Source organism: Carex rostrata, chromosome 19, assembly GCF_964058835.1.
Source record: "Carex rostrata chromosome 19, lpCarRost1.2, whole genome shotgun sequence".
NCBI classification, from domain to species: Eukaryota; Viridiplantae; Streptophyta; class Magnoliopsida; order Poales; family Cyperaceae; genus Carex; species Carex rostrata.
This window is the reverse complement of record NC_135936.1, coordinates 780,452-851,280: the sequence shown is the minus strand read 5'-3', so window position 1 is coordinate 851,280 and position 70,829 is coordinate 780,452. Positions and strand designations below refer to the sequence as shown.

Below are 70,829 nucleotides of genomic sequence, written 5' to 3'. Positions count from 1 at the left end.
AACTAATTCTACACTCCATTTGTGCGAACAAATAGAACAACTTCTAAAGTGTTAAAGTCATTAATATTTCCTAAGCTTTTGATATATAATACTTTTTCGTTCAATCATACTTTTACAAGATCGTCATGAACCCTAGTCAATGGTGACATGGAATCAGTCATCTTTTGACTGAAAGATGATCATTAGCACCAAATTTGACTTCAATTGTTTCCTGGCTAAAAGAATTTGTTTGGAACCAAAAGATACAAGGCAGATATTAAAGGAGAAAAATGGAAAACCAATTACCACAAGGGCCATTTGTATAGTTTCCTAGGAGAAGAAAAATAAAAGACAAAAAAAATCCTTCAACTGGTTTTCAGTTCTTGATTCTGTTGATGAGAATTTGGTAGTAAGATGCTTGACAAACATGCAAATCTTGTGCTTTTTTCAATAATTGTCGAGTTAAACTTTCAAATCATATGCAAGGCAAGAAAGTTAGATTATATTTTTACAATAAAATCAACGCCTGAGTGATATTTAACTTTCTAGGGTGTTAGTTCGGTTAATTGCCTCACATTGCCAGAAGGAAGCAAACAAATATTTATATTATCGGAAAATTTGTCTACTTCTCAGAAGGAAGATTTGGCGTGGGCATCTTATGCATTGTTGCGCAATACTAACACCATGTCTGTGGTATTCTCTTACTCTTTCTCTTTTTATTGCTTGATTATTTGATTTTCAACTTCTGATAGATAGGCAAAGTGGGAATAAGCCATCACTGACTCAATATTGTATATATTCCAAACTCGTTTTCAGTTGATTTGGATTGTTGGTCACTACTTGTGATGAGAAATTTGTTTATTCCACGATAGTGCATGCCCCAAGTACAACGAAGATGAATTATTAAATTGTAGGTATGTTTGGTAATACCCAAATATTGTTTTATTTTCTTTATCAGCTCATAGCAGTCAAAGATTTTTTATGTATACGTGGCTGCTGGGATACACCAGAGAAAGCGTCAAAAGCGACCATAATGCATCAGTTTAAGGATCAGATCCAGCAAACAGGACTTCGTGGCCTGACAGAAACCCTCTATTTTCCAAGATATACTGGTAATTTTTTTTTTGATAAGAAACAACTTACAGTGGAAACAAAGCTTAATTGAAGCAAAAGAAAATGACTATACTGTCCCTGAATATTTTTGTATCATTTTCTACACATGTACTATATGAAATGCAAACCTATCAAATGAGTCAGTTTTTGTTAGCTCAATTTTAGTTCATGGAAAGTAAAAGGAGCACTTGGCAGAATTTGAGCCAACTGGCCAACAATTACCTTTGGTTTGACTTTGATTTATTTTAGAATGGACATTTTTGAAAACTTCTTATAACATAAAGAATTGACAATCTTTTCTATTTCAGAAACTCAGGTTGGGAAGATTCTACCAAAAGGGGTTCTTTCAGTTGTAGTACACCCGATCGTAAGCTCCTCTTATTCTGTGGAAAGTATTGATGGTTTAGTTTTGGTGGCATCCAACTCAAACTATGCATATAGCGCCAAAGATATAGCTTGGATTAAATCAGTTGCTAACAAGTTTCAATTTATGGCACCTTAAGAACATGATGTTTAGGTGCACATAGGAATTAGGATGTGTGTGTGTGTGTGTGTGTATTTTCAACCCTGATTGTGACATAGACTTGCTTCTTTTGAATAACTGAAGGACATTTCTTTCTAGAAAGTTATTTTCGATTTGCACTTATTCTTTGTCGAAGTTAACAGAGCATGCAAAACCTTTCAATTGCAAATGACCTGAACCAGCCACAGCCTTTTCTCTCTTAAAAACTCATAAATGAATGTCTGCTATTTTATTAATATTTTGTATAAACCATTATGAAGCATTGCTAATTGCTCAAAAAAAAATCTGCAATACTATAAAGCTCTGTGTTTGTTTAATTAATCAATGACATTAAATGTTAGAATCCAAACGGTGTTGAAGTACTTTGTAGCATTGTGTAAATAAATTATATCATTGGATATGGACATATGGTTCTAAAAATGTTTGTTGTGACAATAGTAAACTTTTTAATACAAAACTAGCGCAATTGAATTTTTGGGGCATTTAATATAATTGTTTAATGTTTTCAAAATATATAATAATTTTTTTGTAATTATTACAATCTGACAGCACGCCTGTCAGGTTCTTTAACAGAGATCTACACTCATAACCTCCAATTTAAACTCTTTCCATTCATAAAAGAGAATGAATATCTGTCCTCATACTGATGCAAAGAATTCTATTACGGTCCCTATCGCCACCATGCCCATGCTTTAATCAGCTTCTTTGAAACTTGCACATTCTTCAATCTCAATAGAAAAGCAGACTAAATTATGGGAAAGAATTGAAGAGATGTTCTCCTTTCTTTTAGGGTAGTTCTGTGGTGTAACATTGAAGAACTCATATTTGCTTTATAGGAAAGTGACTGAAATATGTGAGATACCCTATATTCAACTGTCAAGATTGCATATTAGAATAAAGTTGGAAAATCATTCTGAACTATTGAACTATTATACATAATTGGATATAATCTCATCATTGTTGGGTTTTACTATCAAGCAAAGTGGCTGCTAATCTCACTCTCTGATGTAAAATGGATGCCCCAGATATGCCAGGTACCATCCAAAAATTCTGTAAAGTTGGAGAGACTAACACGATAAAATTGCCCCTTGTATGAATTTGTCAGGTAATTATTTTCTGCTATTAATGCCTGTTTCTTTTCCTCTGAAAAATTGATTTATTATCAGAAAAACAAAAAAAAATGTCCAGATTTTGCACTACAAATACAAATTATGAAATCCAACTGGACATCATCAAACTCTTTCCTTTTACTTGTCTATCTTCAATCATCAAACTTTTGCATTCTCATCAATCGAAAACAACTATCATTTTCTCTTGCCTAGCTGTACTTTGTAAAGCAACTAATGCCGACAACTGATGGGTTACAAGAACTTCTCCAATCCATAAACCAGATTCTGTAAAAGTAGGAGTTTCTTAAGTTTGTTCATCTTTAAAAATCACTCCAACAGTACAAGTTTGGACAAAATAATTAATTACCTTTAAGCGTACCACCTTTCGAATTGCCAGAATTAACCCTGGCATGAGGCACTGCACATTTGTGATGTCATGTCTTAATGTATAAACCTGCAAATAAATAAACAAAAATCTGCTTATATAGATTGCAGCATTTGATAATAAAATTTTAGATCAAATGATGAAATGATTATATCTTACCTCGCCAGGCCTAGAGAAGTGAACTGAGGTACTCAAAGGAAGACCAGGAAGAACTAGACTATGAACACGTACACCATCTTCACCTAAGACTTGACCTCTTGCCTTTTGAAATAGAATTCCACAATTGATTAAGCTATATTTTCTGGTATTATGTGTAGCAATTCAGTTGTAAATTGATTCAATATGTAAACTTCATACAGGATTATCTGTGGATATATCTTCTCTATTATACAATTGACCCAGATCTGACAGGTTGTTTGCAATCTGCATTGCATCTTGTGATGGAAGTTCCTGCATATAGACAATAACAATTACATCAATATATATTCCAATGAGTCTTGTGGTTTCAAACTTAATTTTTTAGTTGATGGTCTGTTATTCTTTGATTAATATCCCTATTTCTTTTGTAAGTTATATCTTGACATGAGGATAAGGGTGGTATCAACTTTTAAGGGCAATGGTTTTTAGTGTATATTAGATGTTGGTACTGCACTGGTTTTTTTTTTTTACTGAGAACTAGATTAATTACACAAGATAAAAAAAAAGATTCTCACTGATGGATTAGATCTTGATTCCACAATTTCAACATTGTTGTAGTGAAATGAAGCTTGAATTGCAGCTTGTTGAAGAAGAACCGAACCGATAGACAATGTTGGAGCAACCAAGCAGCCCTATAACGTTACATTGGCTATGCTGGTTTAGAAAGAGTGCACATAGATGAATTACTGAATTACCATTGGTCAATGACTAAGGTCTGAAAAAATTACCATGCTCGCTTTCTCACAAAATGCTGACAGAGCAGCTACAGTTTCTAACTCAAGTTTTGGAACATATACCACACTGCTCAATCCAAATGCAGAAGCCTGCAACACATCTAATGCTTAAAATTTAAATTTTCGTCAAAGTTGTTTCTTTGTTCAATTTGGGTTTAGATTTGTAACAAGACAGCTTAACTATGCAATAATTAAATTAAGAATGGTTATATGCACTCTTTTATTCACTTATCCATTGTCAAGAAATGAGCCACTAATTACTAAGTGCACATCCTCAACATCAATGGAATGCATGCAGCAGTAGTCATGCCGTTGGACCTTTTTTAGGGGGTTTGATGGCATGAATTTTTGACAAAGCTTGAATTTCATGAAATTGTGTATGTTTGATTTGCACGGGAAGACGTTTCTGTGCTGTTGAGGAAACAAATTCCTAATTACCCACTTGACACACTTCTAAGTAAAGAAAAAACAAGTACCTGCTTGACATTGTCATATACTGTAGAAGGCTCTGTGAAATCAACCACCACCCCTGTTGCTCTGGACTAAAAGTACAAAAATAGTAAATTAATTAATTAATAATCACAATAAATACCAACCATTGTAACTAATTAATTACCTGTGAAATGGAACCCAAAACCATGGTAATATCCTTGAGCACTGGAATTTCCAAAGGCTCCTCCATCCCACATAGCTGCACTGCACATCATCAGTCATCACTCAGAAACATTTAATGGGCAACAACAAATTACGTCTCATTTACTAATCAGCTCAGAAATTGGGATACAAAACCTGTCCAGCGTCTTGGCCAACTAACTGAGAATCAACGGCACCAGCCAATTCCATCCCTCTTGCTCTTGTCACGGCCAAAATCGCGGCTCTTCCTATGTCCTTGCTTATGCCATTGATCACGACCTTAATGGTGCTTGGTGCGGGCAGCACCGAGGCCACAATTATATTTCTATAAAGCTTCTTCCTACATGCTGAAGGGTAAATTGTGCAGCTCAATGTAGGTGTAGCCATGGATGCATGTAGGTAATGAAATGAGTCGAGGTGGATAATTATCTATAAGATAGTTGGAGGAGAAGGCGCCTCGAGCCTTTTTGGCAAACTGTACATCTATCTGGTTTTCTGTTTCCGAATCTCTCTTACATACAACATATGCGGAGGCGAGAGGCGAGTAGCCTACTCCACATATATGTTTCTATAATTTGAGGTCCCACTGCAAGGAGTGGTAGACTGGTAGTGGTCTAGTGGATCCTATCATGAGCGACTCGCAACATTAAATTTAGCAGGGAACTAGCAACAGAAGATTTTGATTTGGGGCTCCATCCGTTAATAATGGGTCTTATCTTTGAAGCTTTGATGGATTGATTGGCTCTTTATTTGCCTGATCATTTTATGGAAAGCCAACGGGCTGTTCGCCTATAGGCTTAGTCCTATAGGATTAAATTTTAGTTTCCAGATAACTGATTTCGGGTTGTCGGGCAATTCTCTCGAGGGTGAGACACTAGGGATCTAAAAAAAAAAGTTACGGTGTGATGATAGCACAGTTTTGTTAGGAAAGTGGGTCAATTATATGTTGTTATTATTTGTGTAACGTAATTATTTTTTAAAAGTTTGACATGACACATGAAAGATTCTATCACTGCGAATCATATGTAATCAGAACTGTTAAATTTTGATTAAATGATAAATCTTATATAAATTAACTTAAATTATAAAAAAAATTAAATATAACTAACATGACCAATTATATTTGAACACATGATACGGCATGGCTAACGAAATCCAATTAATCGTTCGATTAATTTTTCAAATAGCACCATCTTGCTTGTTTAGGTCGTATCTTTTTTCATTCAAACACATGATACGGCATGGGTTTGTCCGATATAACAAGTATTAAACAGCTGCTTTAATTGAACAAGGAAACATTACCATCGGCGGACTTTTTCTACCGATGCCAAAAGAATCAAAAGCCAACGGTCTGATTTCCTGCCGATGCTAAAATCAATCAAACCCATCTGTTTTAGCTTCTCTGCCGAAGGCAAAACTCAAACGGGCTTAGCCCATTAATTGTCTTCAACACAACAGTTAATTGGTTGTCTACATAATTTTCTATAAATTTGTTAATTGGTTGTGAAATTTTCAGAACGTAGACTGTGAAAAGAAGTCATTTTTTTTTTTTTTTTGTTCATTCTATTATCTGATCAAAATGAACTAAAAATAATAAGCAGGTGCTTGTTCTTTTTCAAGATGGCTGAACTATCGTTAATTTCGATGTTTGATTTTTATTATTCTATACTCAAGTATACGAATGACTTGTGTTTGCGAGTTTTCGTGAACTACGAATACCTGAGTATATTAAAATTTAAAGAGGAATTATCTTTGCGCTCTATGATATTCTCTGCATCTCTTATTTGTGTTTATCACGTTTTTTTTTTCTTAATCATCTAAGAAAATTTAAGTTGCAAACTTTGTTGAATGTTTTTAATTCTAATAAAATATGATATATATATAAAGATTTTCGACTAATGTCATGACGTTAGAATTCCAACATAAGTTATAATACGTTAATTTTAGTGATTTTAAAGTCTAAATAGTCGATCTGAAATACTTAACATGTTCTCATATTAAAATGTACCTTTCAGAATTATTTTTATTATTCTTTTATCATATCAAAACAATGATCTTTAAAAATTCAAAAATAATAGTAAAAAAATTAAAAAATATATATAAATTTTAATCTCTTAGCACATTTTAATATGAAAAATATCTTAAGCGCTATAAAACGAATGTTTAAACTTTGAAATCACAAAAACTAACTTGTTATAACTTAAACTAGAATTCTAGCATTATAAATATTTTTTCCGAAAAATATAAATACATATAAGATTAATATAGTTATCACTCTTTCAAATTTAAGGTTCTAAATAGCGCATTATAACAGCGCTGTTATAGCGCTGCTATAGTTTCAGACCATAAAAACTATAATACTATTGGCGCTATAATGTATTATAACGGCGCTATATGAGCATAACGTTATTTTTTTAGCTGTTTCGCTATGGCGCAATAAACACTATTTAAACCTTTGACATAATTTGATCATACCGCCTCTGCCCGCAAAACGCATAAAATAATGACACCCAAAGGTAGAGTGGAAAAAATGGCACGACGGAGTCGGCTCCGTCACAGAATGGTACGACACGCGTGTCGATTACATGCTGTGCCCGTGATTCACGTGTCCCGTGCTATGACTATTCATGTGCTGTGACCATTTTTTGAAAGATCTAGTCACGGCACGCGGTCACGTGCAATTAGGATCGTTAGATCTTGACTAAATGGTGAATCTTAAATAAACTAACATAAATTATAATCAAATGGTCATGCGAGTCACGTTTGGTCACAGCACGTTTAAAATAATTATGGCGTGATCATTCGCGTGCCGTAACCATCCCTTGATATTTTAGTTACGGTATGACGTATGAAAAATTAACTTGATCACGGTACGGCACGAAATCAAAATTATGACATGTTAGTCACATCACGGCATGTTTTTTCCACTCTACGCAAAGGTAATTCAAATATTGAGTTTAGATCCGGAATGTCAGATGTGTTTTTGGCAGGAATATAAAAGGGATTCATGTATTTTATCTCAGAATGAATTAGTTAGAATTATGATTAAACAGGGCTGATCTAAATTCAAAATTTAAGTTACTTCACAAGATCCGGAATCCAAACACATGCCAGTCTTTTTAGAGATTTTTTTATTAGATTATTAATAATATAAAATAATATAAAATACTATAATGATTGCTCCAAGATTTTGGAGTAAATTTCGCCATAGGTCACTAAATTTTGTTATTTATCACAAATTGGTCACTCAAGTTTGATTTGTCCATTTTTAGTCACTCAACTTTGTTATTTGTTCCAATCAAGTTTTTCTATTCAAAATGCTAACGAAATATGCTCATTCCATTAGTATTTTGGATGGAATATACTCATTATGTTAATATTTTGAATGTAATGAGTATATTCCGTTAATGTTTTGGGCGGAATGAGATTATTTCGTTAATATTTTGAATGAAAAATTATAGAGTGACTTGATTGGAACAAATAATAAAGTTGAGTGACTAAAAAAGAACAAATTAAACTTGAGTAACCAATTTGAGACAAATAACAAAATTGAGTCACCTCCAGCGAAATTTATCCAAGATTTTGATGCATAGACGGATTGTAAAAACAAATCAGTCCAAAAAATGAATTAGGATCCATTCGAAGCCATAATAACACATAGTACCACATCAAAAATTTGGCCTCTGCTGATTCGAAAAAAATTCGGCTCCATCATTTGAAGAGAGAGGGAGAAAGAGGCTATAATGATCCGGAATCCAAACACATGCTGGGAATAAAATAGTCAATCCTGAAGCCAAAAATCAGAATATCCTTACTACTAATAGTATGCAAATTTTTTTGGGACCCAACCCTCTATTTGTCTAGAGAAAATTTGAGCCGTTGATTTCATAAATCTCAACCACTTATCAAAACAGATCTCAATCTCAGCGTTTAATAAATAGTTTTGATTTTATACACATGTTTAATGTTGTCAAGCGTGTAGAAATCTAAATTTAATTAAAACCGTATCCACTACATAAAAAGCCGCATAGTAATTCAACAGAGTCTCCACGTGTTTTCCCTTCTCTCCAGTCCCCACGCGTTTCCCCTTTAGGGCCTGTTCGGATGTAAAAAAATACTGATTTTGTACCTATCTAAAAAAATAGTAAAAAAATTCCTAAAAATATAAAATTTGGTCTCTAAACATATTTTAGTATGGAGGTTAGGTTGAGCTGTTCGGATCGACTGTTTGAACTTTGAAAATAATGAAGAGAGATGGAGGCATGATGAAGACACAAAAACATAGAGGCATTTGAACCCTCCTCATTTTATTTTATAAAGCAATAAATAATAAGAAATGTTATGTAATTATTTAATATATTTATTTATTGCATTATTGGTAATTGTATCGATAAATAAAATAATATAATATCAAACATTTTAAAAGAAAAATAAGATTTCTCACAACTAATTCCACAGTACATCCGAATACTCAATTTAGAACATTCCCATAATTTATCCCGTACGTACCCATTCACGTGGGTTCTCACTATTTCAAAAGTGAGTTCTCATTCCCATCAAATCCTATCCCGTGTAATTCCATGACATCTAAACATACCCTAAATGTTAAGATACAGCACATGCACACTCATTCTTATTCTTAATGACAAATACAAGTGAAATAAATATCTGGATTCATTAAATATGATGCTAAACGTGTTTTTTTCCTTTCAGAATAAGAATGAGATAGGTTAATGATGAAATTTTTTTCCTCCCCATACCTAGATATAAAAGTATTTGTGCATTCTACTAGATCTCAAATTCGGTTGGTTTTTTTTTTCCTTTTTCCATGATCTTTCACAACATCAGATTCCAATTAAAAATAAATTAATTTATCAACTCATAAAATTAAAGACATATTCTTAAGCCATTCTTCATGCAATTTAGAAATTCAAAAACTATTTTGGTGAGATTTAAAATCTATAATCTAAAAATTAGTGAATAATTTATATTTTATTCGTTGGTAATCGTCAAACTAGCAAATAATTCTGAAATTTATTTAATTTGTCTATTTATGGAAATGTTTTGAAAATGAATAATTTGAGGATAATTTGTGAATTTTATTTTTATGGCAATCAATAAAATTAATTATATTTAAAATAACTGATTAAAATAATATTTCAAGTTCCGTTGCAACGCACGGAAACTTAACTAGTATAGTTTAGATTGTTTAGACGTTTTGTGATTTTTTAGGATCTAATTCGAAGGAAAATATCTTTGGATATCAGTTGAAAGCCAAAACCGAAAACATAGTACTATGTATTTGTGTTTATAGCCAGCGGTGCCCCGTGCCGAAGCCGAACGATGTAAGAGAAATTCAGGTCAGAAAACCAGAGATGATTCCTCTGGCCTGGACAGACGCATTGGTGCAGGGCCTCCTACTACTTCTCGCTGCTGGTATACTCCTCGCACTCCAATCTATTCCCTCCCAAATCCGCCGCCGCTGCGGCCGTAGCTCCGCCACCTCCGCCCAGGCGCACCGCCACTTTATTACTGGTGCTCAGTTCCTCTCTCGCGCTCGCTCCACCTCTCCTCCCTCCCCCACCCTCGCCAAATCCGCTCTCTCCCACGCCGACCGTGCGATCTCCCTTTCCCCTCGCGACGCTGCTCCTCATATCCTGAAAGCACTAAGCTTAGATCTCCTTGGCCGCCGCGGCCTGGCCATCAAATCCCTCAACGCCGCTCTCTCTCCTCCACTCGTCAACTCCCTCTCCGATCGAGAGCGCAGTGATGCACTGTTCAAACGCGCCGAGTTGCAACTTGAGCTGAATCATAGAAAGACCAGGAGGGGGGTTGATGGAGCGGTTGCTGACTTGACCGAGGCAGTGAGGCTCAGTCCAGACAATGCAAATGCACTTGCCAAGCTTGGTGAGTGTTACGAGGAGAGAGTTGAAATGGAGAATGCACAAAAGGCTTTTGAGACTGCACTGCAGGTCGACCCATCAGTCAAGGCAGCTAAGGAGGGGCTTAAGAGGGTAACTCGATTTAGAGAGGTCGAGAGAGATTCTTGATTTCTTCACAAGTTTGTCAGGATTTATGTGTAAATTGTGTTATATGGTAAGTGCTTTTGATATCAAATTGTTTGTGTTGTTTAAACATGACTAAATTACTTAAAAAAAGGTCCCAGGTTTGGTATTACCAAAAAAGAAAATAAAGCCTTGTTCTTAGTTTCCCTTGACTTCATGGTACAGTTAGTATTGTACCTGCCCTCACTTCTCCAACAAACCCAAATTTAAGAGTTGCTTGACAGTTTAAGCTGATACATGCTTGCAACCTTATGGTCAAGTTCTACCCAATTTAGCCTAAATTTTTCTCAAATTTTCAATTCAACACCAATACAGCTGCGTAGGTAAGGAGAGAAAAAAGATATATAAACCATTGGACTTCACTTGCTGGCTGTTATAGCAGTGCTGAACCTCACTAAACAGTACTAACATCCAACAGATTTTATTGTCTTGTAACAAGCACAATAGCTGTAGTTGTTGGAATTGATAATGTAGGTCAATTGATTTGGTGGAAAACAAGAAGTGAATGTGTACAACTGGAGAGAATGAAAATGTAAATGCTACGTTGCATTCTGTCAAAATTTTAGTAGAATTATCTCATAAAAGTTTGCCGCATTGCTGGTATGACATCACAAATGTCCGAGTTTTGTTTTGCTATTGCTTTGTATAATATGGAGTGAGAAATAACAGCATCTTATAAGATAGAAGATTTATATTTCATTTTACTTGCAGTTTGATAATTCGTATCTCTGTTATAGATAATTTGAACTCACATGGTGCAATTTACAAATCTGCAGGATGTTCAGAATGTATCGACAGGGTCCTACCTGATGAACTGTGCAATGGGACTCTAATTAATTCAAATTAAGCGCTATTTTTCCTTCTTGTTATGTCAGTTCTTAAGTTAGCTTCAGTTGTGAAATTTTACCAGTGGATCAATCCAATTTTTCCACTTTAATTTTGTAATATGTCTCAACCTAGCTTCCAATGCTGTTAACTCAGCCTCATCTACACAGTTAAACATAAACCAAGCCAGGAAAAGGTCTAAAAGTGAAAACAAGCAGAAGGGACCTTACTGGCTCAATGTCCAAGAACATCTTGAGTGTTACGACGGACTTCCATTTGTTAGGTACTGGCAGCTGATCTCCTCAGACTGGTATGGTTTGTCAGAAGTTCGTTGGAGCTCTGCTGGTAGTCTGCTGGAAGTAAAAATTGATTATTCAAGAACTAATTAGTCAGAAAAATTATAAATACTGACCGGCCAAATGAATTATGCTATTAATTGTGTGATCAATATATCAGCTACATAACCATAAATTTGCTGGATGAGATTGATAAGCAAACTTCTTTTCCGCCATTTAAGAGTTGTTTTTGCCATATTTTCCTAATGGCGATGGTTCTTGAATAAAATTATAGGATTGATTGAATGTACAAAGGTATCATTAAGTATCTCATCAGTGCATCATGTAAATTCTCCTTTTTACTCCGTGTCTGGTTGTGATTGATTGGTGCTTCTGGGGAATGTATGGAATCTCTCTTCCACCGACCGAATAGGCATTTTAGTTAGGAATTTGATTTCGCGATGGTAACATATAAAAAAAAATGGAACTGCATTATATATGATATTAGTTGAGTTATTCTATTTTTCTTTTTTCTGGTCGCGCATATATGCTCTTGATTATTGCAACTGATGTATTTTGGTGTGGCTATTCTAGATCTCTCAACTCATGAAATAACATCATTATGTTACCGTTACACGAAACCTCAATCAATACTATGACATCGATTTTTTTCTTTTTTGATAGATATGACATCGATTTTTTTCTTTTTTGATAGATATGACATCGATTTAATTGGAACATATATTGCTTGTAGGATGTTAAAATTTCAAGTCAGATCGGACTAATTTAATATTATTTAAATGGGTCAAATCTTATTTCCGATTAGAGGTAACCTGATCGAGTCTGACCCCTTCGATCACTAATAAATCTGTCCTGACCCGTTTGTATTCGAGAAATCATTCAGATATAATTGATTCTACACGTATATATAAAAAATTCTTGATGGTTTTTGGTTCCAAGTGTATCAGATTTTGCAAGTTCTAAAAATTGTTCCCAATCCATTCATGATTATTAGAAGAAACAAGAGATACGATATGCATATATAAGAATTTTGCAAAGAGGTTAACACTTAACAGTAGAAAGGACTCACAGACGAAGCGGGCAATTTCACGAGAAGTTAATGAATGTAACGAAAAGGCGTGCATATTTTGTATTTAAGACTGGAGACTTCCAGTTTGGTGTCATTTCCTAATTCCTATCATTTGCTTTTCTCTTTTCTTCGTTTTAAAATTCAAAACCACCTCTTTTAGCCGATTCAGTCCTGATTGATTTTCCCCACTTTACAAAAAGAGAACAATAAAAGAAGAGAAGAAAAGAGCAATCGTCTTACACCTTTTCTCCGACTGCTACAGATTTCTTTCTGGTACGCCGTACTGCATCTATTTCCTTTTTCTTGATTTTGAATTCCGGATGTACCGCAGTTTGCTACATTATATTTAATTATTACTCTCGCTTTGTTAACTATAGTAATAACATTTTAAATATTTGTTCGATTGTCTCTCGTCTATTTCCTAGGAAGTTGATTTTGCATTCCCGATTGATTTCTCCTTTTCCTTTCGATGATTGTCTTTTAAATAAAATAAATAAGAAAATGGTAAATTTGACAAGTTAATGTTGATTATATTTGAAGAATTCTGATTGTCCTGCGAATTATCTCTGTAGCAATTCGTGTAAATAGTTGACGCTGAAATATGGGCTTCTGTTAGAGCACTGGTCTTGCCAAAGTTGGGCTGTTGATATATGATCTAGTAAAGCCCAAACTGGATTTTTATTCGCAGTAGGAACTAGGGTTTTGACCGAAGTAAAAAATTGACATAGAAGGACTCGACATTTCAATAAAACATATCCATTTTTTTTTTTTGGCAGTTTTCCTGTTCCCGCAAATTTGCAATTCTTTTTGTTTTTTTTTTTAAAGGCTTTTCGCCCGTTTCATTGGAGAAACTGTTCGACAGCACCAGTTACAACCAAAAATAGAATATAATGCACCAGTATTACTGCCCTTGAGTTCACAGATCCACAAAATATGAGATAAAAGTATTAGCTAACATAAGAAGTGCTTAATATAGTTTTGGCAACCACAAGACTATCCTATTACATGCACAGCATAATATAGCTAGTTAAGTAGAAGGGTCAGGTTCCCTGGATCTGCACTTGGTGGTAGACTGGTAGGTAGATTACAATCTGTGTATCTTCAGGACTCCACACTTGCAGTGGGATGGCTTCAATGTTTTCCGGTAGCCAGGCTAGTACCAGTTCCAGAGCTTGAATCTTGATAATCCTTGTCCAATAAGTAATCAAAGATATGATTAATAAGACATTGTTCTAAAGGACTTTTTATTGACATTTTGAAAACAAAGTTCATTCCTGAGCTTCCAAATTGTCTAACAAAAAGCACTAAACATGATCAAGAAAGCAGTTTGATTAGCTCCTTTAAGTGTTCTAGCAAATTGGATCACATCCTGTATCGAATGCCAATTTTTGTGGTGGAGTTGGGTTTGGCCCATCCAAAACCACAATTGTTGTGTAAGAGGGCACAATACAAACAGATAACTGGTAGTCTCCTCAACCTGACAGAATTGGCAAGTTGTATTACCTGGCCAACTCTTTTTACTGAGATTATGTTTGGTCAAAATTATGTCTTTTTGTCACTAACTACATAAACACTCTAATTTTATAAGAAATTGGTAATTGTCACCATAGCATGGGTGTCATTGGGGCCACACCACCAATTAAAGGTGATGAACTTATAGAGCAAATTTGCAATTCTCTCGGAGAAAATAAGGGGAATTGCTAGTATTCTATGTTTAATCCTCCAGTCACTCTAACTTCTTTTATTAAAATAAATATAAATATAAAAAGATTGATGAATTATGAAAATTATTATTTAGAGCCAGGTCGGATCCAAAATTTTAGTATACTGATAGGAGTACAATTTCGAATCGGAGTAGCGAATAGGAACCTAAAAAAGTCCTAACATGACAAAATACATTACGGCACGACACGACACATTTGTCGGTCATGTGCCGTGACTCGTGTGTCCTGTGCAGTGACTATTCACGTGACATGACCATCTTTCAAAAATTTGACAAGACATGATACGTCACGTGAAATATTTGGTCACGTCACATCACAATATGGTCATGTGAGTCACATGTAAAGGACTGTTAGATCTTGATCGAATAATAAATTTTGAATAAACTAATCTAAATTATGAAAAAAATAGTTAAACATAACAAAACGTGACTAGTTACAGCGTGACTAACGTGCCATGACCATTCTTCCACATAGCACGACACGTGATTCTCTAGAAAATTTCGAATTCAGAAGTAAATACTTGCCTATTCTTACCCTCTTTAGGTCCGCCGCTTGTCATAGTGCCATTATAACAATTTGGTTAATACTGTTTGGTATCCATATAAGTGTGAATTTCTACGTGAGTGAAATAAAACGTCTCCTTTCAATGGGTTAGGTCAGCACACACCACTATTTGATTCCCCATCCAAATTAAAATTTTCCTTGTCAAAGCATACATTTAATAAATAACATTTGTGGTAATTGTTAATTGTGGCCATTAAAAAATTAAAAATCTTGTACTTTCAAACGCAAGTCATCTATGTTAATTAATTTCCTCAAATATGCCCAAACTGCTGTTCTTCTCTCAGTACTGTTGGAGGAAGTTATGAGGAACGACTAAGGGGAGTTGTTTGGGAGGAATTGGGATAGTAGTGAGGTGTATTAGTTGATGATATATTCATATATGTTTAAGGGGTTAATGCAGTGTTATATTGTGGGTTATGGTGCTTGCTTTTCCTGTTTAGTTCGTTTATCTAAAATGTGCATGCACCTATACTGCTATACATAATGTTCCAATAGTTTATTCTTAGCAAGGAGCTTCACAGAATCCAAAGAAGTACAGGGTGTTAAAGTGCAAAATCTTCCTGGTGGTCATCATAGTACCGGTTTCAGTTCAGAGAAAAGCTAAAAAGTTATTGGATGTGTAAAAACAGAGAATCAAAGCATGTTATGTCATTTGAACTCTCTTTGATTTTTGTTCTCTGTCATGCATGGCACCATTTCCCTAGAAGAGAATCCAATTTACCTCAACCTTTTTTCTTTTTTCTTTTTACCTCTGACTGCGCCAATCCTTCCATCCAATCTATATATGCTATGCTTAGTTTAATTAACACCATCATGCCAAATTATGTCAAGTTGTTCCTGTATTAATGAGGCAAATACTTGTGAATGCTGTTGTGCCAGCCACAAGTCCTCAAAAGCATATATTATAAATTTAAGATCACTTAAAGGTAGTTTTCTCTGTAGAAATTTACTCATCAATAATTTATGACAAATTGAGTTTGTGTCTTTATACTCTGTAAATTTCATGGCCCTTCAGTATCTTTATCATTATTTTTTTTCAATTAAATGATAAATATATAATAATTTTTAGGAATTCAAGGAACTATATATGCTCAAACATAATGTGACTGTATAGCTCAACTATATACCATAGTTTCCTTGCTCCATGTTCCGACTGTTCCAACAATTCAAAACGTACTTTATCCAAAAAAAAAATCATAGTATTTGAGAGTTAGAAATTGCATGAACACTTGTAAAAGAAGATAATGGACGCTAAAGATAATCGTACAATGTCAAGTACGTACCGGATGTCGGCACTGTATTTTGTGGATCTTACACTGGTCGATTTGTGTATATCCTCATAACCTAATGAAAAGAATAAATTGATATAACTACAATGGAGGTAATGCAACATTCATATTGTACAATGTTACAAACTGAATTAAGCTAAGAACCTAGCTATGAAATGATATAGAGACTGCCTAGATAATTAAGCTCCTGCTTTGTTTTACTTTTTTGATTCAGAGTTTGCCCTTTAACGCCCCCCAAGAGAATTCAAGAGATACATGACATTATAGTTCTGAATTTAAGCTTTCTTCTTTTTCTTTTTCTGGTATTTTTCCTTTGAGATGTTTATTTATATAGTTAGAACTTTACCATGCATAAAAGAGAGAAATATGAGATGGATATTTAAAAGTGTAAAGCAAAACCACTGAGAGATAAAAGCCACAGGATGAGAACAATAACTAAAGCTGGAGATGAATTTAGAGAGGGAAGAGAGATATAGATATATTTATAGAGAGAGAAAAGATGGTCAATGGAGGCCTCGGAGACTACTTCAATTGCCTTTTTTTTTTCTTTATTGAAACTCTCCATTGTTACCTCTTTAACACTCTCTTTTGAGAAATTTCTCTTGGAGGCTTTCTCACTGTTCAAAGTACTTATTTTTGTGAACCCCCAAAATCTGGATTTTGAGTAAAATCACTCCAGTTATATGAACTTTCTTTTATGCATATGGTATAATATTTTTCTTTTGCAAAGAAGTTAAATTAGTTATCAATTTTGTCATCAATTTATATATACTCTCATCTAAGTAACCAATTTGCAGATCATTTCGTCCCTCCCTTTTGTGTTCTTGAATAGCATTCTGTTTTGATTTATTCCCTGGACTTGAATTAATTAACCAGGTCTATTTGGTTTAGTTGTTCTATAAGTAGTCATATTTGAGGATAATTCTTTGGTTAATTAATATATATGGGAATCAACAGTCTTAATTTTTTTGAGGTAGATGGATCAGCAACAGTCTTATGAGAGATGAAATGTTAAAACTACACCTTGTCAGGATTAAATTGCAAAAATATCGAAAAGTGAAGTTCACAATTCATCACAAATCTCTATCATTTCATGGTCATCTTGCTTTGAGAACAACCCCCTTTGCTTTGGCTCATCTTTCATTCACTTTCTAGTGGATTCTCAATTATATCATTCATGTATTTGGTTTACACATTTATCTATACACAGATCTTGGCAAAAAAAAAAAACTGTCATCAAGTATCATGTTCTTAAAAACATCAACATTTTGTGGATCAATATACAACCAACAACCAAGCCTTTAGTCCCAAACAAGTTGGGGTAGGCTAGAAATGAAACCCAATTACAATCATAAAATAAAGATAAGTAAATTTTGTGGATCAATATAAAAAAAAATGTGAAGTACATGCTTTCAGTACCCAATGAATTTTTCAAATAGAAACCTCGTATTTGCCTTTCATTGTTTATAAACTGAATTGATCTTAAAATAATTATTTGATGGAGAACCTATGTACAAATTAAAAAAATAAATATAGTCACTGCTTATAGCTATAAAAAAAAGGGGCAATACTAGAATATTGAATTGATTATCTGGTCCTAAACCCTAAACATGTATATTGTTGGTTTTGGGTCTATCCTCCAATGCCAAATTAGGTGGATATATATAGATATATTTGAAGCTTCTTGTAAAAGTTCTGAAGGGTTATAACTAGTCATTCTTATATTTTCGAATTTTAATCAGGATTTTTTCTTAGAAAAACATTAACATGTTTTTATTTTCTGTAGTCAAATTAATTGCCAATATTAGTTAACCAAGTACACTGTTTTTAATTTTTTTACCATAGCAATGATGCTATGAATTAGATGCTTAGTTTAGGCTTTTCAACCCCATTAATCTATTCCTGTAGATTTTCTTAATTTAGAATAGCCCACTATGAAAGGCAATATTAGGTTATCTTAATGCTACAGCCATCTTTGAAAGACCAATTTCTTTATGCCACAAGCTTTCTATTTGCACATCAGCAAGTACATTGTGGGCATAATAATTTATCTTACAATTTTGAATTTCATTCCCTGGAATATATGTATTTGGGGACATGAGAATCGAAATCATGCAATATATAGGTGGTCGATGTGTGTATGGCAGTGTGAGAGAGTATGAGAGAGAGTTTGGAATCGGAATCGGAATATTTTTTGCATAAAGTTGCCACAATAATGCAGTTGATAGATGCATTTGCATATCATTCCCATCAATTTCATATAAAAGTTTTATCCTAAATTTTTAACTCCTCTAGCTCCTCAAGATATCCTAGTTCCCTATTTAATCAAGATATTGGAAACTTGTATCTATTTCTATTACTATCAACACTGTTTTAATCCATTATTAGGTTGTATACATTTTTTTTAATTGGTATATCTAATATATAATCAGTCTATCAATAAATTTTTCCGCTGCAAGACAATTACATATATAACGCCTGTTTATGCATTACATGATATATACTTATTGCAACAATTGAGCTCCTTTTAGTGGACTTACATGAATTAAAAAAAAATAATAATTTGATGGGTACGTGCAAAGGTAATTTTATTAATGATGTGGGGAAAGGCATAGCTGGATTTCATTTAAACAGCTAGCGTTGCTATGTGATCAGCCATCATATTTCACACTTGCACCTTCTCTCAAATCAATGTATCTGCCTAGGGGCAAATTTCGAAAATAAAAGAATCAATGTATCTTGATGCATCAGTCTAAAAAGATGGTACCGCCCACCCAGAGCGGTATTCAAATTCCCCATAATTTTTTCCATCTTTGGGCATCCCTCCCAATGTCTTTCTCCTTTTTTTCCTTCTTTCAGTCTTGATTCTCCCTGGGGCCCTCTTCCTGTTTTTAACTTAATTTGATTATTTCTCTCTCACTTTCTCACCTCCAAGCAATTATAAAACCCAGCAACCCTGATCCAAACCGACTCACAAAATCAAACCTCAGTGTTACTAAGTTTTCACTACTACTACTACTACAAATTATTAGGGTATGTTTTCTTTAATTTTTCCTATATTTGTCCTAATGTAGGTTATAAGCATTTTGTCATTAATTTTGTCTGTCTTCTTAGATCCGCGTCTTCATCCTTTAATTGTTCATGTTTGTAGTCCCTACTTACTAACACATATAGATACACTAGGTAACATAGATTTTTATCGATGGTTAGAGGCATCTGAAGTTCGTTTTCTTAATTAAGTGGTATTGTAGTACAGCCAGTTTGCATTCAAACCCCGTAAGTTTATACATATTACAAATACATATAAAGTGAGATTGTCCCTGGTCATTATCTAGAATTAGATACTTTAAACAATATTAGTTAGTAGCTGCTACTCTGCACGGTGAACTTGTACTGTATATGTCTATATGACAACCACAATCACACTTTCTTCACATTATTATTTATTAACATGCAGGGACCAACAAGACTAGAATCGAGAAAATGAACAGGAAGCCGGGAGACTGGAACTGTCGGTCATGCCAGCACCTCAACTTTAGCCGGCGTGATATGTGTCAGAGATGTGGTGAGACCCGCACTGGTGGTGACTTTGGTGCCAATTTTGGAGGTGTCCGCGGCATGTCTTCCTTTGGTGGTGGTTTCGGGGGTTCAGATGTGCGGCCGGGTGACTGGTACTGCAACTGTGGGGCCCACAACTTTGCCAGCCGCTCCAGCTGCTTCAAGTGCGGCGTCTTCAAGGAGGAATCTTCTGTTAATGGTGGATTTGATGGCGACATGTCCCGCTCGAGGGGGTTTGGGTTTGGCAATGGTGGCGGAGGCGGCGGCGGCCGGCCTGGATGGAAATCTGGTGACTGGATTTGCACCAGGTTATCATTATAACACTAAATTAATTGTGTGATCTCTCTTTATGGTTTTATTCTTATGGAGCGAAAGACAAAATATTTAGGAAAATCACATGGTCTAGTCTTATGATGTTGAAGCAGTGATTCTTCAAATTTAGTTTTCCTAAAACCCAATTTTTTTTTTTTTTTACTTCTCCTTCAAAATTGTTATCCTTATAAGAAACGTATTTCAATAAGAGTTAAGTGTCAGGCCAGAGGTATATCATTCTGTCTAGCTTTTTTGTTCTTAAAAGCTGCTTTGGTGCAAGTCGAAAGCAATATATCTATTACCTAAAGAAGTCAGATATAACATATGCGGCTAAAAGAAACATATCAGTAGTAGTGCATATTTTAATCATTTAAGAAGTATTCCACTTGCCTGTATTAAATAATGTCTCTATTAATTTTTCCAGCACTGCTGACAAGTAAAGAGTCTTATCTCCCATTTACATGATAACCATCAAAGAGTTGGAGTGAAACATTTGATACTAAGCCCAAAAGAAAGAACATATAAAACAGAGCAGAAAGAAATATAAATTTTGAACATTTTTGGGTTGTCTATGTGCAATTTCATACTTCTTTTTTGTAAGATGATGCATGCATATTATTGGCATACATATATATTGGTATAATCATAGTATTTAATTTTAAGTAATGTTATTTTTATTATCTTGTCAGATCTGGTTGCAACGAGCACAACTTTGCTAGCAGGATGGAGTGCTTTAGGTGCAATGCACCAAGAGAATCTGGTACTTACAAATCTCATCTCATAATCCGAATGATTTATTTTGCTTGATTGGTTTAGTGTCTAATCCAGTAACTAATTACGCATTACAGGTGCTGAAGTCTAAGGAGAAGAAGATAAGAGAATTAAAGGGGCTTCTGTCAAAAAAAGAGAACATTCGAAACCGAAGGATCTTAAAATAATTATTAGTTTAATTTTGTCCCTTTTTTTAATTTTGAACTCTTTAATTTATCTTTTTTTTTTTTTTTGTTGGTTTGAATGCTGATGCTATGGATGTAATGTCGGTTATTACCAACGTTTCTTCTATGGAGCGTCTTGTCTTTATTTTGATTTGTTTGCTGGTGGAGTTATGTAGTGCCTAAACTCTTTGCTTATGCGATGATAAGATGGTAGTATTACTTTATGTTGTTTTATTGAAATATTTAATTTATGCTTTCTTATACAAAACTTAAAAGGGATGAGTTATGCTACTCCATGGAGTAAAACGCGTTTGTACTTCATGCCGTATTTTCATTTTGAAAATCCAAACGATCAATCCAAACCATTAAATGTGATTTCCATATTGAAATGTGTTTGGCACCAAATTTTACATTTTTTTGGAATTTTTTTACTATTTATTAAGCATTTTTCAAAATTTCTGTTTTGATGTGAACAGTAAAATTTTCTGGACCATCGGATCGGCAATTTTAAAAAATGCTTAATAAATAGTAAAAAAATTTCAAAAAATGTAAAATTTGGTCTCCAAGCACATTTCAATACGGAGATCACATCTAACGGTTCGGATCGGTCGTTTGGATTTTCAAAATAAAAATATGACGGCATGGAGGACCAACTCATTTTACTCTATGGAGTAGTGTAGTCCATCCCAACTTAGAAAGTATCTTGGACGCCGTTCGTCAGAGAAATATTATGTAGACCCCAAATTAAATTGGTGTTTACTTAAAAAAATCTGTTCTTCCAAGTTACATGTATACAATATTTCTCATTTTAGACATGCATTTACAATATTTCTCATTTTAGACTGGCATACTATGTTTATGCTGTACATCATTATATAAGATGCTTTTGATTTTGCAAAGATATACAATATATTTGGAGGTTTCCAAATATTTTGAGGTCTTTTAGCATCTCTTCTACATAGACTTGCAAAGTAAAATGGCAACAAGTAGTACACTAGACTACTAGTTGAACAATGTAGATCCCACATGCCAGTCACCTAGCTAGATTCCCTGAATACTACCCAATTGCAAACTTCTTTTTCAGGGTTGTTTTTTGGACTTGTTTAAAAAGAAACCGAGGATTAAAGACATGTTTCTTCCTTGACAAGAGCACTATAGATAATGTACTTAAACTTCTATAAGAACTTTAATTAAAGTCTTTTTTGGGAATGGAAGCTTTAGTTAAAGTTAACCTTGAAGAATGAAAACAAAAAAAGAAGAATGCTGCTGCCTCTTTTAGAGACAAAGCTCACTAGATGAAATGTCATAAAGGCATTAAGGTGGGCAATATCCAAAACTCTTCAGCCAAATCATTTGTTTATTAATTTTTTATGCAAATTAATCATTAAATAGGAGGGAATCAATTATCATAAATTTTTAATTATGTGTAGAAATTTAATTGAATTTTATTTTTTTAAAACTTTTTATATAGTCTAGCTACCATCAATAAATGATAATTGTTCAGCTGTAGCCTAGTGATTAAAACTCTATTTTATAGTTGAGAGGTTTTAAGTTCATATCCCACTTATTACAATTGTGTATTTTAATTTTTAGCTACCTCCATCAAAATTTTCTAGTTCCGCCTCTGGTTACATCTCTTAAGCATAGTCTGTGCATTGAGTATTTTAGTTTTAGTTAATTTTTTTTATTATTAGTGTTGATTTTACATTATTAACCAATACGAGTACGAATGATAAAAGAAAGTAAGAAACAATTTGTTTAATGGTTATGTTTCTGACAGACTATATATGGCTTCGTATATACATATCATTAATTTAATCAACACAAGAGAAATTATTAGTCCGTACTTCGTATATAGTGAGTATAAAGTGAAATATATACTCTATCACATCTGCTTCAGTTTGTTTATGATTAAAGTGAACATCTAAAGACTCCATTGCCGAAAAGACTTTAAATTGGTTGGATGTACTGTTGGTTAATTTGAGGCAAAGTTTGAGAAGGAATCTCTAATATATGAAAGTTGGTGTGCCATCAGACCAAGTGCTTGGTCAAAAGTCAGTGATATGTGATTTGAATTAGCTATATTCTTACACCCCTTTTAAGCCACACCACTTTTTATGTATTGCGCAACCTTGCTTTAGACATCCTTTGCTTTATTTTTTTATTTTTTTTTAAGTACTTTGCTTTAATTTGTTTTTATCTCATACAATAAAAAGTATGAATATATGCATATACAATTTTATTTAACTTTATACTAGATTAATAAGTTGCTACCTCGTAAGATGAATAGAGAACTACACATGTTCATATATTATTTCCTACCTAGTTTAAGAAAAAGCGAAACGAATTGAAAGGATAGATCGATGTTTCTTTTTGTGTTCGCCTTGACGAAAGCGAATCAAAGAGACAAATTGGGCCCAAAATGGATAAAATTATATGGGCATAATGTAATTTGAATATGACACTCTGGAGGCTGGAGCAGAGGAAAATTTTGTCGAAAGACTATTTAGACTGTGTGTATATGTTGAGAGGCCTATATATCCATATATCCGTATATGACAGGCTGAGAGGCCTATCATATATTAGGCCCATATATCCATATATCCGTATATGACAGGCTGAGAGGCCTATCATATATTAGGCCCATATATCCATATATCCGTATATGACAGGCTGAGAGGCCTATCATATATTAGGCCCATATATCCATATATGCAACGTCAGCAGTTAAGTCATCAGTCCCGAGTATTTTTGGCATTGCTTCATCAGGGGGGGCCCAGGGTTTGCAGAGGGATAGCATCCACTGTGTCAATGAGCCACAAAGCTATTGCATTCTTCACTTTCTTCTTCACATTATTTATCCAATATGTCACCAAAGATATTATAAGCAAAATGATATAATTTCTAGCTTGCTGATTTTATAGGACTTTGGTTGAAGCAAATGTCATTTCTATATTTCCATAATATCTAACAAAGAACACTATATATTATCAGGACTCTGTCCTGTCAGTAGCTGAAAGAGTTAGAGAAAATTCAATGATATCGGCACCAGTTTCTCATGTACTCATTATATATATCTTGACTTTTTTTCTAATGATCAAAACCATACTTGTTGGGTAAAAGAGCAATTTAAAAATATGTAATTTCTGGTTTCAATGGCAGAACAAAAATGACACTTTGGATCTCCCTGCTAATCTTTTTTAACTAGTCTTAGATTAATTTTGTCAGAAGAATTGTCTCTATTATATTAATTAACAGACCTGGAAATCTTCTGACATCTAATAAATAAAACCAAAAATTCATAAATTTTATCAAAATACAAATGACGGAAGGAGGTATGGAAAATTCTTTGCTAAAAAAAGTACTGATAGATATGTTTGTTAAGAGGCATAAGGATCAGCAATGGCTAAACAAGAACATCATTGAGCTTGCGCCTTGCATGGTTAAAAGCACGTGAAAATAGATCTGGGGAATAAAAGAAGGGAAAAGCAAATATTATTTTTAGAGTGAGACTATGGTAATTTGCAAAGTGTGAGTTAATTCGTATTATGAATTCATATTTTTATTTTTAAAGTTCAGATTGTTGATCTAAACTGTTTGATATAATTTTTATATAAAAACGTACTATGAGATCAAATTATATATATATTATTTTAAATCTTTTACTATTTTTATTATTTTTAATCCAAAAGCAGAAATTTTTTACTACCTAAAAAATATAAAATTTGATCTCCTGGCATATTTTCATATGAAGATCATGTTGAACGGTTCAGATTGACTATTTGAATTTTCAAAATGAAGATATATAATTTGAATTTTTATGTATGAAGATATTTTCATATGAAGATCACCGTAGCACGGGACCTATTTGAATTTTCAAATATTGAGCCGTAGCACGGGAGGCCTCTATGCAACCCATAGCACCGTAGCCAAGTCCTATATATATATATGAGGAGGGTTCCAGTGTCTCATGTTTTTTTATACCTCATCATACCTCATATTTTATATCTTCATTTTCTTCATATTCAAAGTCTAAATTGTCGATCCGAACCGTTCAACATGATATCCATACTAAAATATGGTTAGGGATGAAATTTTATATTTTTTGGAATTGTTTTGCTATTTTTTAAGATGGATAGAAAATCACTGTTTTTTGAACGGTTCAAAAACAGTGATTTTGTACCTATCTTAAAAAATAGCAAAACAATTCCAAAAAAATATAAAATTTCATCTCCATGCATATTTTAGTATAAATATTTTGTTGAATGGTTCGGATCGACAATTTGGACTTTGAAAACGAAAATATTAAATATGAGGTATGAAAAAAATGAGGCATTGGAACCCTCCTCTCTCTCTCTCTCTCTCTCTCTCTCTATATATATATATATAGGATTTGGCTACGGTGCTATGGGTTGCATAGAGGGCTACAGTGCTACGGCTCAATATTCAAGTTTTCAAAATCCTAACGGTCGATCCGAAATATTTGTTTGGAGACCAAATTTTACATTTTTTTGAAATTTTTTTACTATTTTTTTAGATTTATTGAATATCGTTGTTTTTTATTGAATATATACATATCATGAACTAATATGCAAAGCACCATAGCCTCATTCTTTTTTAAATATATATTTGCAGAGCAAAGTTAGGGTGTGTTGTGCTCATCAAGAGATTTGGTGAGCACATTTCTAAAAGTCTACCGAAATTGCTTCAAACGATGAATTCAAACCGTTGAAATCCATTTACTTCGTGAGTAATGCATATACACGCATAATTTGAAAGTTTTGAATTTATTTAGTACAAAGTCAAGTGTTAAAAAAAGAACTTTTATAAGTTATTTTATGCATTTATTTTCATCATTTTTTTACCACTTGATCTTGTACTAAATTAATTTGAAATATTCAAAATTTTACATGTGCATATATCACACATGAAGTAGATGAATTTCAATGGTTTGAATTCGTTATTCAAAGCCATTCTAATGGACTTATAAAGTTGTGCTCAACAAGCTTTTTTGATGAGCACGTACAACACACCCTAGTTTTGCTCATATTTGCAATATCAAAATATATACATGTGAAAAAAGAAAACTGCAGGATACAAATATATCAAATATACATTTATGGATTAAAATTACTCAATGTTTATATTATACGCGAAAAATCTCGTACGAAACAGGACCAATTCATCATAAAAACGCTCTGTGTGCAACTTGTCTTAATTAATTTCTCCATGTAAGTTAATTTTATATTAATTAAACGGACTTTACTAGCCTTATTTTAAAGAAAAATCTTCTGTTAATTTCTCCAACGTTTTCTTAATTTTTTTACTGGCCATAAATTTTTGAAATAAATATTTCGTCTAACAATTAATAATTCAATACAGGTGAAAGATACGTAGAGCAAGTTAAGAACTACACAAAAAATGATTAAGGGATGCTTAGATAGTGAAAATAACGAGTTAACTCATCAAAATTAAAAATAGTCACTAATCCAACTTTTAATTGGATTACTAAAATATTATACTAACTCACAAAAAAATAAGCAGAGAAGTGCCTAGTTGCTAATTCAAACATATATATCCAAATGCAGAATAGTAAGTCTGGAATAGTCCTTTGTTTTATTTAACAAAGTTCACAATAATCGTTAATCCAGATTAATACTACTCATTTTAGGGGGATTATAAATGCCAATGACTCGCAATACCTTCCGGTAGGTGACAACCCCATCGAAAAATAGAAAGCTAGAAGATATGCTTTCTTCTTACAAATGAAATATTTAAATTAGTTAGGTAGATACATTAGACAGCCGATATTGACTGCATTGATTAAAATTCAACCAATCACACATGACTTATCCCCAAACCCCAACCAACAATATATTTTACAATTCGGTTAATTGTTAGACAAACATCTTACAAATAGGAAATAGCCCTAACTTTTTATTTTAAGTTTTTATTAAACATACTCGGATTTTTTTTTAGAGAAAAGGTAACGCCTTCCCAAGTCAAATTCTTCAAAAATCTCCGTGTATAAAAGTCTTCCCTTTTTAACTTAGTTCTGATGCACTTTTAATAATTTCAACTGCCATAATTTCAAGTATAATATGTGTATGTTTACAGGATACTATGTGTATGTTCACAGAAGGTGGTCCCCAACAGCTGTCACGCGTTTTCAACAGCTGTCACGCATTTTCAACAGCTGTCACGCGTTTTCAACAGCTGTCACGCGTTTTCAACAGCTGTCACGCGTTTTTATATTGACAGGATTTGTTGAATTAGTTTACAGGATTTAATATTAATATTTACAGGATTTAGTATTGTTGTTTACATAATTAGTTGAAAATATCCGGAAATTTTTGAGAGACTGGAGTTGGAGGACTGTTAGCTGCTTTCTTTTTTTTAATCAAAATTTAATTCTGGACACACCATTAGTATTCGTAAGTTTTATCTTTTTTTAGACGAATTTATCTCGTCGTGATATTTCCTAAAAAAATTTTTAGCTAAATTTTAGTAAAAAATATTTCAGTATACAGTCTAATCAAACTAAATTAAATAGGACACATTGTTCTCCCTAACAACACTTAGAGGTGAGTAAATATGATGCCTTTTTCAATTTTAAACTCTGTCAGCCAGATAGTAAAGTCCAAAACTGTTCTTATGTGTATTTCTCGACGGAATCAAGAAATTATGAATTTAAAGTACAGTTAAATAAATAAATAGAGTTAGAAAAATTTGACACAAGAGTTGATAACGGAGTTCGACCAACTGAAAGACCCACATTTCTAGAGCAACACGATCTAAACTGGACGCGCTTTTTTTTTTACCCAATGAAAAAATGAATACAAGTTGGAACCGGCGAGATCACACTCCAACGGCCCAAAGAACATAAAGGAGAACACACGGCTCAAGCAAAGAAAGGAGCATACACGGCTCAAGTAGGCGAGCAACAAGAGCGCTAAGTCAAGACGCTCACTGACTATCACACTAATTTTAACGCTGATCAATTTAGGTGAAGTGAATTAGAGGTTATTGGAAGGATAATTGAAGTTTAAGCACAAACAACAAATGGACTAGGCTAAACCTCTCAAAAGATTCAAATGTTGTATTTTTCTGTGAGTGTATTTTCTTGATCACCTAGAAAAATGATCGAGTCCATTATTTATAATAGGGTTCAAAGGATGGCCAACGGCTGTGAATCTCAAGATCCATAGAATTAGGGATTAGCCTATTTTGCTTTGATTAATTTCCACAATTGATTTGCCTGATTAATTAATTTGAATTTTAAATTTGATTTTCTGCTTTGCAATGGCTAAACTCAGGCAGTCACAATCTCAGATCTAATTTACCATATTTTTGAACATAAATTAAAATTGATAAAATTAAAATAGTAAAGTATGATCTTCATAATCTTCATGATCTTCGTAATCCAGCATCCAATCAATATCCGACCATCCCATACAACTTGTGTGAATTATATATCCAAGCATCATGCATGTATCCAATTATATATCTCGTACAACTTGGCATGTCAACATGTCATGATATATATTATTGATTTTCTTTGACCTTCAGGCATAACAATTAAACCTACATACATTTCAAATAAACAAAATTTTTTGTAAAATTCAATATTTATATTTTTTTTCAAATTATTTAAACAACATAAAAATTTATTTACAACAACACGCTGCATTTCACGCTCTCATCCTCAAAGACCATCTCTGGAATGCGTCCGAATGCGTCCTCTTAAGTTTTCTTATGCCTTATCTAATTTTTTTCGAAATTTCCAATTTGTGTATTTATTTTGAAATTCCGTAGCAAAGTTTACCATTTAAGGATACGTTTGTTAGATGTCTTGAGAATTTTGATGAGATGAAATTCCGTAGCAAAGTTCAAACAATCAATTAGAACGTTAAATTTGATTTCTATATGAAAATGTACTTACAAATCAATTTTACATTTCTTTTATTTTTTTAGATAGTTAGAAAGCCACTTGATTTGAAAATTCCGAACAATTTAAAAACAATAATTTTCTATTTATCTAAAAAATAGTAAAAAAAATGTAATATTTGATATGCAAGTAAATTTTTATATGGGGTTGCTTTTAAGTGTTTGGATTGACTATTTGAACTTTGAAAATATAAAAATGAGTCCATAGTACGAATCAATCCGTAATATGTATATTAACATAGGCATAACCTCACTCATAAATTTTTAATATTCAATCAGTAGCAGAAAATATAAGTGAGGCTATGGTATTATGCATAGTGCGGATTGGTCCGTACTATAAATTGATATTTTTAATTTCAAAATCTAACAGCTGATTCGAACCGTTTAACGTAGTCTCTATATAAATCTATATGAATATGTATTTATAAACTAAATTATATATTTTTTTTAGTACCTCTTTACTATTATTTTTAGATGGATAGAAAATAAGAAAGATTTAAGGATTTTTTTCAGAAGATCCAGAAAATTACGAGCAATATATACCATAAAGTACGGATAGTCTATTTACTATTTTTTTTTTTACTGTGAATCACTATCTAGTTCTTTTACTTTTTTTTTAGATGAGTAAAAAAATCACTATCTGGATAATGATTTTCTACTCATTTAAAAATTAATAAAAAGATTCTAAAAAAAAATATAATTTAGTTTATAAGTACATATCTATATAGAAACTATTTTGAATAGTTTAGATGAGTGAGTCTATGGTACTATGCATATCACGGGTTAGTCTGTGCTACGGCTCAATATTTGAATTTTCAAAATTCTAATGGTTGATCCGTACCATTCATCTTGTTCTCCATATTAATATGTGTTTGGAGATCAAATTTTATATTTTTTGAAATTTGTTTACTATTTTTTTAGATTTGAAGAATTCTAGAGGAACTGAACTTGGAGGCTGGCAACTTCTCATAATTAAATTAATATTCTTCCGGTATGCTTTCTCTCTCAATCCTTGACTTGGGAAGTTGGGAGTACAAAGAACAAACAAACAATTATAAGTTAACAATTATAGACACGAGCCGAGCTATCTTTCTAATCAGTAATTCCTCATCAATTATTCATTTTTATATCTCGTGTTTTTGAGTGCTTGACTTTGACTAGCCAGTTCATTCATACAAAGATTAGCCTAGAAATCAGACATGAGAAATGAAGCAGCACCTTTCCTTTTCTAGTCAGGATCGATATCATGCAACCAACATGTTTGTTGAAATGCTAACACTACTTGGAGTCTTGGACACAAGAGAAGCTCTCTTCTGAGTTCTGACCATGGACGCGCTCCAAATCATCTCAAATGCAACACAGATAATAACCGCCATGATTGGTGCCATCAGTGCTTTAGACCAAGCCTCAATAAATCTCGCAGAAGCTCCAAGAAAAATTCAAACGCTTGAAGAATTCGTGGCCAATCTTGAATCATTGATGCACAAAACCAAGGTGAGAAATATGCACAAGCTCCACAACCCGCAATTAGAACGCCAGCTCGAGAGTTTAAATGCTCTAATCAAACGCTTACATATCAACCTCTCCAAGTCTCGAAAGGTCGTAACAAAAAACAAAGGCAAGGGATTCGCAAAGTTGGTTTGGAGCTCGATGGTTGGTGACCCTTTATCCAAATATATCCAGTTAATTAGAGATGACCTGAACTGGTGGATTGAATTACAAAATATAACTGCAACTATTGGCAAGGTCATCACATCAACAGCTGAATCTCAATCTTCTTTATTAAGAGTCAGAGCTGAAAAAGACTATCCTATTTCTAGGAAGTGCCATTTCATAAGGGAGTTGTTAGGAAGGAAAGACACACATAGGGTTATACTAATTGTTGGCTTGTCTGGTATCGGTAAATCCTGCCTGGCTCGTCAGATTGCATCAGACCCGCCGGGGAATTTTTCTGATGGTGCAATTGAGATAAACTTTGGGCGGTGGTGTAGCCGCGCAGCCTGCAATGGGAACATAGCAGAGTATCATAATAGGCTAAGCAAGAAGATAAGTCGCTTTCTGGTGCAAATTGGGTGTGCAAAGAGGGGTCGTGAGATTGGGGGGGATTTGGAGGATATTTGCCTTTTGCTTCAGACAGCAATGGTGGGGAAATCAATGCTGGTATTGTTGGATGATGTATGGGAACAGGATATAGTGGATCGGTTTGCACAGTTGTATGATAACGAGTGCTGGTATCTGGTAACAACCAGAAATGAGGCAGTATGTGAAATTACAGAGGCTGAGAAGGTTGAGATTTGTAAAGATGACATCAAGGAAATAAGCAAGGAGATCCTACTGCATCATGCATTGCTGAGTGAGGAAGAATTACCTGTAAGCACTATATAACACTTCAAGTCAGATTTGTTGGCTTTTTTCTATATTCTCCTTTTACTTTATTATTCAAAAATGAGAGCTCACCAAAGAGAAATAAAGGACGAATGAGGTGAAGTTGCAAAAACAAGTGCTAAATTGAGGCAAATTGGTTAAACTGAGGATGAATTGGGATGAAATCATGCACAATTTACACAATTGAGGGTCAACGAGGCAGAATTTGGCTCACTGGGCTTAACTGAGCTACTTTTGGGTTAATTGACCATCTTGTGTGACACTTTTTTTAAGGTCGTTGGGCAAACTACCCATGAACAAATTTCATTGAAAGAAAAGTTAAATTTAAAGTCATAATAAAAATTTCATTTGTGTGACCATTTACATACTCTGAGACTGTATTGTCCCCAGCCATATTGGAAGGTCCTACGGGAGTATTTTTGAATTTCTCAATTGAGGGTAAACCAAAGTTAATTAGTATTTGGGATGATGGAAGTCACATTGTTAAGGGTTTAACGAGTATATAGGGTACAACTGAGGCATAATTGGGTCTTAGTTACATAACTGAAGGCCTTATTAGACTAATTTGGTTTTACCAACATAGAAAAACCATATCGTACCTGTCAGATACCTATCAGTCAACTGAGCACTGCATAGCTAAAAATAATTTATGAGTTGATTTTTTTTGCATTACTTAGAGAAAAAACATTTTACCTGTCTGGCATCTACCAGTCAATTGAGACTTTATCTCAACCTTTGACCTGACAAATGCTACATTTGTTTGATAGTCTGCAGCAGCGACACTGCTAGACCGGTGTGGGCACCATCCCCTGACAGTGGCAGTGATGGGCAAGGCACTCAGAAAAGAGAAACATGCCGAGAAATGGGAGAAGGCCATATTAAATCTCTCCACCTATGCCACCTGTGCACCGGGTCCCATCTCATATGTCAATGAGAAAGAAGCCACTGAGACTACCTTGACCATTTTTGGTTCTTTTGAATTTAGCCTTGAAGTCATGCCTGAAAACTCTCGGCAATTCTTTATTCTTCTCTCTTCTCTCTCTTGGGCTGAGCCAGTACCTGAGTTGTGCCTCGAGGCTCTTTGGTCAGTATTGGGTCCTGACAGCATGTTCCCTCTAGTTGTATCCAAGCTTGTCGAGGGATCCTTGTTAATCAAATTGGAACAACAGTTGTTATATCATGTGCATGATATGGTGTCCCTTTATTTGGATGTCAAAAAGGAGAGTGTGGTTTCAACTATTTTGGTCAATGCTTCACTTGAGAATATTGCTTTTATCGCCCCGTGGCTTTTTATTTTTGGGAAGGAATCCATTCAGGAGATGGCAGAGGAAAAAATGGAGTCTTTTCTGAGGAAGCTTAGAAATAAGGAGGCAGTGATCCTATTAGAAAGCATGGTGCAAGCTCTCATGGCTAGCAAATCAATCTCTGAGCTCGAGACGAGTAAGTTAGGGTTTAGACGAATACTTTCACCTGTGATGTATGAGTTCATTTCTAGTGAGTCACAAGAGTTACTAACTGCAGCTGCTAAATGTATCACAACTGTTTTTGAGCCAGGAGATTATGCCACACTTGCAAAATCTCTTGAAGAAACTAACTCAATTGGTAAACTTCTCGACTTCCTTAAACTATGTGAAGAGTCTGAATTCCTGATAGTTGTGTCCCTAGTTGTCGCTAAGCTGGCAGAGCACTTCAGTGCACCAACTGTTGATAATATTCTGACGTGCATACCAATGGATCGGTTATCTGAGCTTCTTTCTCCAGAAACTGAGGAATTTCATGAGAGTATTTTTACTATTTTACTGTCTTTAGCGGAAGCTGGCAAGTTGATCGCCATTGAGACAATGTTTCGTTCTGGTGTTGACAAGAGGCTTATTGTACTATTAGTAAAGGGTTCTGATGTGACTCAAAATAATGCAATAGTGACACTGAAGGCATTCAATGAACTCGGTGCACGTCTTGACCAAGGGTGCTTCCACCCGGGAGAACTGAATCTTTTACCTTGGAATGCCAGGCTCAGTCTAGAGAGATTTGTCTTCTCGGATTCGAGAATTGACATACCTTCACCAAAACCCCAAACATTTAAAATTTTGCTGCACAAAATTCTTGACAAGGATGGAAAAGAGGTTGTTGAGGCTATACAAGGGCTTATACCTATAGCAGAGAAGGCGAGTGACCCGAGAACTCAAGATCTTATTCTAGGAAGTGGGTTGATCGAAAGATTAGGGTTTCTGCTTCAATCAGGAGAGATCGATCAAACCCAGGTTCGATCTGAGTCTGCGTTTCTGATCATGAAGTTGGCTTGTACAGGAGGTGACCCTTTTGTGCAAAAGTTCATACAGCTAGATATGGTTTCCACATTAATAAAAATGATGCAGTGTAATATTAAAGAGTTACAGGATTCGGCCTACACGGCTTTGCACCAGATCGTGTTTGCTAAAGGTGGGGAAAAAGTGCTCACAAAGTTCCTCCAAACGGGTCAGATAGAGAGGTTAGTGAGATTACTGGACCGAAAATGCATCAAAACTAAGGAGGTTGTCATGCTCTTCCTAGTGGATTTAGTTGAAATAGGATCTAAACCATGCATTGAAAGGATGATTTATTGCCAAATTGTGGAGAAATTAGTTGGGTTGGAGAAGATAGGAGGTGAGTTGAGTGGGTCTGTTTCAAGGTTTCTAAAGGGGTTGGATTTGTGCAACAGCTTGTCAAGCGCTGAGAGAATGGTTATGAAACAACAAGTGGTGAGAAAAGTGAGAGTCGCAGCAAGAGGCCACGTGATTGAAGGTCGTCTGGTTGCATCGGCTGAATCATGCTTGTCAGATAGTTGGGGAGGTGCTAGCTCTAGTGGAAGAAAAAAATGAGAGTATTGCAATTACCTATTTCATTGCTCCTATTAATTTTCCGACCGATGCACGAGATGTCGAGATGACAATGACAGTCGGACTCCTAGGAACATGATCTACAAGTACTGAGTTCACAATAATAACAATCTGCTTGCTGTAATCTGTGTTTCAATTCTGGTTGTAAATGTTAATTTATAAGAATTAAGGTAAATTTTTGTAACAAAGGCGACATTTATTAAAAAAGAGAGAAATAAATCAAGTGTAATAGTTTGCATATATTAATTATTACTCTAAAAGTCCTTAATTACTACTCAAATGTTCTACAAAATGAAAATGAACCTTCAAGAGAAGAAAAAAAGATAGCTGCACAACATGTATGGCACTTGCTAAAGATCAAGGAGCTAATTGAGCTAAAATAAAAGTTCAGGACCTTGATTACAAAGTGTAATAGATAAAGAGGGTTAAGGGCTTGAATGAGTTGATTGTCATTATATGGTTTTGACCAAAGGAAAAAAAAAAAATCCAGTATGTTGGATAATAGGTATTGGCATTATAAATTTCGAGCCAGTACTGGTGCAAATATAGAAGGAATGGTCTGCTATACCAGTTACAGGAAACTACCTCTCCTTTTTTACTGGCTTGTTTCTGTTCAGTTATAACTTACAAAATTAAAACTTAGCTAGTGCCATGCGGTCATAGTTGGCAACAATTTCACAGCTGTGAAAAAATTTGCTCTTTGGAAGAGCCCCAGCGACAACAGCCGACACACACACACCCCTCCTCTCCAATCTATACTCCATATCCGTCCATCCTTATCACTACTTGTAGATCTCATCTACGTATCATGCCCTCCTCTCTCTTTTTCAGTTAATGCAGACGGACTCTGTGTCCGCATGTTCACACGTGGACCGTTCCGTAATATGTTACACAACCTAATTCATGGTATAATGTGACATTGATTTTCTCGATGTGATAGTCAAATCACGTCACATGATTGTTACTCGCGGTCGGGTTTTTCGCGGCTGTAAGAAAAATTAATGTCACGTCACAATATTTTTCAGGTCGGGTTTTTCGCGGCTGTAAGAAAAATTAATATATTTCTTTATGTGTTATTAGAAAAAAATAAAAATGCTTAGATTCTGAGTTATTGATCCCGGTTCAAAAGTCACTTCTAGATAATCCAGAAAATATTGTGATCCTTCTAGGACATTTAATTTATAAAAAGTTATATCTATTTTGAGAATTCTTTTTGAATAACAATCATTAAATAACTTAAAAGTTTTTGTTTTTTTCAAAAATAGATACAACTTTTCATAAATTAAATGTACTAGAAGGATCACAATATTTTCTGGATTACCTAGAAATGACTTTTGAACCGGGATCAATAACTCAGAATCTAAGCATTTTTATTTTTTTCTAATAACACATAAAGAAATATATTAATTTTTCTTACAACCGCGAAAAACCCGACCTGAAAAATATTGATCCGGGTTATTTATTGCAGTCTTTCTAATAAATCAAATTATATTGTATTTCATCTATTTTCAAAGAAATATATTTAACATTTCTAATATTTTAATACAATTTTTTTTTTAAATTCTGTTTTATAAAAAAAAAAAAATTAAGACCGTGGGAACCCCACGGTCTGGAAAAAAATTCTTTTTAAAAAAAAAAAAAAATTGAGACTGTGGGAACCCCACGGTCTTTATGGTTTTTAAAAAAAAAAAGTAATCATATTGGTTCCGTAACATTAATTTTTTTAATTATGGTTTATGAAAAAAATTCGAGTAGCTGACCCGATATTTTGAAAGTAGTTCTTGTGCTTTGTATGTTGTATTCCATGCAATCTACATATTTGATGGAGTGTTACATACAAATGCAATCAAGGGGGAATTTCACGTATACCCTCAAAAATTTTCAAAATTACATATTTGCCCCTTTAAATTTGAAAATTACGTATTCCCCCCTCTAAAATTAAAAAACTCACATATTTACCCATTTCATTGTCTTTTATATTAAAACTCACTCTAAATATATAAAATACCTATTTTACCCTTCATTAAAAGTATAAAATGCCCCATCAAACTCAAATTTGAATCTAAAGGGTTTCTCTACCGTCCGATCCGTGCGCATCGCAATAAGATTATTGTGTGCTCACTTCAAGATTCGTGCTAATCTAGCCCTCACGAATCTCAAAGCAATTTTGATCCGTGTGCATCGCATTAAGATCTATGTACATTGCTTCAATTTCCTTGTTTGTTCTATTCAAGATTCGTGCTGATCTAGCGTGCACGGATCTCAAAGCAATTCAGACGGTAGATGAACCTTTAGATTCAAATTGGAGTCAGATGAGTGTTTTATGTTTTTTAATAAAAGGGTAAAATACGTATTTTATAAATTTAGAATGTGCTTTAATAGAAAATACAATAAAATGGGTAAATATGTGAGTTTTTGAAGTTTAGAGGGAAAAATATGTAATTTCAAATTTTAGAAGGGGAAATACGTAATTTTGAAGTTTTTGAGGGGTATATGTGAAATTTCCCCTACAATCAATAGCAAAAGTGCTTTTCAAACTTCTCGGAGTCACAGAATCCAACACATGGTGGAAAGGCTAATTTTTCTATTTTGGAATTTTTTTTAGAAAAATGTTTGACTTTGAGAAATGAATTGAAAAAGTTAGGGAAACGCAAAAATCTGACCTCTCAAAAGTAGTTATATGCGCTCGTTTTGACTAGATTATCAAATGATTGTTAGTTTGGGAGCACCTAGTTATTCCCCGTAACAATTTCTCATTTATCTCTCAGTTATTAACTACTTGAATAACTACTAACTATCTAGGGGGAGCACTTACTATTTGAGGACCATCTAATATTTGAAAGATTTTACAACTGGCACGCGCAAGTATTCATTTATAACACATCAAGTATTCATATCTAAGATATCAAGTATTTAAAAAAACTGGACACATTTTTAGAGGTGATTTTTTTTCTCCATTCAATGTAATCAATATTTTTAACGATCGGTGAGGAATTTTGCAAATCTAAAACCACGAATGTTTTCTACATAATTTTATCTTTCAAATGAGATCCATGATGACATACTTTCGAGTTGTCTGTTGCACAAGTATTCATCCTCATCGAGAAAATATTCATCATCATTGTGCAAGTGCAAATAGAAAAACTTAACACATCAGTCATCCATATTTTACACGTTTTTAGAGGTGATTTTTTTTTCTCCGTTCAATCTAACCAATATTTCTGACGATCTGTGAGGAATTTTGCAAATTTAAAACCACGAATGTTTTTTACACAATTTTATCTTTCAAATGAGATCGATGATGACATATTTTCGAGTTGTCCGTTGCACAAATATTCATATCTCATCGTGAAAATATCCATCCTTGTCGTGCAAGTGTAAATACAAAAACTAGACACATCACTCATCCATCTTTTACACGTTTTTAGATATGGTTTTTTCTTCTCTGTTCAATTTAAACAATATTTCTGACGATTTGTGAGGATTTTGCAAATCTAAAATCACAAATGTTTTTTACACAATTTTATCTTTCAAATGAGATACATGATGATATACTTTCGAGTTATCCGTTGTACAAGTATTCATATCTTGTCATGCAAATATTCATACCTAAGATATTAAGTATTCATTCATACGCATTAAAGTATTCATTCTAAGATATCAAGTATTCATTCGTATACCTCTATTTTTTATTTTTTTTATATCATTTCTTAGTACACAGTGGCTTAATTCATCATTAATAAAGCTTTGTTATTTGCAAATAATTATCTACTTTATGAGGAAAGATAACATAGACATGAAAAAAATTAATTACATCCACAGATACAAAAATATTTTGATACGGTCGATAGTGGTGGATTTGACCCGACGGAGGCGTGCTCAAGTATTCATTCATACACGTTGAAGTATTCATTCATACATATTGAAGTATTCAATCCCGGCAGAGGCGTGCTTGATTGTGATGGAGTGACGGATGATCTCCGGCAAAACGTCCGTTGGAGCGGGAGGTGCATGCATAGATGGAAAAAATGGAGGCGGAGGTATGAGAGGAAGGGAACTTATCGTATTTACTATTTCGAGGTGGGAGAGGGTGGGAGGTGGGAGAGGGAGAGAACTTATTAATGGAAAAACGGAGGCGGAGGCAGAGGTGAGAGAGGGAGATAGAGGTGGAGGCAGAGGCAGAAGTGGGAGAGGGAGGTAGTGGCGGAGGTGGGAGAGAAAGACAGAGGCATAGGTGGGAGAAGAAGATGGAGGTGGAAGAGGAAGAGAGAAAGAGGAAATAAATAAAGATTGTTAGAAATGATAGTTATAGTTAAAATAGAAAGTTAGTTAGTTGGGGGATAAATGGAGGATGGATAGGTGGGAATATTATAATTACCCTATTAGTTTAGCATTTGTATTCGAATTCGTATTAATAAATTATTATCTCTCTTTTTAAAATAGATGTTGTTTTATATTTTGATATCTTTTATGGGTTTGGAACTTATTCGAAGCTATTTTGATTGAATTTTGTCCAAAGTCTTTCTTTACCTTACGAGTAAGTCTTATCGTTTAATTATACTAACAACGTTAATTTCTGTTAGACAAAATGAGAAACTGCTCCAATTCTCTCTCTATATCTATTCTATTATGGAAACAAATCAGAGAGAATATCAATAAAACAATTTTCCCTCTCGTTTTATCTTGTTAATATTATCTTTTTTTTTTCTGCCATTTTACCTTTTATTGAAAATGAAAATATTCTTTCATATTTTATAGAGTTTAATGCTACCAGTAACTACTATTAAAACACCAAGTATGATAAAATCATACATAAATTAATTTATACAAGTAATAGCTCATTATCATGTATACTTTGTTAGAATATTTTGAGGTGATTTTTTAATTTTATTCAATAAATATTTTTTATGCACACACACTAACTAATAACCAATAGTACAGGGAATAATCATGGTGAATTGCACCAATGAAGTGTTTGAAGTCACCATTATAGGGAACAAACTAAGTAAAATTCCATGCTTTTCTAGGCGAGAGAGGAAGTTGTCATAGATGGACCATTGGACTCCCCATATATATACTTTCCTTATTGCTCTATAATTTGATTCCAAAATAGAAGAAGAACTTCCATATTTTGTCTAACAGAGAAATTAACAGAGTGTTATTAATCAATCTTAATAAATTTCATCGGACGGGCGTACGCCTTAAAAAGGCTTTTGATAAGTATTAGCAAAGTTTCGGACCCATCTTTTATAATCTATTCATAATTTCATATCCGTTAAGTGAGATATGGATAGGCATTTGCTAAACCCGGAACGGGTAGAACCCGTTTTGCCCGGCCCGTACCCGTTACCCGTGGTACCCGTACCCGTTGCCCGGGTACAAACGGGTAGACGGGTACGGGTAATAAACGGACCGGACAACCTAATTTGAAAAAAAACCCGTTATACCCGTACCCGTCTACCCGTCTACCCGTACCCGCCTACCCGTACCCATCTACCCGTACCCGTTACCCGTACCCATCTACCCGCATACCCGTACCCGTTACCCGTACCCGACCCGTTTCACTTCAAAAAAATTTGAATTTTTTTGAAAAAAACAGAAAAAAAAGGGAAAAAACAGAAAAAAAAAAAAAAAAAACCGGGCGGACCGGACCCGTACCCGGATACTCGGATCCGTACCCGTCAACCCGCAACGGGTACGGATAATAAACGGACCGGATAGAGGTTTTTTGAAAAATTACCCGTCTACCCGTTACGGGTTTTACCCGTACCCGACCTACCCCTTTACCCGTCCTACCCGTTAGCAAATGTCTAGATATGGATATTGATTTAATATTATTAATATTATCCGCTCCGAATTCACTCCGTTTATACCTATAAGTTGGTCTATGTTTATTTGTATAAAGGCCATTAAGACTTAAGTAGGCCTAGAAATCAAAATGAAGTAATATGACCCAACTAGAAGCCGCGCAGGCCTAGAAATAAAAAAAAAATGTTTTGATAAATGAACTAGACATATTTCGAAAAAAAAATCAAAGGATATATTTTTCTTTTTCGGGTGTCTCTTGCCATGGCTGCTTGCATTTGCTCTCCTTCAAACCTCTTGGGTAGGGTTTATCCTATCCAACTCGGCTCCCATGGCGGACGCGCCAGTTACTCGCCCCTGCGTCTGGGCCCCGCGATTCCTTCGTTTGTTCCTCTTAGCTCCTCTCCATCTCGCTCCTCTGTCATCGCCTTCTGGCGTCGGAGAAAGAAAAAGGAGTCGCATTTAGCAACGCAGAGCCCATCTCCAAAGAAAAAGGTAAATTTTAAGATATAACAGATGAAAAAAAGAGTCGCCTTTTGTTGTTGTTGCGTTACGTTTGTAGACTTGGATTTAATTACTTTCGCCTTGTAATGAAGAATCAGTATTACTGTTTAATCTGTGCTCGTTGGATAGGTACCTGCTGTTCCCAATTTAATTTGGTCTTCTTAGTTTTTTCTAGTGGATGATGTGGCTGTTTGAGAGCAAAATGAATGCTTAATCTTGGCATCTAATCTGACTCCTAGAAAACACTGAAAACAGGTTGTGGTGCTGTACTAGTAGCAGTGGATTACTTGGCAAAATTGTAGTCCTTATCATATATGTTCACTCTCTGGTTATATAAAGCAGTAAAAGTTGGTTAGTACTAAGAGAAATACACGTCCAATACTTTTATGGTCATGCCTCCAAAATAAATATAAGGGCGTAGCACAAATATTGTTCTGCTGACTTGCTAAGGACTAAATTACACTTGAAATCTGGAAAACTTGTATCAGTCTTCTTTTGTTTATTATGCTTAATCTTTGAAAACATTTCTCAGTAAAGAAAAAAAAATATCTGGAGCAACTTTTGGCGTGCAAATGGATCTGATATGAACAAATAGTGGTCAAACCATACGTGATCTGTTTTTAATTTTGGGATACGGATACGCATGGTCTCAAATTTAAATACGAATCAGGTATTAAACGAATGCTGATACGAATTGAATTTGGTGAATACAAATTTGAGTATAATTTTTTATTTAAACAGAATTATCACATGTTTCACAAACATACTTGTAGCATATTTACAAACATAAGGTAATAACCTAATATTATTATGACTAGTTTTCTTATTAAAAATTATTAGTTGCATTAGTTCTAAAATTCTGTATTAGATTTTCAAATCCTGCAATAATTTGATATGATTGTTGTTCAAGTTTAGATGTTCAAAATTTACAAACCCCCAAGAGGTGAGAGCACTTGTGAATTGTAAAGAGGTATACACTTCTGTATAGAAAACTGTATATGGGTCCACATATGCTGTTTTTTTTTTTGAAATTGTGATAGAGGCTATCAGTTGTACAGGGGTCCACATATGTAGGGGTTTTCAAACGGTCGGTTCGGTTTGAACCGAATTAAAATAAGCAAACCAAAGTTTTATTCGGTTTCCAAAAATAGAACCGAACTGACCGAACTAAAATTTCAAACCGAAATACAACCGAACCGAAATTTAACAGGAGCAAGAAATTCGAATTAGATAAATCATCAACTACATATCATTTTCATCTCTGCCTTGTCCCTTTACAATTTGAGCCTTGACATTCTCCAAATGGAGGGGCTTGAAGACCCTGCTGTACTCTTTGAAACCCACATGTGTGCTCCACAGCCTTCAAATTCTCAGATTGGCTTTGTGCATCTTGCATAAATCGGACAAAATTACAAAAAGGAAGAAGAGAGAGAGAAAAGAGAAAATGAAAAGAAAAGACAAGGTTTTGAGAAAACAACATTGGAATCGGAGATAGGATCCAAGAAAGAAAAGAGAAGGACTTTGATTAAATTCTTGAAGATTCATAACTTAGAGGTAGCGATAGTTTCCAAGAAGAAAGAAAGAGGGGAAAAGAAAAGTGGAAGTCGGGGGAAGCGTAAAAATGAGCCGAATGAAACCGGTTGCGACTATTCAGTGATTTTATTAAAGAAATTTGGTTGGTTTGGTTCAACCAATTTTAAAATTTTCTAAACCGAACCAAACAACAAAAACCGACATAGATAAAAAAACAAACCGAACCGATCCATTCAAACTGAAAAACCGAACCATTTAAACCGAACTTTCTCGGTTCGTTTTAAAACCAAATAAACTGAACCGTTTGAACAGCCCTACACATATGCTTAAAAAATATTTTGTATCAATGTCGGTCAATATCCATATCGGATTATCTGTCTTCTGTCAATATCCAGATACATACAGATAATATCCAATCCACTTGCATCCCTGCTGCAAATTGTACTAATTTGGTATGAATCTTATTTGAAGAGCACAGTGCTATATGGGATGGTCTATTAAGTACTCAGTTACAAAGCATCAAACGAAACAAATCGAATGACATGCAGAAGTAAAAAGGAAAATCAACTAGAATTATATAGTTTAAACATCTTTATTGCATACCTTGATGCTCAACACGTGTGTTTCTTATGTATAACCCTGTTAGACAGCACTAGATGATTTCATGGGGGAGGAAGAAGAGGAAGAATTCAATGAAGAAGGAGAAGAAGAAGAAGATGAAGAAGGAGAAGAAGAAGATGATGAAGAAGATGAAGAAGAAGCTGCGAAGGATGCTCTTGAAGCATTTTTTTCTCAATTGGAGAAAGACTTCAACAACCACAACCCGTTAGAAGATAATGAGGAAATCAAGGATGAGGATGTGGTGAGGTTTCAAAAAGAAATCTCACAGGCTTTGGGGGAATCAGGAGTGGAGTTGGACGAAGATGGCTTGAATTTACTAGGCCTCGGAGAGGAGGAGGATGTGATTCAATTGCCACAGCTTAGAACATGGCAGATGAGAAAGTTGGCTCGTGCGTTGAAGATTGGAAAGCGCAAGGCCAGTGTAAGATCATGCTCATATGCAATTCTGAAAAATATAAATTTGAGTTCTTTTGTTATTTTCTATTTTTTTTTTCAAGCTGTACCCGATGTCCATTTGTTTGTGTGAAGAACACAGATAATTTCTTATGTCTGGTGGACAGTTTCCATATCGTTTTTTTTTACAATGATGTGAAGGTGTCGTAATGCTACACTGAGCTTTAAGTCAAGCTAGAAATGACCAAAAGTTTTTTTACCAGATGGATGTAATACTTGGTTTTTGCATGATTGGTATAAGAAGTCAGAATGTAGTGGTTGGTTCAAACAAGTATATAAAATTTGTTAATACTCAACTGGGCATTCCTTTTCCATCACCCTAACCTCCTAGTTGAGTGTAAATTGCAAATATCTCAAGTATGTTGTACTGTAATTGTAATATGAGAAATGTTGTTGTTTTTTTATTATGCAATTAATATTTTGTGCTATATGCAAATCCCTTTTCTGTTATTATATTTTTGGACAGCTATTTTTGAGTCATTAAGAAATTTGATTTTTTTGAAGTTATCACCAGAACTTATGAAAGCCTTTGAATAAAACAATAACAGTGATTTGCCTTTATAGTAAAACTGAGCTATATTCTGATACAACCAAAATTATTATATTAAATTAGAATCTCGGGACTGCTCATGCAAATTTTGTAGTAAATGTGCCAAGAATAAGATCGAAGATATTTGCTCAATTTTAGCCTTGGAAAGGGTAGTTGAGAGCATTTAAAAGAGGCAAAGAGCTGAAATTTCTTTCATTGCAGAATTTAAAGTATGTTATGTAATTGCAATATGCATACTTCCCAAAATATTAAGACATTATATTGATGGAAAGTTATATGAACTTTTTGATGTCTTGACAGAAAATTTGGTGGATGTGTAAATGTGATTGCAGAGAAGCTTGGGTGTTTTTGCTTAATTTTCATCTTTGGCTTTATATTTTGTACTTTTGTATCATCCTTCAATCTGTAATTATATGAAAGCCTCTGAAATGTTGATGGAAGAAATTTTATCATTAGTCCTAGAAAATATCAACTAACTATTGATTTACAAAATTCCCTGCATTTTTCAGCTGTCCTTCTTTCTTATTAAAATAATTTCATGTTTCCAACTGAACACCCATGTTCACTAGATATCTTATTTTCTGTTATGTCTAGATTAAAAAACTTTCAGAGGATGTGGGATTAGACAGAGCCACAGTCCTCGAGTACCTTCGGAATCCACCTCCCAGTCTGCTACTCATGTCTGATTCTTTGCCAGATGAGCCCAGTCCACAGACTCCTACCGAGCCAGAAAGCAGCGAAATGGGTTCCTCTATATCTGTTGATGCTGCTGAGGTCAAATCTGAGGAGACAGAACCGGAAGTAAAACAACAGCCTCGTCAGAAGAGACATCCAGTGCAGCAGCCTTATCAGAAGAGGCTGAAGAGAATGCAGGTCGAGACGCTCGAAAGAGTTTACTCCAGAACAAAACGCCCCACGGTTAGTAAACCGTGTTTATGAATATTATAATTCATCTTGCAAATAAACACATTTAAAAGTTAGGGGCAGGGTGAGTCATTTTGTTCAAGTTACTCATAGTTTTGGAGCATGTATTTACAAATACGTAAAAGGGATTGATGTTGTGTAAATACAAGAGATGTTGGGTGTTATATGTATACCGTAAATTATTCTGTGGCCTTTGTATTTTTAAGCAACACCCAAACAATAGGAAAAATTGTTTGACCATTTGAAAGTATTTAGTCCCAAAATGTTGAAAATCTGCAAAAAAATGGTTTGACCATATGTTTGTGGACATTATAGATTTTTCATAAGTTAAAACACTAGTTCAAGAAATGGTTCTGAACATCTGGGTAGCAGGGTGGCATTTTAAAAGGCTGCTCTGTTAAAGGTCTGCGAATTGGTTGAGGATGAAAATTTTAGAAGACAAAACATTTATCAACAGAAATTCTGATAACCAACACCTCCTCCCCCCTTCACCGAAGAAAAACAATTAATATTAAGTTATTGGAATGCTGGGCAGTCAAAATCCGTGCAGTCAGGTATATATCTCTAGCAAGCACAGTTCACTACCAGAAAAAAATATCTACTCTACTCTGAACTTGATTATGAAATTTATCCCCTAAACTCATAATCAATTAAAATTGAGCCTTTTATTATTTCGTTACTTTTATAAGGTCCCACATTGAGGTCCCACTATTTTGTTACGTACTTGTGATAATTACCTACCAGCTTTCTCTAATAACTTGTTTATTTTGTCAGGATGAGGTAATAAGCAGTATAGTGCATGTGACGAATCTACCTAGAAAGGTTGTGGTTAATTGGTTTGAGGAGAAGCGGAATGGAGATGGGATTCCACACAAGCCCATTACACCTGCCAGATATCAGCGGCAATCTGTAACTCGAACTGTATCTAGATAAGTCGGGGATGTTTCATTCTTTGAGCACGAGTACATTGTTTGTGTAAACTTTGAATTTTGAAATTTACAAGGGCCATTTGTTAATAGTCCCTCCAAACTTCGTTCCCATATCCGTCCTGTCTCGTGCCTTTCACTTTTTGGTCCTCTACACGTAGTTCCGCGCTTCATTTGTATTTTTTTTTTGTGTGAGCAAACTTTCTTTGTTTTTCTGTCATTTTTTATTCACAAAATTCCTTTAAAAAGCTATTTCTTACTCTCTTTAGCATTTTTTTTTTAAATCGCAGTACTTTAATGTTCAAGAGAAACATGTATTACTGAAGATCTTGTGTAAAGACGGTGGTACAAGGAAGAATTAACCCCCACCCATCAATTCATGTCCTATGCTGGTGGACCCCCTTGATCAGTAGCAACATCGTCAGCATCTGCCTGTACCGCATTGGTGTGTAAATGATGTTCATACCGTTAACAGCTTCTGTTCAGTGATGCCACAAGGAAAATTAATGATTATAAGTCAAATTGTGCAGAATTCGCCCCCACACCATTAAAAACCTTCTTATTTCGTAAATTCCATATATCCCATAAAAACTGCACATAACATAGTCCGTCAGTATATTCGATTGTTCATCATTCATGGATCGGAAACTAGTCCACAAGTCCTCAACTGTATGCAATTAATTACACTCAGTCTGACAATACAAGCTTAAACATAAGATAATCCAAATTTAAATACATACGCATTATATATGAATAATGTGTCACAAGTTCAAACTTGCACAAAGAAGTGTTTATAATTAGTACTGTGATGTTTGTAGTAGTTTTAATATATATAGTTAATTTTTAGTTTAAAATCGCAAGTGTTTATAGGGAAATAAATCGGCTGCGATTCCAACGATTCGTTGGAATCGCAGGGAGTCTGCTTTTCCAAAGAATCGCAGCAGATTTATTTCCTGTTTATATAATACTAGATATAACCAACTAGCATTTTATCTATCAACAATTGATAACGTAATATGGAAGTCAGGAAGCCAGGCGGGTGCGTGAATATGTGCTAGGGCCTAGGGACATGTGCGCTCTAATTTTTTTTATCCTTTTTTTAGAGTTTCAGGATTGTTTATCATTATAAATTGTAAAACAGTTAAAAAATAATAATTAAATTACTAGCACTCCTCTACATATTATAACTGTAGTCTGTAGTTGTTTTATTTACACATTTTCATGTTTCCCATATTGCATTTTATTGTCCGAATAAAGGACAAATTTAACCATAGAATTTAAGGACAAATTGCTAACTAATATTTTCAATCGATCGATTCTTCGGCCATTTTTATTAATATCCCTAAAAAAAAAGAAAATTTTAAAAATGCCCCTGTCCCCCAATTTTTATCGAATATGCCCTGACCGCCTGGGCCTGGGGCGGCCCAAATAACCCAGTGAGGCGCCCCCCCCAGTGGCGCCCCATATCACAAGTGAGGCGCCACCCCCTGGGGCGCCTCACTGGTATTTGTTTTTTTTTTTTTTTTTTTTTTTTTTTTGAGAAATCTGAGGATTTTGATTTGAATAATTTTGTTGAAAAAAGTGTTGGGTTTATGTGTATGTGTATGTCAAAAAATAAAATATTATGTGTATGTGTATGTGTATGTGTATGCTAAAAAATAAAATATTTGAAGAGTTTTGTGAAGAAAAACAGATTAATCTGGACCGCACATCTTAATGGGTAATTTGACTAATCTGGACCGTCGGTTAAAGAATTTTCATGCAATTGACTTCTCTGAAAATAAAATTCTCCGGGATAAACAGAGCGGTGCTTCGTAGCCTCAGACATCGCTCGCAGGGGGCTGCCGCCCCCCTGCCACCCCCCGCATACTCCTACAATCAGGTCACCAAATTTTATATTTTTTGAATTTTTTTTACTATTTTTTTAGATTTATTGAAAATCACTGTTTTTGGATGGTCCCGAATTTTCACATACACATACACATATACACATACACATATACATATACATATACATAAATAATATACGGTTACCAATTTTTTTTTTTTTTTTACTTTTTTTTAAAAACAGAAAATTTTAATATTTTTTATTTTTCTATTGAAAATATACATGAAATTTTTTTTTTAAAAAAAGTAAAAAAAAATAATAATGATGCAACATGGTCCTACGAAAAGGCGTGTAACTTTTGATCCGTCCGTCGGATCGTGCTGAAATTTTGACAGGAGCTCCACAGCCCCAAATCCAAGCTAACTTCGTTTCCAGCTCGATCCGACCGTCAGATGGCTCAGATTCGCGATCCAAGTCTTCCTTTATGGAGTTTTGGACCGTTCTTTATAATTTTAGCGTTTTCAGGGTCTTTTATGTAATTTCTGTTCTTACGGTTGGTATTTAAAAAAAAAAATTGGTAACCGTATATTATTTATGTATATGTATATGTGTATGTGTGTATGTGTATGTGTATGTGTATGTGAAAATTCGGGACCATCCAAAAACAGTGATTTTCAATAAATCTAAAAAAATAGTAAAAAAAATTCAAAAAATATAAAATTTGGTGACCTGATTGTAGGAGTATGCGGGGGGTGGCAGGGGGGCGGCAGCCCCCTGCGAGCGATGTCTGAGACTACGAAGCACCGCTCTGTTTATCCCGGAGAATTTTATTTTCAGAGAAGTCAATTGCATGAAAATTCTTTAACCGACGGTCCAGATTAGTCAAATTACCCATTAAGATGTGCGGTCCAGATTAATCTGTTTTTCTTCACAAAACTCTTCAAATATTTTATTTTTTAGCATACACATACACATACACATACACATAATATTTTATTTTTTGACATACACATACACATAAACCCAACACTTTTTTCAACAAAATTATTCAAATCAAAATCCTCAGATTTCTCAAAAAAAAAAAAAAAAAAAAAAAAAAACAAATACCAGTGAGGCGCCCCAGGGGGTGGCGCCTCACTTGTGATATGGGGCGCCACTGGGGGGGGCGCCTCACTGGGTTATTTGGGCCGCCCCAGGCCCAGGCGGTCAGGGCATATTCGATAAAAATTGGGGGACAGGGGCATTTTTAAAATTTTCTTTTTTTTTAGGGATATTAATAAAAATGGCCGTCGATTCTTGCTTCAAATTAGGTTATTGTACACGTTCTTGCTTTGGAAAGAAATTATAAATTGGATTTTTTTTTCCTTAATTTTTTAATTACTACCTTTAGCTCTACAAATTATATTAAACTTGGTCAAAGTCATACAGTTGAAATATTCTTTTTACCGGTAATTAACTTGGGAGTGATACCTCAACTGAACCAATAGTGGATATAAATAAGGCCCTGATAATTGTTCTCCCACTTTCATCCTTCTATTATTCTTTCAAATTTATTTATTCAATCTCGTCCATATTTCTTACGATCTATAAGGAATTTTGTGAATCTAAAACCACGAACGTCTTCTACGCAATTTTATCTTTCAAATGAGATCCATGATGACATACTTTCGAGCTCGTCGTTACACAAGTATTTATACCTCGTCATCTAAGTATTTATACCTAGCTAGTATTTTCCACATATGACACTGCTGATATTTAAAAGTATTAATATCAAGTATTACAAATATTTATACCTGTGCACTGAAGTATTTATACCTATGTGGTCAACTATTTTTGTTAGAGAAATGTTGACGCAGGGACGATTGGGAAATGTTGATACGGAGATGTGGGATCCACGGTTGGGGATAAATATTTACAAGTATATGTATAAATACTTGCATGATGAGGTGTAAATACTTGTGTGACGATGAGCCCGAAAGTATGTCATCATGGATCTCATTTGAAAGATAAAATTGCGTGGAATACGTTCGTGCTTTTAGATTCGCAAAATTCCTCATAGATTGTGAGAGATGTGGACAACATTGAAAAACAAAAAACCACATCTAAAAACGTGTATGATTCTTCTCCTCATGTAGTTTGAGTGACCCCCCATATAGTCATATCAAGTTAGACATGCAAATATTAATATCTTAGTTTGCAAGTATTAATTTATTATCTTCTAAATATTTATACCTATGAATTTAATTAAACTTGGAATACCACAGTGTTTTGAATAAATTTAATTAAACTAGTTAGTTAAGTTAGTTTATGAAAGTTAAAATCTGTTTAAGAGATGGAGGGATGATGGGGACATGCGGAGATACGGGATCCACAATTGGGGATAAATACTTACAAGTATAGGTATAAATATTTACACGATGAGGTATAAATACTTGTGTGACGATGAGTCTGAAAGTATGTCATCATGGATCTCATTTGAAAGATAAAATTGCGTATAATACGTTTGTGATTTTAGATTCATAAAATTTCTCATAGATCGTGAGAAATGTGGATGACATTGAAAAAGGAAAAAAAAAATCACTTCTAAAATTGATTTAAAAGATAGAAGAATGATGGAGGGATAGAAGTGAGGAGATTCATATAATTATTCTATATATAATGTATATTTATACTCAACGGCAGACCACGAGTCCAATGAAATCGTCAGGTCTAAAGACCAAGAATAAGTCGTCTAAGGTCGGTAGAAAAATCTATAAAAAAAAGCTGTCTGTACCAACTACTTCTGTAGAATCGTCGCACTTCAATGTCAAAGTAGTCTTATTTGACTGTTATTTCGTCCCTGCTTAATCCCATATCCCCATCTCCATGTCTGGAAACTTAATCCTCGGTTCCTGTGGCATGTGCAGTATGATATTTCCTGTAACGAGTTACATGTCTCATTCTGTCATTCCCATCACATGCACTAGAAAATAATTAAATGGGACACGTTACGAACTCACTTCACATAGGCTTACATAATTCTTCCAAGCCACATACAATCAACGACAATCCCTGCTTATATATCCCCGCCCCCGGGCAAACACACAGAATTATTTATGTAATTTGTATCGCCTGTTCAAGCATCACCATTTAAAGAGAGAGCAGAGAGGAAAAGGAAACATATGGAAGGGTTGCAGAGATCAGCAACGACGTTCAGACGATCTGGTTCATCCGGTCTGGTCTGGGATGAGCGGTTTCTTGCGAGCCTCAACAATGAAGAAGAGAAGCATGGAGAGCACGACGAGGAACAGAAACCCGATTTGCCACAGTTGAGACACTCCCGAAGTGTTGGCTCTATCGACATGTTGAAGCGAGAAGTCGAAGAAGGAAAACAGGTATTAGACATAAAGAAGAGTAGTAAAACTGCTGCTAAGAAGCAAGTTTTTCATACTGCTTACGTCTCGCCTGATGTAGACCCGCCATCACCGAAGGTCTCAGGTTGTATAATTTGCTCCATTTTTCGAAAGACTGAATCTAGAAAGCCGGTGAAGCGACCTGTAAGGCGCTAGGACTACGTATGTTCTCAATATATATATATATATATATATTTTTTAGTTCTTGTTAAATTCATTGTAGTGATGAGAGAGGGTGCCTTTTGTATAATTCATATTTCATAGTTTGGAGAAGAAAATAGTATGGTTTTCATTTTCCTTTGAGAAATTGATGTTTTTCGATGGGTTACTGGATCTAAAAATGAGGTTGTAGTTTGTTCCTCTTTTTTTTTTTCCCCACTTTGATTTGTCATCTGGGAAGATATATAATAGCATGTTTGATTGCAGTAGTGCTATAATAATGTACATATAGGTTTAATTATATTATTCTGTTGTCTTTAGGCGCATTATTGAAATTACCCTTTCTGTCCGTTAAATTTGATACAAGCCATTTGTCGTTAGGAGATGTGGATTTATGTCTATTAAACTAGATATGGTGCTGATATTCACAACAAAAAAATATTATTAACACAACAAGCTTTAAATATTTTAATAAATAGACAACTTTATCCCTCAAACTGTTTCTCAATCAAGGAGTCATTTATTTCTTTTTTTAATTAACAAGTTTTTTAAATATCAACTTCTAAATTTATTATCCTTCATTCATATTTTCTTCTAATTGTATACTATACGATGAAAAGGAGAAAACAAATATTTAGCATGTTACCCAATTAAATTTTGAAATAATATGCCCCAATTGCCACGTAGCTTTTTTTTTTTTTTGCTTTTTGCTATAGATGTAATTGCTTTCTACTTTTAATTATGTTACTCAATTGATTAAAAATTATATTGACAATATTTTTTGTTAATTGTAAATTATATAATTTAATTAAATATTAGGTAATTTTATCTTTAAATATGATCATTTTAATTAATAAAATCTACAATTTATTATCTGTTAATTTAAATATAAGTTTTTTTTGTTGATTTATAAATTGATTTTTCAGCTCGTTAATTATGAGTTTTAAATTTTAATTAATTATTGTCTTTCGTTCTTAGGAAAGAATACATCTAGAGAGAAGTATTTTGATTTTAGAAATAAAATGAATCAAAATCATTAAAATAAAGAAAGTATTGATTGCATAATCAAATAATTAAGACAAGTTATAGCAACAATAAAAGAGGGACAAAGTTGTCTATTACAAATAAAAAATTTAAAATTGTTGTGTTAATAAAAAAATAGTTGTGTTAAAATCAGCACCCAACTAGCTAGGGTGCATCGATCAGAAAACATGAAACTTTATGTTTTGATGTTTGTTTTGCCATCTTTACAAGGAACAAGAAAAATACTAAATTAGTCGTAACAATTTAATACAAGCCAAATTAAAGACGGATAATTCGAGGCCAATCCGATGCATGTGCCAATCATGCATAGAAGCTAGCGCATAAAAACATAAGAAACCGTTTTATATATATATAGCAAGGTGCACATGACATGGTGTGACCATATTAATACATGGGGCTTCAACTGTTTATCTGCCATGTGGTATTGCACATGATGCACAAGTGATGTCGGCTAAACATGCCAAGGGTTTGCAATCCTGTATGGATCAACTGCATGCATGTATGTGTGTATGACCCCAAATACAGCACAGCACTGACAGCAGCAGCAGCTAGGTTCTGATAGGAACCTCGAGATTATTCATATATGTTGAATAGTATATATATTAATTAGATTTAAAAGGTTATATTAAATGATTATAAGAACGTTGATTTAAGTTGTTGGGAAGTTTGATGTGCTTTAAGTTGCAACTTGTCAAAACACAACGGCTTGTGCAACAACCCTAGGCCGACTAATTAATTAATAAAGCACCAACACACAAGTAAAACAAAACAACGCACTTGCATCAGAAAAAAAGGGGAAAATAAAAACACAACAAAGAAATACTAAAAACGGTCAATTCTAATGGTTGCTTCAGTGCTAGGTGATTGGACTTATGCTATGTAATTAAGCAGATATATATTTCAAATTATATACTATTTTTTGGAAGTTTGAATGGTCAATCCAAGCTGTTTAAATGGGTTTCACATATCATCAGTCTTATATAAAACCAAATTTTACTCATATTATAATTTTTAACTGTTATTTTGGATTTCAGAAAAAAAAATATCATATTTAATATTAAAAAGTTTTTTTTTTGGTATTATTTTAGGTCCAACTTTCAAAATATGATAAATAGTAAAAAAAAAAATTGATATGTAGAACATAATGAATGATCTGGATAGACTGTTTGGACATGAGAAAATATACTTTGAATAATTTTATTTCAAATACATGTTTGTATAATAGCCTAACTCCAGGGAATTGATCAAAAATATAATTTATTTTCATTGAGTATACACTTATGTTTTTTTTCTGACATATCACATGATAGTACTTTACTTTGTAATAATTTGTATTAATAATTTAATATTATAATTTCAAATTAAAAAAATAAATTATTGATTTTATTCAGTGTCACGAGCAATGCATATAAGTAAATATTGCATTATAATTTTGGTAGAAAATCAATATGCCAAAAAAGTGACGGTCGGTCATTTTTAGTTGCATGCATGGGCCGATAATGTTTTGCACTTAAGGATCGATGCAGCGGTACTTAATTGTCCATAATAATAAATAATAATGCAAATTTTAATAGTGAGTTATTTATGTCCGTTGGTTTTTCTTATCTAATGATTATAAAGGAATTACCTCAATTTTTTTTTTGTTAATAAATATTCCATATGACAATTACAAAAATAATAGTTTGAGTTTGCTTTTTAAGTTAAAATTTAAATCATCAATGCAACAAAAAAAGTGGTCGTGCATGGTGTATCAAAAAAGGTGTTTCTACTTTTGTAGTGTACGTGCATCCAACGAGTAGAACTAGGGTGTTCTTAAGATCACCAAGTTTTTTGATGAACTCAAGTTAAAAATCCGTCAAATCAGTTTCAAATAACGAATCCGAACTGAATCTGCTTACCTTATTACGAGTAATGCGTCTACATGTGAAAATTTCAAACATTAGAATATGGAGGAATTAATTTAGTATAACTTTAACGTTCATTCTTTTTATAAATGGTTAGAATATGGAGGAATGACTAATTCTGAATATAACACTATATGAAAATCTTATATTCCATTAAAAATTAAAATATTTTTGTGACTTGTTTGAAAGGACAAGATTTTGACTAAGACTAACTTAGCAAATAAAGACTGGCAAGGAAATATGAAATGTGTGTTTTGTGATCAAATAGAGAGTACAGAGCATCTTTTTGTTCAATGTTCTTACATTAACTTAATATGGAACTGGATAGCAGATCATAGCAACTTTAGTTATAATTGTCATACTTTGAATGATTTATGGATGATTGATGTTTCTATTCCTTTAAAAGATAGACTATTAATTAAATTATTACGAGGGGCTGTTATATGGATTATTTGGTTAGAACGAAATATATTATGTTTTAATGTTAGTTCTCCTTATTTTAGTAGGATTATTGGTGCTAAGATTATTTCTTTGACTCAATTTTGGTGTAAATCTAGAGGAGATGATTCTTTCTTTAAATTAAATCTTATAATGCATTTTGATGTTAAGGATCTCCCAGATATTCTTCTGTTGGAAGAGGAAAGAAGTCCAGATACGATCCAAGTTTTGGACCTCCTGGTGCAGGCAACCCTCCATATCCAATGTCTGAAGAAGAGGTGAAAGATATTTACTGGTACCTTTGTACACAATAATGATATTTACTGGTACCTTTGTACACTACAATGCACATTCAACAAGGAAATTTGCTTGTAAACAAACTTCTAATGAATCATGCTCATGTCTCCTTTAATATACACAAGAGCAGGGGCGGACCCATTGTAGCATAGGGGGGTCAGCTGCCCCCCGCTAGATTTTCAAAAATAGTACTAAAAATCTGCTTTTCGGACCTCTGCCCCTCCCGGAAATTCAAATTGCCCCCTGTAGCCCATTCTGGAATTCTAATAGACGGAACGGAGCCTATATAAACTCTGAGCGAAACAAATTAGCGGAGCCCAAATAGGCGCTGATTCCAAATAGCGAAAATTAGTTGAACTAAAATGTTTTTTTTTTTTTTTGAATTCAAAGGCAGAGGCTGCCAAGTTGAACCAAAATGTTGATTACAAATTCCCTATAAATGTTGAATTGTTGATTTTTTTTCAAGTAATTTAGGATTTTTATTATATTAATTGGAATTTTTTTGTTATGTTGAATTGTACCCGATAAGTTATTGGGTTTGAACCCAATAAGCTATTTACATCCGATTATTGTCCCGCCCTGACAAAAATCCTGCGTCTGCCCCTGCACAAGAGTGCACATTCAACAAGAAAATTTGTATACATTCATGCAAAGTTTACTCCCACAAAGAATCGAATTATATAAAGCATCAAATACTAATTTCAACTAAAGCATCAAAATTACATAAACCATGTAATAACATCAATTACATAGTGCATCAATTTACAGAGTAAATTAGCAACCCTTCTAATATATATAAAAATTTCTTGTATGCCCCTATATAAAACTTATGCATCATCCAATCAGTCTTGGTACCTTTACCAGCACTTCCTCTATAGTCTTGGTACATCAGTGAATTTTTTAGGCCAATACATGTAATGCTTCCTGAATCCGAAGAGTATATCGGGCAGTCTATTCCTGTTGCTTTCCAAAACCCAGATCCAGTAACCCGATTAAGCCTGATGTTATTTTTGTATTTTCTTCCTCTCAGGCAAAAAAAGTATCATTCTTTCTCACCTCCAACTGTACTTCTGCAATTTCCATCAGAGACATATTTGTTCAAATCATTGTCATAAATGGTGTGCTAGTATGAACACAGGATCAAGTTTTGTGAAATTATACTTCCACAATGCAAAGTAAGAACACACCTGCTGCTATTCACTTATAAATTAAATTGACTCTTTCTTCAATTTGCATATGCAAAGTCGACAGACCGGTGGAAGAAAGGAGAAAGCAACGAAATGATGAAAAATTAATACATAAAACAATTAAGAAGTTAACTTATAATTTTTTTATTGTTTTTATCGCTTGACCATGTACTAAATGAATTCGAAACTTTAAAAAATTTATATGCACATACATCACTCGTGAAGTACTTGGATTTCAACGGTTTAGATTCGTAGTTCGAAGTCATGAATCCGATAGTCTTTTGGAGGTGTGCTCACCAATCCCTCTTGGTGAGCACATCAGACCCTAGTTTTGCTCTCTCTCTCTCTCTCTCTCTCTCTCTCTCTCTCTCTATATATATATATATATATATATATAGTAACTAGTAAGGCTACCATACATTGCAATGCATAGACATTTTTGTGCATTGGACTCTAAATCACTGGATTCATAGTCCAAATAACCGATCCAAACCATTCATCTTGTTCTCCATATTAATATGTTCTTGGAGACCAAATTTTACATTTTTTAGAATTTTTTTTACTATTTATTAAGCCACTTTGAAAATCACTTATCCAACGGTAACAGTAAAATCAAAAGGCACCGCTGGATCAACGATTTTCAAATTGACTTAATAAATAGTAAAAAAATTCCAAAAAATATAAAATTTGGTCTCCAAACACATATTAATATGGAGAACAAGATGAACAGTTTGGATCGGTTATTTGGACTTTTAATCTGGTGATTATAATCCAATGCACAAAAATGCCTATGCATTGCAATGTATGGTAGCCTTACTATATATATATATATATATATATAGAGAGAGAGAGAGAGAGAGAGAGAGAGAGAGAGAGATGAGCTACGGTGAGCCATGGAGTAAAATGAGTTGGTGCTCCATGGCACTATATTTCTATTTTGAAAATCCAAACAATCGATCTGAACCGCTCAACATGATCTCCATATTGAAATGTGCATGGAAACCAAATTTTACATTTTTTGGAATTTCTTTTACTATTTATTAAGCAATTTTGAAGTTGTGTGTGTATGTCTGTGTGTGCGTGCGCGTGTGTACGTACGTACGTATGTATGTATGTAGAACTAGGGTGTTCTTAAGTTCACCAAGCTTCTTGGTGAACTCAAGTCTAAAACTCATCGAATTTGCTTCAAATTATGAATCTGAACCGTTGAAACCTGTCTGCCTTACGAGTGATGCGTCTACATGATTTTTTTTTAAATATTTGATTTAATTTAGTATAAAGTCAAGCGTTTAAAATTAGAAGGTTAATAAATTAATTTTAATGCATTCATTTTTTGAATTTTTTTTACCACTTGATTGTATGCAAAATTAATTTCAAAATTAAAAAATTTTACATGTAGACGCATCACTCGTAAGGTAGACGGATTTCAACAGTTTGGATTCGTTATTTGAAGCAGATTCGATGGGTTTTAGACTTGAGTTCACCAAAAAAATTGATAAACTAGAACACCCTAGTTCTACTCTCTCTATATATATATTTATAAAAGGAGTAGAACTAGGGTGCTCTTAAGCTCACCAAAATTTTGGTGAGCTTAACTCTACAACTCATCAAATCGATTTCAAATGACGAATCCAAACCGTTGAAACCCGCCTACCTCACGTGTGATGCATCTACATGTGAAATTTTTAAACATTCGAATTGATTTAGTATAAAGTCAAGCAGTCAAAATTAGAAGGTTAATAAATTAATTTTGGTGCATTCATTTTTTGAACGTTTTTTGAACGCTTGACTTTATACTAAATTAATTCGAATGTTTAAAAATTTCACATGTAGATGCATCACACGTAAGGTAGGCGGGTTTCAAAGGTTCGGATTCGTCATTTGAAATTGATTTGATGAGTTTTAGAATTAAGCTCACCAAAACTTTGATAAGCTTAAGAGCACCCTAGTTCTACTCTTATAAAAGACAACAAAATATCCTTTTCATATATAAAACATAAAAGTTAAGTTACATAAAGGGAAACTGTCCATTGCAATTAATTAAAGCACAAAACACAAATGTCAGAGCAAAACACATAAGCTCGTCTTTTCAAAAACCACCAAAATACAATAATAGAAAAGTAATCCAATACTAAACCTTCTAAACTGGGGCTGAGGTAATGAGATTCTATCTCTGGCCTAACCAAAATACAGTAATTGACACTGGCCTAACCAAAACCAAAAAGTTGCTGAGAATTTAACCGAACATCTAATTTTAATGGACATGTCAAGCTACCTACCGAGTCCTTGTGCATCCAATATTTCACCGAACATCTAATTTTAATGGACTTCTGCATAATTACCGATTCAAAGGATTATATACAAATTTATTTTTAACACGTATCAATTTTAGTATCTTTTTATATGGATTTTTTTATCACAGCTGCGCATTTTCAATATCTAATTAGTAATTACTATGTACAGTTAAATGTAAATGATTACTTTCCGTCTAATAATTAACTAAGCTGACCAAAATATGCTTTCCCGAATTAAAAATAAAAGTTTAAATCTCTCATATTTACATTTTGACCATAGATGTACAATAAAATCAGATTTAGAAATTGAATGCACACTAGAAATATCCAAAAAAAAAAAGTATAACAATGACGTCTTACCAGTTACAATAATCAGCAGGCTTAATTAGAAGCATCACAGGCTTAATAGTGACGTCTCTCTCAATTTTTCTTTATAAAAGAGGAAAATTTCTATGCATCAAAGATTTTATCCCAAGTTTAAACTTTCTGATGACCTAATAATATATGACTTCCAAGACCCTGTGCCTCAGGAGTCGAGGGCTCTACCCTCCAAGCACGCTTAATTATAAAATCCATATGTTTAGCCAGGTTCAAATCGATAATTTTAAAATTAGAAAATAAGTATTTAATCTAGTGACAAAATCAATACTCTCCTTATAAAAGTTTTATAGCAAATTCGAAATTCAGAAGAAAAAATATTTTATTAATATTAAATAATAAAGTAATCTGACTTCCAATCTTTACTTAAAAAAGAGTTCCAAAAATTAGTTCATAAAAGCTGAGCTTGCTGCAATTGGTTGTGTGCTCTGCACATCATTAGTGAAGTGTTACGCTAACAAATTTAATATATTCATAATTTTATTAGGTAATTTAATAATGTCAATTCATCTTGTATGATTCGTCTATTTTTAGTTCGTAAGTTCAATTCGTAAATTGTACTGTTTTGTTTTATTTGATTCGAGGGAAACTCAACTTAATTCTTTCGATTAGATTTTTTGTTTTGTTCAAGTAACTTGAGTGTAAAATAATTAGGCTAATAATTTGCTTGATTACAATAATTTTTTTTGTTCCTTCAATAATAGTTATTTTTTATCCTCACAAATAACACATATTTTTAGGTATCTCGACTCAAAATAATTTGATATATAATTGTGCGTGTTATTCGAGTAAATTAAGTCAGAAATCAAGCCACCAAATTGTATTTAATATCCATTAAGGATTCCCAATTCATGTTTTGAATATGCAACTTCTCGTACAAAGATCATTGTCTTTGCCACTAGATCAAAAATTGATTCTCATAATTGCGTTCGTTATTTTGAAGTGTGTAGCGCAATTGATATAACATAAATCTCTTCTTAAAAACATGTTTTAACTTTATTATAAAACATAAATATTCATAATGAAATGAATTTATTTCCAAAAATATAGAATAATATTAGTTATTAATTATTACTTAAAATTTTCATGATAATATGAAAAATAATATAAAAATCTAATAATTGTAGAGCCGAGTCACATTAGTTTGAGCTTGACAACTCGATCCATTGAATTTCAAATCGAGTTCAGCTCAATTTGACTTATAAACTAATCAAGCGAGAGTTATGTTAGAGCATCTTCGTCCTATTTAACAAATCAATTGTAAATTTCAGTTGCAGTGATATGGAATAATTGCTGAATTTACATTTTGTTTAGAATAACACATTAACTTACAATTAATGTGCACTTAACAATTACAGGATGCAAAACTTGAATTAAAAAAAATATTAAGCACAAATGGAATTAAAACTAATTTAAAAAAATAAAAATGACATAAATATTTATTGAGAACTAATTAATTGTTCAAATATCGGATGTGACAGACATAGTTAGCCATTTCGAAAATAAAAATATTGGTAGTGGAGCAAGAATCTAATTGCTAATAATTAAAACTTCTATATAACTTTATATTTAGTAAAGATTAATTAGAGGTCACGTCATCCAATTATTTAATATTCACAAAGAATTGTTCTTTCCGGATTTCAATAAAGTGAACATATTTGTTTTTTTTTTGATGAAAAATATGTTTGTTGTGAATTATGCACTTCAATACAGTTAGTTATTAGATATATAAATCAAAAGTGGAGAATCCTCATTGAGAGAATGAGGGTGTCATGTGCTTATTGATTCTCTTTCTCTTTATTTTTAATGGATTATTGGTAATGATCAATTTTTTTACATCTTGTTTGGATAGAGATTAATGAAAGAGAGGTAATAGGATGAAGAGAAATGTTATGGTATTTCGAGCTATCATATCCAAGTGTGCCATCTAAATAGTTTAATAGAAAAAACTTTTCAATATTGTCTAACTTTCATTTTCCGCGCTAATATCCAAACATTTAAAGTTATGTTTATAATATTTTCAAATGTTACTCGCAAGCATATATATCTCTGTCTAAAAGCATTTCTAGATAGTTTTAACTCTCAACTACTTTTGTCTTCAAGAAAAAAATAAAGATTCTTTTCACCCATTTATTTTTTATTTTTTCTCTAATCATTATAATTTATTTTCCTGACAATCCATGATGAATTTTATGAATATAAAAATACGAACGTTTTTTATTCGATTTTATCTTTCAAACAAGATCCATGAAGAAATAATTTTGAGTAATTTTTAAGTCATTTGTTTTTTAAAAGTAAAACTCATGAGCACTTTAAATTTTCAAGTTTCTAAATCTCAGTCTACAACCAATTAAAATTTTCAAGGCTTTGTACATGAGGTTAATATGCTTTGTAAATGCAGTGTTATTGTTGATATTTATATGCTTTGAAGTGTTATTGTTGAGGTTTAAATTCTTTATACATGAGGTTTATATGTTTTATTCTAGAGATTTAAAGTGTTATTAATGAGGTTTATATGCTTGTACATGAGGTTTATATGCTTGTAAACAGAGTTTAAATTATTTTGAAGCAAAATAAAAAAAAACTGAAAGTCACAAAGATTTAAAGTGGTAAAAAAAATTACGACACAAATATAAGTCGAAAGTTATTCTTCATGGATCTCATTTGAAAGAGAAAATCGGGTAAAAAACATTCATATTTTTAGATTCGCAAAATTCATCACGGATCGTCAAGAAAATGAATGAGAATGATCAGAGAAAAAAATTAAAAAAAGTGAGTGAAATAAATCTTTCCTTTTTGGCTTGAAAACAAAAGTAGTTAAGAGTTAAAACTATATAGATTTAGAATTTTAATGCTCGCAGATAAATGTTTAAAAGCTTGCGAGTAGCATTGTAAAATGTTATAAACAGAGCTTTAAATTTTTGGATATTAGCGTTGAAAATAAAAGTTAGCTAACATTGGAAGTTTTTTCTATTAAATTACTTGGGAGACGTGTCCGGAAATTTTGTTTGAGGTACAATTATCAGGCTCTTAGAATGAAATGAAATGTTAAACATATATCAAACTTGTTTAATTGACAAATTATGGCAAATATGAGAAGTACAGTAGGGAATAGAGTTAATATTGCATAATATTAGTTAATAGAATTTATTTCTCTTGATTTGAGGTGTAACGGTCTAACGGATGGAAAAAACATATCTTATATAATTTTAGTTAATCAAATAATAAATAAGACGATAAGGAAAGATATATTTATTTTTTCACTTTAATTATCAAAATAAGAAGAGAATAAATATTTTAATAGAATAATTATACTAATTCCCCCACCCCTGTCCCCCCCCCTTTATCCCCGCATTAAATTAGACTGTCATTTAATACCAATTCTCGCATTAATTATGCTTTCCTCTAATAACAATTCCCGCATTAATTATTCATTTAAAAATAATTCCAGCATTAATTATACTGTTATCTAATAACAATCCCCGTTAATAAATATTTATTTGTTATTTCTGAGAAGTATTTATCCATGTAACATAAAATATTTATCCATATAACATAAAATATTTATCATTATGTCTGAGAGTATTTATCATTGATGTTTACTGTAAGTTGCAATTATATTTGAGAAATATTTATCTATGTAATATAAAATATTTATTCATGTAACATAAAATATTTATCATTATGCATGAGAGTATTTATCATTATGTCTAAGAATATTTATCATTGATGTTTTACTGTAAGTGCAATTATGTTTGAGAAATATTTATCTATGTAACATAAAATATTTATCCTTATAACATAGAGTATTTATCCATGTAACATAGAGTATTTATCATTGATGTTTTACTGAAAATTGCAATTATGTCTGAGAAGTATTTATTTATGTAACATAAAATATTTATCCATGTAACATAAAATATTTATCATTATGTGTGAGAAGTATTTATCATTGGGTGAGGGGATTGTTTATTTAATGGTCTCCAGTTGTGCGGGGACAATCCAAAAAAAATGAAATTTTGTGCAGGGATAACTGACAAATATTTATGAGAGGATTGTTTATTTAACGGTCCCCAGTTTTGCGGGGACAATTCAAAAAAAAAAAGAAATTTTGTGCGGGGACAATTAATGGATTGATTTATTCAGTTATAAATAGAGATCATTGCATAAGGATTAATACTTTGCAAATCCACGATAAATACTTTGATGCTTCAAGTTAAATACTAACAGTTTCTGCGGAGTATTAATGATTTGAGCGGTCCCCCATGACTTTTTTGGCAGTTTGTGCGGGATTTTTTGCGGGGTTAAGACTGCGGGGATTGTTATCAGGATCCATTTTAATATTCCTTTCTATTTCATTCCTTTTCTTCTATTCTTAATATTATTCTTTTCATCCATTCTCCATCCAAACAAGGTGTTATGAGCAAAGAAGTCGATCATGTTCTAATGTTCTACTGTCAATTGAGTAATAATTAGGGTTCTAAATAGCGTGTTTTAGTGACCTATAGTGTTTTCGGATCAGAAAAGCAATGATACTATCAGTGTTATAGCGATGCAATATGATCATAGCGTCATTTTTTTAGCTATTATGTTACGATGCGACATACACTATTAAATCTTTAATAATAATTATAGAAAGTCAGCATAAAATCCAAAATCGATGGAAGCATGGAGAGGAGAGAGAAACATGTAAGCAGCTCATTCTAGATTAGTACAGTGGGAATTCAAAATTAAGTTTCTATAAAAAATAACAAATAAATGTCAGGACATAGGAGGAACAATTATTTCCGTCCTTACTAATTTATTTACTACACAAAATACATGAAATAAATAAAGGAGATGTAACATATATGCTACATGATTTCAAAACTAGAAATTAATAACATTTTTCGCCCCAAAGGATCTCCTCCGCTAGAACTATTTTACTGTTTTTGCGCCGATTTTTTTATTAATATCCAAAAAATAAATAAAATTAAAAAAAAATCCAAATCCCGAACAAATTTCAAAAACTATCCAAAACGGTTATCCAATAACCGGATTTTCAACAAATTTCCGGTTAATGGTTTCCCGGACTCAAAACAGTATATCCGGTTAACCATTAACCGGAAAATTATATTTTCATTTTTAAAAAAAAAAAATAAAAAAATCCGGTTAATGGTTAACCGGACTTGTATTTTTTTTTTTAAGTTGTGTTTTTTTTAAAAACATAATTTTTTTTATATTTTTTGTATTGAAATATTAGAAATGTTGAATATATTTCTTTAAAAATAGATGGAATACAATATAATTTGATTTATTAGAAAGACTGCAACAAATAACCCGGATCAATATTTTTCAGGCTGGATTTTTCGCGGCTGTAAGAAAAATTAATATATTTATTTATGTGTTATTGGAAAAAAAAATAAAAATGCTTCGATTGTGAGTTATTGATCTCGGTTCAAAAGTCACTTCTAGGTAATCCAGAAAATATTGTGATATTTCTAGTACATTTAATTTATTAAAAGTTGTATCTATTTTGAGAATTCTTTTTGAAAAACAATCATTAAATAAATTAAAATTTTTGCTTTTTTTCAAAAATAGATACAACTTTTAATAAATTAAATGTACTAGAAATATCACAATATTTTCTGGATTACCTAGAAGTTGTTAATGCTAAGGGGCACCGCTAATTAGCTCAAAAACTGAAAATAAATGCGATTGAAAGTAAATAGATGAGTTTAGAGAAATTTGACACGCGGGATGTTAACGGATTTCGGCAAAACAAAGACCTACGTCTCCGGGCTTGGCAACCTCAAGTGGTGCGCCTTTCTATTACCCAATACGAAAGGATTATAACTTGTGAACCGGCGAGCCCTTACAACCAAGGGAAGTCGCACAAGCTACTTGAGATGAACGCCGGCGAGCCCTTACAACCAAGGGAAGTCACACGAGCTACTCGAGGTGAGAACGAAGTCTCAAAGTCTAGATGAATAAGAGAAACACTCAATAGATCACTCTAACCTAATCTAACTTGAGATTAGTGAAGTAGGTTTGAGGTTGTTTGAGAGATATTGAAGTTTTAAGCTCAATCAACAATAGTGGAACCAAGCTCACAGAAAATCGCCTCTTTTGCAATTAGGGACGGCTAGGTTGGTTTGGGAAGAAAGCCCATTCCCCTATTTATAGAGTCAGCTCAAAACTGAGCTAAATGAGCTAAAACGTTACAACGTTTTCCCTTTGCGATTTTTAGGTTTTCAAATTAACTGACAGCTCAACTTAAATGCTCAAAAATGTTACAACGTTACATAACGTTTTGCTCTGTAAAATCTTGATCAAAAACATGATTTTTGAAGATCAAATTTAATTAAAACGTTACAACGTTTTGTGAAAACGTTATAACGTTTTAGGACTCTTGTACAACTGGATTTCAATCCCTTAACATCCTTAAAACGTTATAACGTTTTTATAAAACGTTATAACGTTTTATGTTTTCTCTGAGTTTGATCAAGCTCTTACTTGCAAAAAAAAATATTTAAAAAAATAAAAAAAAACACAACTTAAAAAATCTATTTTGACAGTATTCAACATTTCTAATATTTCAATACAAAAATAAAAAAATAAAAAATATTTCTGTTTGAAAAAAAAACACAACTTAAAAAAAAATACAAGTCCGGTTAACCATTAACCGGATTTTTTTATTTAAAAAAAAATGAAAATATAACTTTCCGGTTAATGGTTAACCGGATATACTGTTTTGAGTCCGGGAAACCATTAACCGGAAATTTGTTGAAAATCCGGTTATTGGATAATCGGTTTGGATAGTTTTTGAAATTTGTTCGGGATTTGGATATTTTTTTAAATTTGATTTATTTTTTGAATATTAATAAAAAAATCGGGTTTTTGCGGGTTGTGAAAAAAAAAAGGGTTGGAGACGAAAATAATTCTGTCTCTAGTTTGCTCTCCAGGAAAAAGAAAAAAAAAATCTATATAGAGAAATAAAATGGGAGGATGATTAAGTTTAGTATCCACTAATTGAAAGATAACAAATAGTACAAGAGGAGGGTTCAAATGCCTCCATGTTTTTGTGCCTCCATCATGCCTCCATCTCTCTCCATCATTTTCAAAGTTCAAACAGTCGATCCGAACCGCTCAACCTAACCTCCATACTAAAATATGTTTGGAGACCAAATTTTATATTTTTAGGAATTTTTTTACTATTTTTTTAGATTGGTACAAAATCAGTAAATCTGAACCATTTAAAAACAGTATTTTTGTACCTATCTAAAAAAATAGTAAAAAAAATCTAAAAATATAAAATTTGGTCTCCAAACATATTTTAGTATGGAGGTTAGGTTGAGCGGTTCGGATCGACTGTTTGAAGTTTAAAAATGATGGAAAAAGATGGAGGCATGATGGAGGCACAAAAACATGGAGGCATTTGAACCCTCCTCATAGTACAATAATGAATAGATTGATGCTTCTTATTTGTTTTTTCTGTCTTTTAAAATTATAACTCTAGAATAAGGTAATATATCATTTTCTTTTATTTTTCTTCCTATCGTTTCATTTACTAAGTTTAAAACTCGGAAGAAAATCGGAATCCTAATTATTTGTTTAAAATTCTAACACGCTAGTGACGCTACCCATGATAATAATTACGTTGAAATTAATTAGGCACTCGTGTCGTGTGTTTCCTTTTCAAAGCGATAAGAGAAAAGGGAAAGGTACCCTCCTATTCATCATCATTAAAGTATAAGAGCCGGCCAGATTTACTGCCCGCCGCACATCCACCACTAAATCAGCGTCGCATAGAAACCCACGCTTCGCTCCTCTTTACCTTTGGATACCTTCCACTGTTTATGGCTCCTCCTCCTTCCACGCTTTCACCTCGACCACTGTTGGATCATCCCCCCTTCGACGGTTGACATAGCGTCTCTAAACCCCGCAAACCCGCCTTAAACTATTCGATCTATCTACCTTTGCCATACCAGCTTTTCGCCTTTACCTGTTTTCAGCTCGGGAAGTCAGAGAGAGAGAGAGAGAGAGAGTGGTAGATCTCTCTCTTCATTGGTTATCTCTATTTTCGTCAGAATGCAAGAGCAAGTGACAAGCTCGCTACCTTCGAGTAGCGAGAGATCTTCGAGCTCTGCGCAACAGATGGAAGTGAAAGAAGGTAAGATACAACAATCACTTCGTTTTTTTTTTTTTTATCGAAATTGTCCTTTCCCTTCAAATCCTGGTTTCTATCTTTCCATTCCCACGGTTGACTTATCTTATCTTCTTGATTCGTTAGTGAGCGACATTTCCATCTGTTTTTCTATATGTTCGAGCAATTGCTTATCAATTTAGCTTGTCAGGAATGGAGAGCGACGAAGAGATTAGACGAGTACCAGAATTCGGTATTGGATCTGGCGGGCCGTCTACATCGGGTCGGGGAGCTGCATCAGCTGGACCCGATAAGGCCCAGTCGTCGACCCAACCTGGCCAGAAAAGAAAGGGGAGGAGTCCTGCTGATAAAGAGCACAAGCGCCTCAAAAGGTCACATGAGTTTTTCGTCTTTTTTCCCTTTTTTAATTCAAACTCAGTTAGAGAGTTCTCTTTTTTAAAATTGAAACATCATCAACGTATAACTTACTATACAACGTGCAAAAGACGTTGTAGCCTAGTTACTGATGGATTTGATATGTATATATGTGAAAATTGTGAAAAATGAAAAAGGTTGCTGAGAAATAGAGTGTCAGCACAGCAAGCAAGGGAGAGAAAGAAAGCATACCTGAACGAACTGGAGGCGCGAGTCAAAGAGTTGGAGAAGAATAATTCTGAGCTTGATGAGCGTGTTTCTACTCTTCAGAATGAGAATAATATGCTTCGCCAGGTAGGTTATTATTCTATATTTTTCTTCTTATTACACTGCTTGTCATTAATCTTAATAGATAACAAGTGAGGTTGAAAGTTCATATATTGAGATGATCATAGAGTAATCAAAGCAGATGGTAGACATTACCGCAATTTCCCCAAGAACCACCATACATGAGACTGAGTAGATTTGAAAATTACCTTTTCTGTTTAGATACAGTAGAACTGTTTGTAGTTTATGCATGATACCCATTGTGTACTTTTAAATGTTCATACCAATGAAATAATTTTGTATTTCTGTTTTATTTATTTAAGACAAGCAATTTTTTTACTTATTTTGAGGATTTTTTTTTCCTACTTAAAATAGATTTCAATTTTAGGCTTTTAATTAACTAGTACTCCTAACTACCTAACAGCACATTTAAGGTAAGGTCCTTATTTCCCAAAAAAGTTCACGTTAGGGACTGAATCTAGTTAGCTTCTTGTGTTTAATGCAATCAAAGAGCTAACACAAAACAAGGCACATAGTTGGTGATTGGGAAAGCACCATTTAGTTTTTATATGGTGCTTAAACACCTTAATTGCATTTTAAATGGGGGATTTTACAAAGTGTCTTTCTTTTTCAAAACACAGAACAAAATATTCTTCTTCCAAAATTCTTAACAAAATGGCTTTGTGGACCCCACTTGTTCCCTCTCTTCCCCTCCCTCTTACTCCATATTTACTCACATTTATTCTTTGCTTAAATAAAATATACAATTGTGATTTCATTCCCGTTTTGAATAATTTTTACTTTTTATGTGTATAAATGATTTAGAATAAAAAAATTTAAGTGTAAAATTTTACTTGCTAAAATTAAAAAGTATAATATTAGCATACAAGGAGAACATTTCCAACATATGGGTCGTTTTAAAAAATTATAATAAGCCATGATATTAACTTTTTTTATAAAAAAAGAAGTATCTAACATATAAATGTTTTTAATATACGTATTTTATCTAGTTTATCACATCACATGTTAAAAACAATTTAATAAGGTACTTATGCTTCAATAAAAATGTACTAATTATGTATATGATATAATCTTAAGAAATTAAGAAATAAATAACCAATGCAAGATATATTGAGTTGTATATTTTAAGAATTTTGGAAGGAGGGTATCTTGTTCTATGTTTTGAAAAAAAGTGCACTTTATAAAATTTCCCATTTTAAACTGCAACAAAATTATGCAAGTATTTGATTTCAGGAGAAATTTGCAGTATTTTGAAGAAAATAGATCTACCGAAGTATTTTACCAATGTTTGTTACATCTAAATGAAAAGCGTTTTAAAAAGATTACGCCTGTTATTACAATTTGCAAGTTATTGAAGTAAAATTGTTAGCATATATACACTCCTTTTTATTTTTCACAAAACTTTGCTCCTTAAACAATCACAGTTTGGATGTTGTTTGAAAAAGGCAGTTTTTTTCCCTCATTTATTTTGTAATTCAATTTTAAAATTTGAATGTCCATGTTGTGGTAGTTAAGTGAGGATGATGTTGTTGTTATCATCAGCTATCATACATGCAAGCTGCCAACATTATTAAGCAAACATTCCGCGACACTTTAATTTTGTTGAGATTTTGTTGATAGTGTCTTTACTTGTTTGTGTAGATACTGAAAAACACTACAGTGAGCAGGAGAGGTTCAGGCAGCAGTGCAAATGGAGAAGGCAAGTAGTATTTTAAAGAAAAGCAAATAACCAAAGGCTCCATATAATGCAAAATGCATGAATTGGATAGATTAAGAACTTCCATTTTCTTTTTGTTAAGCTTGTAGTCCGTTGATGTGTAGTTGTCTTGATTTGTTTGTGTTATGTATTTATCAATCTATTAATAGCATTTTGATGAATGATTAGATTATCAAAACCTGAATATTGTCTAACTTTCTATCTGATAGTGTCATGAAATACCTTGCTGTGCTTATGAGCGCGTTGATCCATTGACAGGATGTGTCCTTAATTTATTCTTCGTTATGATATTGGTCCAAACGGTGACCCCAATATTTCATCATTTGTATTTAGATAGGATAACAGGATATGATGAGCTGTTCCAATTATTGTTAGTTTGCTTAGCTATCATTTATGATCATGGTCATATTGGGCCACATTTTAACCGAACAGATGAAGTAACATTTTTGTTTTTGTTTTGTAATGTTATTATTTTATGGAAGCAGTTAACAGTCCCCGGCTCTCAGTTCTCTGAAAATTTCCGGATTTTTTACACTAATCTTATAAACAAGTTCATTAGATTCTGTAATATTATGACAACATCCTATAAACAAGTTCAATGAATGTTTTGTAGATGAAACCGCGTGGTTCCAGATGAAAACGCATGAAAGCTGTTAAAAACGCGTGACAGTTGTTGAAAACACGTGACAGCTGTTGGGGATCACCGTCTGTGAACATACACATAGTATCCTGTAAACATACATATTGTACTTGAAATTATGGCAGTTGAAATTATTGCAGTTGTGGCAGTTGAAAGCGCGTCAGAACTAAGCTAAAAATGGAAGACTTTTATACACGGAGATTTTCGGAGGACTATAGCTCGAGAGACATTACCTTTTTTATTGTTTTATATGATATTGGCTTTATAAGTGAATTTGTCCATGCCGTTTTCCGATTCTCTTGTTTTATATGATATTGGCTTTATAAGTGAATTTGTCCATGCCGTTTTCCGAAGGTATGAAAGGGTGAATTCCCACGCGCTGCCATTGTCTCAATGACTAGTGGGGTCCACTGAAAAAAAACCCCCCCTCTTCTATAAGCTTAATCTGGCCCGTTGTAGATCGAGATATGACAGCCAGTTGTCATAGACAGAGACATACTGTCAGCAAATTCGGACTTGTCGAAGGAGTTTTTTTTTTTTGGGCTTTTAGAGGGAACTTCTTTTGAATATTTACAAATTCCTTATACAGTAGAGCTGCGAATCCATTATCAGCACGAGGAAAGCTTGAAGCCATATAATTGGGGGGCCCAGACACTTTTGTCCAGCTGTTTCAATTAACATTTTGCCTAGAATATGTATATCCTAATTATTATTTTTGATAGGCAAGTAGGCAATCGCCTACTTGAATTTTCATTAAAATTTACAGAGATTAATGTACATTGTACACACCTATTTACAGCTTATTCTTAAGAGAGGACCAAAAACTCGTTGCTACCTATATTCTCAGTTTACAGCCCTGTTGCTAACT

At 33.3% G+C, this 70,829-nt stretch overlaps 7 protein-coding genes and 1 pseudogene across 12 annotated transcripts in view; 7 read left to right on the top strand and 1 right to left on the bottom strand.

Moving 5' to 3' along the window:
• The window catches only part of LOC144571638 (protein COFACTOR ASSEMBLY OF COMPLEX C SUBUNIT B CCB2, chloroplastic-like), a 2,583-nt gene extending 847 nt beyond the window's left edge, over positions 1-1,736 (top strand). For both annotated transcript variants that reach the window (XM_078320989.1, XM_078320990.1), the window contains exons 3-5: positions 529-672; positions 938-1,091; positions 1,401-1,736. In XM_078320989.1, coding sequence (XP_078177115.1) covers positions 529-672; positions 938-1,091; positions 1,401-1,594 — 492 coding nt within the window. In that variant the 3' untranslated portion in view covers positions 1,595-1,736. The remainder of the gene's footprint in view (positions 1-528; positions 673-937; positions 1,092-1,400) is intronic.
• A 988-nt stretch (positions 1,737-2,724) lies between these two features.
• Positions 2,725-5,128, bottom strand: CRR1 (Dihydrodipicolinate reductase, bacterial/plant). Its single transcript, XM_078321439.1, has 9 exons — positions 4,831-5,128; positions 4,658-4,732; positions 4,518-4,583; positions 4,036-4,131; positions 3,823-3,939; positions 3,467-3,559; positions 3,269-3,370; positions 3,092-3,178; positions 2,725-3,009 (listed from the first exon to the last, which is right to left on the bottom strand). Exons 1-9 carry the CDS (start codon positions 5,059-5,061, stop codon positions 2,977-2,979), a joined length of 900 nt encoding a protein of 299 aa, XP_078177565.1. The 5' UTR covers positions 5,062-5,128; the 3' UTR covers positions 2,725-2,976.
• Positions 5,129-9,975: 4,847 nt separating this feature from the next.
• On the top strand, positions 9,976-11,608 carry LOC144571821 (Tetratricopeptide repeat (TPR)-like superfamily protein). 2 transcript variants are annotated; one of them, XM_078321199.1, is made up of 2 exons: positions 9,976-10,770; positions 11,516-11,608. In XM_078321199.1, the coding sequence occupies exon 1, from the start codon at positions 10,050-10,052 to the stop codon at positions 10,722-10,724; it is 675 nt and encodes a 224-aa protein (XP_078177325.1). In that variant the 5' UTR covers positions 9,976-10,049; the 3' UTR covers positions 10,725-10,770; positions 11,516-11,608. The 2 variants fall into 2 exon arrangements, with proteins under 2 accessions (XP_078177325.1, XP_078177326.1); XM_078321200.1 differs by having other exon boundaries at positions 11,451-11,608.
• Positions 11,609-13,031: 1,423 nt separating this feature from the next.
• Positions 13,032-21,533, top strand: LOC144571929 (Ran BP2/NZF zinc finger-like superfamily protein). Of its 2 annotated transcripts, XM_078321323.1 has the most exons (4): positions 13,032-13,202; positions 19,964-20,372; positions 21,066-21,136; positions 21,225-21,533. In XM_078321323.1, the coding sequence occupies exons 2-4, from the start codon at positions 19,990-19,992 to the stop codon at positions 21,236-21,238; spliced, it is 468 nt and encodes a 155-aa protein (XP_078177449.1). In that variant the 5' UTR covers positions 13,032-13,202; positions 19,964-19,989; the 3' UTR covers positions 21,239-21,533. The 2 variants fall into 2 exon arrangements, with proteins under 2 accessions (XP_078177449.1, XP_078177450.1); XM_078321324.1 differs by lacking the exon at positions 13,032-13,202 and having other exon boundaries at positions 19,990-20,372; positions 21,066-21,138; positions 21,230-21,533.
• Positions 21,534-30,317: 8,784 nt separating this feature from the next.
• On the top strand, positions 30,318-34,787 carry LOC144571852 (uncharacterized). Its single transcript, XM_078321237.1, has 2 exons — positions 30,318-31,628; positions 32,411-34,787. Exons 1-2 carry the CDS (start codon positions 30,585-30,587, stop codon positions 34,499-34,501), a joined length of 3,135 nt encoding a protein of 1,044 aa, XP_078177363.1. The 5' UTR covers positions 30,318-30,584; the 3' UTR covers positions 34,502-34,787.
• Positions 34,788-40,541: 5,754 nt separating this feature from the next.
• Positions 40,542-45,938, top strand: LOC144571550 (protein OVEREXPRESSOR OF CATIONIC PEROXIDASE 3-like). 2 transcript variants are annotated; one of them, XM_078320880.1, is made up of 5 exons: positions 40,542-40,819; positions 43,008-43,075; positions 43,112-43,403; positions 44,580-44,903; positions 45,684-45,938. In XM_078320880.1, exons 1-5 carry the CDS (start codon positions 40,589-40,591, stop codon positions 45,840-45,842), a joined length of 1,074 nt encoding a protein of 357 aa, XP_078177006.1. In that variant the 5' UTR covers positions 40,542-40,588; the 3' UTR covers positions 45,843-45,938. The 2 variants fall into 2 exon arrangements, with proteins under 2 accessions (XP_078177006.1, XP_078177005.1); XM_078320879.1 differs by having other exon boundaries at positions 43,008-43,403.
• Positions 45,939-50,735: 4,797 nt separating this feature from the next.
• On the top strand, positions 50,736-51,420 carry LOC144571537 (uncharacterized protein At1g15400 pseudogene; annotated as a pseudogene).
• Positions 51,421-66,628: 15,208 nt separating this feature from the next.
• HY5 (Basic-leucine zipper (bZIP) transcription factor family protein) lies at positions 66,629-69,554 on the top strand. 2 transcript variants are annotated; one of them, XM_078320939.1, is made up of 4 exons: positions 66,629-66,908; positions 67,093-67,273; positions 67,454-67,610; positions 69,246-69,554. In XM_078320939.1, exons 1-4 carry the CDS (start codon positions 66,827-66,829, stop codon positions 69,309-69,311), a joined length of 486 nt encoding a protein of 161 aa, XP_078177065.1. In that variant the 5' UTR covers positions 66,629-66,826; the 3' UTR covers positions 69,312-69,554. The 2 variants fall into 2 exon arrangements, with proteins under 2 accessions (XP_078177065.1, XP_078177064.1); XM_078320938.1 differs by having other exon boundaries at positions 66,715-66,908; positions 67,454-67,614.
• The last annotated feature ends 1,275 nt before the right edge of the window (positions 69,555-70,829 follow it).

Bases quoted from the DNA above. Each gene is read 5' to 3' on its own strand.
- HY5 (XM_078320938.1), top strand. From the start codon at position 66,827: ATGCAAGAGCAAGTGACAAGCTCGCTACCTTCGAGTAGCGAGAGATCT. The intron at 67,274-67,453 runs GTCACATGAGTT...AAAATGAAAAAG, and splicing joins GAGCACAAGCGCCTCAAAAG to GTTGCTGAGAAATAGAGTGT. The intron at 67,615-69,245 runs GTTATTATTCTA...TTGTTTGTGTAG, and splicing joins TAATATGCTTCGCCAGGTAG to ATACTGAAAAACACTACAGT.
- LOC144571929 (XM_078321323.1), top strand. From the start codon at position 19,990: ATGAACAGGAAGCCGGGAGACTGGAACTGTCGGTCATGCCAGCACCTC. The intron at 20,373-21,065 runs GTTATCATTATA...TTATCTTGTCAG, and splicing joins GGTGACTGGATTTGCACCAG to ATCTGGTTGCAACGAGCACA.
- LOC144571550 (XM_078320879.1), top strand. From the start codon at position 40,589: ATGGCTGCTTGCATTTGCTCTCCTTCAAACCTCTTGGGTAGGGTTTAT. The intron at 40,820-43,007 runs GTAAATTTTAAG...TAACCCTGTTAG, and splicing joins GCCCATCTCCAAAGAAAAAG to ACAGCACTAGATGATTTCAT. The intron at 44,904-45,683 runs GTTAGTAAACCG...TTATTTTGTCAG, and splicing joins CCAGAACAAAACGCCCCACG to GATGAGGTAATAAGCAGTAT.
- CRR1 (XM_078321439.1), bottom strand. From the start codon at position 5,061: ATGGCTACACCTACATTGAGCTGCACAATTTACCCTTCAGCATGTAGG. The intron at 4,733-4,830 runs GTTTTGTATCCC...TGTGCAGTGCAG, and splicing joins TTGGCCAAGACGCTGGACAG to CTATGTGGGATGGAGGAGCC. The intron at 3,010-3,091 runs GTAATTAATTAT...CTACTTTTACAG, and splicing joins GAAAGGTGGTACGCTTAAAG to AATCTGGTTTATGGATTGGA.
- LOC144571852 (XM_078321237.1), top strand. From the start codon at position 30,585: ATGGACGCGCTCCAAATCATCTCAAATGCAACACAGATAATAACCGCC. The intron at 31,629-32,410 runs GTAAGCACTATA...TTTGTTTGATAG, and splicing joins TGAGTGAGGAAGAATTACCT to TCTGCAGCAGCGACACTGCT.
- LOC144571821 (XM_078321199.1), top strand. From the start codon at position 10,050: ATGATTCCTCTGGCCTGGACAGACGCATTGGTGCAGGGCCTCCTACTA.